The following is a 69981-nucleotide window of genomic DNA, read 5'->3' as shown; positions in this document are numbered from 1 at the left end:
CTCACCACGTCTCGACTCGTACGACGAACCCCCAATGACGGTCACTGTTCATCAAGAGGTAGGTTTGATTGGCTTCAGTTAGCAGTAGTAGCGAAGAATCGCTTGGGTTCAGTTAACAGCCAAGGGATCGATCGCTCGGGTTCAGTAACGTAACTAGTGCAATTGCTCGGGTTCAGTTAGAACCCAATGCCTTGCACACATGCGCGCGTACCTATACGAGAGACACACGCAAACCACCGTGCATCGCTCGGCCCCGAGCACCCACCCTAACTGGGAACTCCCTGAAAAATTTCTCGCCCTCGCTTCTACCACGATTTTTTCCATCATGGACGGCCCAAAGAATGTCATGCAGGTGCATCCCTGGCCAGCCCAGGATGAAAAGCCCATTTTCTATCATGATTTTTTGTCATAGAAGTAGCAGCCCACCACATCTATGATGATACGTGTTTTTGTCAAAATTATCCTCATAGAAGTGTCATAACCATGACAGAAAAAATCGTTCGGGCCAAAATGTCACGGGTGTGTCTTTTTTTTGTAGTGCATGGTTCGCCCATCAGCCCCCCGCTCTGGCGCCAGTGAGCGCCAGTGAGAGGGCCCCACCACACGCGGCCCATCATTGTTGGCGAAGCCGACGAGGCTCTGGATGGTAGCACCCCACTCATCCATGTTCTCTGGGGCCCAAAGAAATTTTAGCAGTAGCTCCAACTGCACCAGCGCCTCCGCTGGCGTCGTGGGCATGACTGGGCGCAAGGACTGAGAAGTGGCTCGACTTCTACGCGAGTTAGAAGGAGCTCCATCCCTGTCCTGCTGCCGCGGTCGATGATCGCTAGTGGTTTGGCGCGGCGGCTGGCCATGTGTGCCATGAGAACGGTGCACATGCTCCTTGCCTAGTGATACGTCTCCATCATATCTACTTTTCCAAACTCTTTTGCCCTTGTTTTGGACTCTAATTTGCATGATTTGAATAGAACTAACTCGGACTGACGTTGTTTTCAGCAGAATTGCCATGGTGTTATTTTTGTGCAGAACTAAAAGTTCTCGGTTTGACCTAAAAATTTACGGAGAATATTTTTGGAATTAATAAAAAATATTGGCGAAAGAATCAACCAGAGGGGACCCACCAGGCGACCACAAGGGTGGGAGCGCGCCCTACCCCCCTGGGCGCGCCCCCCTGGCTTTAGGGTCCCACGAAGCTCCACCGACCTCAACTCCAACTCCATATATTCACTTTTGGGGAGAACAAATCAAAGAGAAGGATTCATCGCGTTTTTTCGATACGGAGCTGCCGCCACCTCCTGTTCTTCATCGGGAGGGCACATCTGGAGTCCGTTCGGGGCTCCGGAGAGGGGAAATCGACGCCGTCGTCATCATCAACCATCCTCCATCACCAATTTCATGATGCTCACCCCCGTGCGTGAGTAATTCCATCATAGGCTTGCTGGGCGGTGATGGGTTGGATGAGATTTATCATGTAATCAAGTTAGTTTTGTTAGGGTTTGATCCCTAGTATCCACTATGTTCTGAGATTGATGTTGCTATGACTAATGCTTGTCACTAGGGCCCGAGTGCCATGAATTCAGATTTGAACCCTTTATGTTTTCATGAATATATTTGTGTTCTTGATCCAATCTTGCAAGTTGTAGACACCTATTACGAGTTATGATCCGCATACCCCAAGGTGACAATAATTGGGATTCTTTTCGGTGATTACCGTAGTTTGAGGAGTTCATGTATTCACTAAGTGCTGATGCTTTGTTCCGGTTCTCTATTAAAAGGAGGCCTTAATATCCCTTAGTTTCCATTAGGACCCCACTGCCACTGGAGGGTAGGACAAAAGATGTCATGCAAGTTCTTTTCCATAAGCACGTATGACTATATTCGGAATACATGCCTACATTATATTGATGAATTGGAGCTAGTTCTTTGTCACCCTAGGTTATAACTATTGCATGATGAATGCCATCCAACATAATTATCCATCACTGATCCATTTCCTACGAGCTTTTCACATATTGATCTTTGCTAAGTTACTTTTCCGTTGCCACTGTTACAATTGCTACAAAACTGCTACTGTTACTTTTTCCACCGACGGGATATGATTTACTACTTCTCTGAAAAATATTTTCCTGCTCATAAGAAACAAGCTGCTTTGAAGGAAATATTTAACTTTGTGCAAATTAAAGAAGAGAGTCTCCCACATGCTTGGGGGAGACTTCTCCAATTACTTTCCCTACCGATCCACGCTCTAGCTTGCTAAGATCTCGCGGACGAACTCAACGAACTCACAACACAAGAGACACAAGGTTTATACTGGTTCGGGCCACCGTTGTGGTGTAATACCCTACTCCAGTGTGGTGGTGGTGGATTGCCTCTTGGGCTGATGTGAACAGTACAAGGGGAAGAACAGCCTCCTGAGGTTGAGGTGTTCTTGTGCTTGGTGTGTGGCTAAGGATCAGCTAAAGATCAGATGCCTCCGAATGAGTTATCTCCTACGATAGTGGCTAGTTCTACTTATATAGGCCCTGGTCCTCTCCCCAAATATTGAGCGGGAAGGGAGCCAACAACGGCCAATTTGAAAGGAGACAGCTAGTACAGCTTATCCTGACAAAAGCGGTCTTCGCCTGCAAAAGGCTCTGGTGGTGACGCCGCCTTGGGCTCCATGGTGACCTCCGTCTTGCCGTCCGGCTGGTCTTGGTCTCGTTGCACCGATATGGAAACCTTTGCTTGACGCCTCGGTACTCCGCGCCTGCGCTTGCCCCCTTAGCACCAAAGAGGAAACAAGTATGTTGCGTGCGCTGGCGCCCGCCTGGCGCCCGCCTGATCTTGATCGTCATGGCTCATGTCACGAGAACCTCGCGAGGTTTGCCCTGCCTTGATCTCTCCGCTCCTCATGAGCCAACCTGGTGAGGCCGCTCCTGAGGAGGTCTTGTGTTGCCCGCCTCGCGAGGCTTGGCCCCTCGCGAGGGTCTTGAACGCCTTGTTGATGAAGATGGGCCGTACGGGCCCACGCGCAAAGCCACGCCGTGGGCCGTAGGCAGGCAAGTCTGGGGACCCTCGTTCCCAGAACGCCGACAGGAGCCCCCAGGCCCAAGGCGCGCTCGGGCTTGGCTTCGAGGCGAAGCCAAAGGTCAAGTGCGGAGCGCCGCGGACCCCAAAAGCCTGCGGCCTTGGTCGACGCGTGGCGGTTGATTGGACGTGGGCATCTCCGCTTCCCCATGCTGCCTCGGCAACTGCCCGACTTGACAAGTCCCTGCGACATGCAAGGGAAAACCATCATTACATGTGATCGTGGGAGGCGCCGGTTGGCCTTCTCCCGCAGAGCCCCCGTCGCCCATCTCTTCCCAATCCGTTTGCTTCTTCCTCCTTGCTCCTCTGCCAGTAGCAATGGCGTCGATCCGAAGGTTCTCCGCCGAGGAGAAAGGAAAGGCTCCCCGCGACGAGCCAGGGCCGCTTCCACCGAAGAAGAGGCCAGCCCACCGTTGTGACATTGTCGTGAGGGCGGAAGTGACGAGGCCCTGGTGCGAACGCCGCCTCCAGCGTATTCGCTGCCCTTATACGCCCAAGCCGAGGGCTCAGGAGGAAGGAGTGACGAGCGGCGCCACCCGCACCGCGTCCGCGGCCGCCACGCCATGGCGACACGCGCCGTCGCCCCTGGAATCCATGCTGCGGACTCCTCTCGCAAGCTCGTGCTGTGGGCGGCGATGCCCCCAAGCACCTGGATCCGCTTCCCGTGGTTCTTCTCCGACGTGATGCCGCCGAGGGGACCCCTCGAGCTCTGGCTGCAGCATGCTGACTGCGATGCCCCGGTGACCGGAGCAGAGGTTGAAGCGGTCTCCTCCGGCAAGAGCTTCATGACCCGCGACTGGGCTGAGGTTGCGCGGGTTTGCCGTGCTGAGGGCGCCCTCGCGATCCACTTCGATTATGATGGCGCCTCCACGCCGTTCTTCAAGGTCTTCGATGCGGAGGGCCGCCGCCTGGAGTGCTGCCCTGAAGGGGAGCGCCAGGACGATGCGCGCCCGGCCTGAGGCTCCTCCATCAGTAGTGACTCTTGGCATCCAGCAGTTCTCCTGAGCTCTACGAGACCCAGGAGACGAGCGACGACAGCTACGTGCCCCCGAGCTCTCGTCGCGCCCGGAGCAGGGCTGCGGCGTCCAGCCGACGCCGTCGCTGACCTGAATGGGGTTGGCGCCAGCCTCCCGCGGCCCACTGTTGATGACGGCGTCGGCCACGGGAGGGTGTAGATAGGATTCCCCTAAGTTCTCGTCTTTTGTTCCCTGCGAGGGATCAAGAAGTACCCCGTGGGGGTGTGTGAAGGGCCTGTAATGTCTTTTGTTGATACTATCCTTGTTATGAAAATTTGTGAATGCATGCTCTGTTTAGGCTCGGTCTCCCCTTTCCAACCTCGCGACGGCTCGTTGCTCTACGCTGACAGGTCCCGGTCCCCAGGCAAGCTGCATCCGTCGCTGGTATGCCAGGTCGCATGCCGTGGTCAAGGCCAGGAGGTGAGCGGCCCGAGCTCCAGTAAGAGCCCCTGAGGCGCGATGCTCAAGAGGTCCCCTTTAGCGCTCAAGCAGTCGTGGCAAGGTAAGAAAGGGAGGCGACGTTGCCGCAACAGGGCCGCGGTGAGCGTGACTCCTAGGCTCCAGCGATTAGCCGGTCTGAGCGCGAGACTTATCTTTGTGGCCTGGAGTCGACTCCTTGCGATGCGCCGTGTTAATGTGTATCTAGGCCAGGCCCATGCGAGCCTCCCCCTCTTCTCCATGCTCTCCTTTATGCTCTACGTCCTCAGGTCCCGGCCCTCGAGCAAGCTCAGCCGCCGCTAGTATGCCAGGTTGCGTGCCATGGTCAAGGCCGGGGGTGCGGGCTGGAGAGCCGGTAGGAGCTCCTGAGTCGCGATGCTCGGGAGCCCCCCTTTTAACGCGCAAGCGGGTTGCATGGCAGAAAAGGGAGCTCGCGGTGCCGCCTGCTGTCATTCTCATGAGATTCCTGTGAGCCAGCACAAGGAGAAACACAGTTTGCCATTATGGTTGTCAGTCCGCCCGGCTGCTTCGCGAGGAGACGAAGGCACTGAGGGCCTGGTGAGGTGATGTGCGCGGTGTGTGCCGCGAGCCAGGGCTCGACCGCTCAGATTTGTCGACGTTGCAGGGACGGACCCGTGCACAAGCGTCGTGCCAGTGGGAGCAGCCCCCGTGGGAGGTGAGAGTCAAACAGGTGATAGTCACAGGCAGGTTAGGCATGGAAAGCAAACTGGCTTAGGTAAATGCAGGGAAGATACATGCCACCGGGTCCGGCCCGAGCGGCTTGGGGATGATGCAGCCTGGGGGGCGCCCCCAGCAAGGTAAGCTAAAGACATAATAAAAAAGGGGTACATGCCACAAGGACGGACCCACGCGGCCTGGGAATGATGCAGCCCGAGGGGCGCTCCCACCTAAATGAACTTGGAAAATGTCACCTGGTTCTGTCGATGAAGGGATGTTGCATTAGCTGAAGGTACGAGGCGAAGGAGTTGCTCCTCATGAGCCACCGGGGCCCTGAGCCTCGGGAGGCTCTGGGTGTCCAGGTGGTTCCCTGAGGACCGTCTCCATCTCCATCAGCACAGCGTGGTGCGTGGCCTCCTGAGCCGCCAGGATGCTCCGCAGGTTGCGCTGATAGGCGGACGACACGCTCAGCAGGCCAAAAGCCATGTGAACGTAGCTGTGCGGTGGACCCTCGCAGCGGCCCACGCGCGAAGGCCAAAAGGGCTCCTGAGATGCGGCCCTGTTGAGCCCTGGGACGTCGATGCAGACGCGCAGCCCAGCATCCTCACCTGGATGGGGAGCTGCGCCTCGCGAGCGGTGGTCGCCGCGTATGGCCCTTGCGTCTTGCAGTTCCTGAGTGGTCCTGGTGATGAACTCCTGAGCAGTGGGCGCTCCTCGCCCTGTGTTCTCCTGAGGGAAACGTGTCGTGAAGCACGCCTCCAAGTGGTGCCTGAGCGCCTCCCTCGTGATGCTGGCAAGGTCTGAGGCCCTCCAGAAGAGAGCCCTCGAGCCCTTCCCGAGAAGGGCGCCGGGCACGCCTTCCTATGCGATGAAGGGAGGCGCCCCTGGCGCAGGCGCTGATCCTGACAAGGTTCCAGTCGCGATGCCACCCTCCTGAGGTCCTGCACGGCGCAGCTGCTTCTTCTTCTTGGGGTGGCCTCAGGAGGGCACTCGCCCTTTCTGTCGGGGTCGACGATTGATGCAGCTTGAAAGGCACGCTCAAGGGAGCACACCGCATCTCTTTCTTCGCATGGGACCGTGATGATTCCGCCGCTTCCCGGCATCTTGAGAACATTGTAGCCGTGATGGGTCACCGCCATGAATTTGGCCACGCCTGGGTACCCGAGGATGGCATTGTACGGCAGACGGATGTGCGCGACGTCGAAGTCGATGAGTTCGGTGCGGTAGTTCTTGCGTTCTTCGAAGGTGACGGGAAGGCGGACTTGCCCGTTCGGGGTAGTGGAGCCGTCGGTCACTCCTGAGAAAGGCTTGGTGGGCTGAAGCTGATCATACGGCACTTGGAGGTTGTCGAACGTGTCGACGGACAGGACATTGAGCCTTGCGCCGCCGTCGATGAGGGTCTTGGTAACTTGCACGTTGCTGATGACTGGGGAGCAAAGCATCGGGACGGCGCCTGCGGTAGCCGCGCAGTTGAGCTGATCCACCGAACTAAAGGTGATGGCGCACTTGGACCACCTGAGCGGGCGTGTGGCCTCAAGCTTGGGGAGGACTGCACTCACTTCACGAGCAAACTGTTTGAAGATACACTGGGAGGCTGGGGCCTGAGCTCCACCCAAGATGCAGGCGATAACACATGGCTCCTGGAAGCCCCCAGCCCCCTCATCTTCATGGTGGTCGTCATTCCTTCTGGGTGGTGGCAGTAAGAGGAAGACCGGCGTTGCCTTGAGGACGATCCTCACGAGGCTGATCCCTCCAGGCGCCCTCACGAGGCTGATCCTGCCAGCGGTCCTCACGAGGTCGGTCGCGCCACTCCTGGCGCGGGCCACGGTCGTCCCAGCGTCCGCCACCACGTCCTCCTCCTCAGCCGTAGCCCCAATCGTTGCGCTCGGGGCGTCGACCGAAGCGTCCTTCTTGAATGGCTTTGAACTCTTGACAGTCGCTGGTGTTGTGGGTATGCAGGTTATGGAAGGCACAGAATGGTCGGCTGCTCTTGGATGACTCGGGCTGATCTCTACCGCGCTTGGTGTCTGGCTCCGCCGCGAGCACGGCTGTTCCCTTGCGCTTCACGTCCTTGGCCTTGGCTTTCTTCTCCTCCGGGTCCGCAGCCGGGAGCTCAAGGAGGGAGAGGCGCCTATCCTCAGCTCTTGCGCACTTGGTCGCCAGGTTGAACAGCTCCAGGGATGTGCACAGGTCCTCGTGGATAGCGAGCTCCTCCTTCATCTTGACGTCACGGACGCCATCAGAGAACACGGAGATTATGGCCTCGTCCGTCACCTTGGGGATCTTGAGACGAACGTTGTTGAAGCACTGGATGTACTTCTAGAGGGTCTCTCCTGGTTATTGCTTGACGAGGCGCAGGTCACCCGCGGCCGGTGGGCAGTCGCGAGTGCCCTGAAAGTTGGCGACGAAGCGGTCGCGCATCTCGTCCCAGGAGGAGATCGAGCCCGAAGCAGGTTCAGGAGCCACGAACGGGCGCCGTCTTTGAGCGCCATAGGGAACCAGTTCGCCATGACTGTCTCATCGCCGTTGGCCGCCTTGATGCTCAGCTCATAGAGCTGCAGGAACTCCGCGGGGTCGGGGGTGCCGTCGTAGCGAGGAGGCAGATCTGGCTTGAACTTGCCCGGCCAGGCGACGCTACGCAGCTCGGGAGTGAAGGCGCGGCAGCCGGCCGTGGTCACTGGGGCCCGTCTTCGAGGTGGAACTTGGTCTTGGCGCCCACGCGCCGCTACAGCAAGCGGCGCTGGGCCTTGCCGCGGCAAACGATCCTGGCGCGGCGGTGCGAGGAGTGGCGGAGCATTCTCTTGCGGTCGAGGGACTTCTTGATAGCTTCTTTCTTCACGCGTGGGCGCCGGACGCGGTGGGTCACGCCGTGGAGCCGCACGCCTTGGCGCCAGGGCGCCGTCCTAGTGCAGAGGTGGTGGAGGCGCTCCGTGAGCTACGTCGCCCGTAGCTGGCGGAGGGAGAGGCAGTGAGAGGGTCGGCGCAGGGGAGCCCCCTGCGGCGCTGACAAGCTCGGCGATGCGGTCGAGCCAGTCCTCGTAGAGGTCGTCGACTGGGCGGTAGCGCAGGACCTCGTGCGCCATGAGGAGCGCGGCCCGTGCGTCCATGGGAGCGCGACGAGCGTGAGACGACGACCCAGCGGGAGTCGGCGATGGAGTGGCGGTGCAGCCGTCCTGTCACACCGAGGGGTGCAACGAGGACGCTTGCTGCTCATTCCCCACAGGGCCGGTGGCGGCGTTGGCGGCAGGCGACGGAGAGCGACGGGGTGGCCCGCCAACACGGGCCGTCTGAGCAACACGGGTGGTGAGGGCAGCCCGGCGCTCGGCGCGGGCGCGGCGTGTGTCCGCCATGGAGACGATGAAGCGACGTGACGCGGAGCGACTGAAGGGAAGCTTCGGTGCACCCCTACCTGGCACGCCAAATGTCGGATCACGGGTTCTAGCAAAACCCTTAAGGTTCAAACTCTTGGGTGCGCGCGAAGTTCTTTCCCTACCGATCCACGCTCTAGCTTGCTAAGATCTCGCGGACGAACTCAACGAACTCACAACACAAGAGACACAAGGTTTATACTGGTTCGGGACACCGTTGTGGTGTAATACCCTACTCCAGTGTGGTGGTGGTGGATTGCCTCTTGGGCTGATGTGAACAGTACAAGGGGAAGAACAGCCTCCTGAGGTTGAGGTGTTCTTGTGCTTGGTGTGTGGCTAAGGATCAGCTAAAGATCAGATTCCTCCGAATGAGTTATCTCCTACGGTAGTGGCTAGTTCTACTTATATAGGCCCTGGTCCTCTCCCCAAATATTGAGCGGGAAGGGAGCCAACAACGGCCAATTTGAAAGGAGACAGCTAGTACAGCTTATCCTGACAAAAGAGATCTTCGCCTGCAAAAGGCTCTGGTGGTGACGCCGCCTTGGGCTCCATGGTGACCTCCGTCTTGCCGTCCGGTTGGTCTTGGTCTCGTTGCACCGATATGGAAACATTTGCTTGACACCTTGGTACTCCGCGCCTGCGCTTGCCCCCTTAGCACCAAAGAGGAAATAAGTGTTGGAAATATGCCCTAGAGGCAATAATAAAATGGTTATTATTGTATTTCCTTGTTCATGATAATTGTCTATTGTTCATGCTATAATTGTATTGACTGGAAACCGTAATACATGTGTGAATACATAGACCACAACATGTCCCTAGTAAGCCTCTAGTTGACTAGCTCGTTGATCAATAGATGGTTATGGGTTTCCTGACCATGGACATTGGATGTCATTGATAACGGGATCACATCATTAGGAGAATGATGTGATGGACAAGACCCAATCCTAAGCATAGCACAAGATCGTGTAGTTCGTTTCCTAAGAGCTTTTCTAATGTCAAGTATTGTTTCCTTAGACCATGAGATTGTGCAACTCCCGGATACTGTAGGAATGCTTTGGGTGTACCAAACGTCACAACGTAACTGGGTGGCTATAAAGGTGCACTATAGGTATCTCCGAAAGTGTCTGTTGGGTTGGCATGAATCGAGACTGGGATTTGTCACTCCGTATGACGGAGAGGTATCTCTGGGCCCACTCGGTAATGCATCATCATAATGAGCTCGATGTGACTAACGAGTTAGCCACGGGATCATGCGTTACGGAACGAGTAAAGTGACTTGCCGGTAACGAGATTGAACGAGATATTGGGATACGGTGATCGAATCTCGGGCAAGTAACATACCGATTGACAAAGGGAATTGTATACGGGATTGATTGAATCCCCAACATCGTGGTTCATCCGATGAGATCATCGTGGAACATGTTGGAGCCAATATGGGTATCCAGATCCCGCTATTGGTTATTGGTCGGAGAGGTGTCTCGGTCATGTCTGCATGGTTCCCGAACCCGTAGGGTCTACACACTTAAGGTTCGGTGACGCTAGAGTTGTTATGGGAAATAGTATGTGGTTACCGAAGGTTGTTCGGAGTCCTGGATAGGATCCCGGACGTCACGAGGAGTTCCGGAATGGTCCGGAGGTAAAGGTTTATATATGGGAAGTCATCATATGGTCACCGGAAGTGTTCGGGGGTATGCCGGTATTGTACCGGGGCCACTGAAGGGGTTCCGGGGGTCCACCGGGAGGGTCCACCTGCCCCGGAGGGCCTTATGGGCTGTAGGTGGAAGGGAACCAGCCCCTAAGTGGGCTGGGCACCAACCTTCTCCTAGGGCCCATGCGCCTAGGGTTGGGGGAAACCCTGGAGGGGGCGCCCCCCTTGACTTGGGGGGCAAGCCACCCTGCCTGGCCACCGCCCCTCCCACCAGATGGGATCTGAGGGGGCCGGCCCCCCTCTCCCTTGCCCCTATATATAATGGAGGGGTGGGAGGGCAGCCATACCTTTCCCAAGGCGCAGCCCTCTCCTCCTCCAACTCCTCCTTCTCCTCCGTAGTGCTTAGCGAAGCTCTGCCGGAGAACCACGAGCTCCATTGCCACCATGCCGTCGTGCTGCTGGAGTTCTCCCTCAACTTCTCCTCTCCCCTTGCTGGATCAAGAAGGAGGAGACGTCCCCGGGCTGTACGTGTGTTGAACGCGGAGGCGCCGTCCGTTCGGCACTAGATCGGATCTTCCGCGATTTGAATCGCTGCGAGTACGACTCCATCAACCGCGTTCTTGTAACGCTTCCGCTTAGCGATCTTCAAGGGTATGAAGATGCACTCCCTCTCTCTCGTTGCTAGCATCTCCTAGATTGGTCTTGGTGACATGTAGGAAAATTTTGAATTATTGCTACGTTCCCCAACAGTGGCATCATGAGCTAGGTTTATGCGTAGATTCTATGCACGAGTAGAACACAAAGTAGTTGTGAGCGATGATTTGTTCAATTTTCTTACCGTTACTAGTCTTATCTTGATTCGGCGACATTGTGGGATGAAGCGGCCCGGACCGACCTTACACGTACTCTTACGTGAGACAGGTTCCACCGACTGACATGCACTTGATGCATAAGGTGAATAGCGGGTCTCTGTCTCTCCCACTTTAGTCGGATCGGATTCGATGAAAAGGGTTCTTATGAAGGGTAAATAGCAATTGGCATATCACCGTTGTGGCTTTTGCATAGGTAAGAAACGTTCTTGCTAGAAACCCATAGCAGCCACGTAAAATATGCAACAACAATTAGAGGACGTCTAACTTGTTTTTGCAGGGTATGCTATGTGATGTGATATGGCCAAAAGGATGTGATGAATTATATATATGTGATGTATGAGATTGATCATGTTCTTGTAATAGGAATCACGACTTGCATGTCGATGAGTATGACAACCGGCAGGAGCCATAGGAGTTGTCTTAATTTATTGTATGACCTGCGTGTCAATGAAAAACGCCATGTAATTACTTTACTTTATTGCTAACCGTTAGCCATAGTAGTAGAAGTAATAGTTGGCGAGACAACTTCATGAAGACACAATGATGGAGATCATGGTGTTATGCCGGTGACGAAGGTGATCATGCCGCGCCTCGAAGATGGAGATCAAAGGCGCAAGATGATATTGGCCATATCATGTCACTTTATGATTTGCATGTGATGTTTGTCATGTTTACATCTTATTTGCTTAGAACGATGGTAGCATAAATAAGATGATCCCTCACTAAAATTTCAAGAGATGTGTTCCCCCTAACTGTGCACCGTTGCGAAGGTTCATTGTTTCGAAGCACCACATGATGATCGGGTGTGATAGATTCTAACGTTCGCATACAACGGGTGTAAGCCAGATTTACACATGAGAAACACTTAGGTTGACTTGACGAGCCTAGCATGTACAGACATGGCCTCGGAACACAAGAGACCGAAAGGTCGAACATGAGTCGTATACAAGATACGATCAACATGAAGATGTTCACCGATGATGACTAGTCCGTCTCACGTGATGATCGGACATGGCCTAGTTGACTCGGATCATGTATCACTTAGATGACTAGAGGGATGTCTATCTGAGTGGGAGTTCATTAGATGAACTTAATTATCATGAACATAGTCAAAAGGTCTTTGCAAATTATGTCGTAGCTTACGCTTTAGTTCTACTAAGATATGTTCCTAGAGAAAATTGAGTTGAAAGTTGATAGTAGCAATTATGCGGACTGGGTCCGTAAACTAAGGATTGTCCTCATTGCTGCACAGAAGGCTTATGTCCTTAATGCACCGCTCGGTGTGCTGAACCTCGAGTGTCGTTTGTGGATGTTGCGAACATCTGACATACACGTTTTGATGACTACGTGATAGTTCAGTGCGTAATGTTGAACGGTTTAGAATTGAGGCACCGAAGACATTTTGAAATGTCGCGGAACATATGAGATGTTCCAAGAGCTGAAATTGGGATTTTAGGCTCGTGCCCACGTCAAGAGGTATGAGACCTCTGACAAGTTTCTTAAGCCTGCAAACTAAGGGAGAAAAGCTCAACCGTTGATCATGTGCTCAGATTGTCTGAGTACTACAATCGCTTGAATTGAGTGGGAGTTAATCTTCCAGATGAGATAGTGATGGTTCTCCAAAGTCACTACCACCAAGCTACTAGAGCTTCGTGATGAACTATAACAAATCAGGGATAGATATGATGATCCTTGAGCTATTCGCGATGTTTGACACCACGAAAGTAGAAATCAAGTAGGAGCATCAATTGTTGATGGTTAGTAAAACCACTAGTTTCAAGAAGGGCAAGGGAAAGAAGGGATACTTCATGAAACGGCAAATCAGTTGCTGCTCTAGTGAAGAAACCCAAGGTTGAACCCAAACCCGAGACTAAGTGCTTCTGTAATGAGGGGAACGGTCACTGAAGCAGAACTACCCTAGATACTTGGTAGATGAGAAGGCAGGCAAGGTCGACAGAAGTATATTGGATATACATTATATTAATGTGTACTTTACTAGTACCCCTAGTAGCACCAGGGTATTAGATACCAGTTCGGTTGCTAAGTGTTGGTAACTCGAAATAAAAGGCTACGGAATAAACGGAGACTAGCTAAAGGTGAGATGACGATACGTGTTGGAAGTGTTTCCAAGGTTGATGTGATCAAGCATCGCATGCTCCCTCTACCATCGAGATTGGTGTTAAACCTAAATAATTGTTATTTGGTTTTTGCGTTGAGCATAGACATGATTGGATTATGTTTATCGCAATATGGTTATTCATTTAAGGAGAATAATGGTTACTCTTTTTATTTGAATAATACCTTCAATGGTCTTGCACCTAAAATAAATGGTTTGTTGAATCTCGATCGTAGTGATACACATGTTCATGCCAAAAGATATAAGATAGTAATGATAGTACCACATACTCGTGGCACTGCTATTTGAGTCATATTGGGATAAAACGCATGAAGAAGCTCCATGTTGATGGATCTTTGGACTCACTCATTTTTGAAAAGATTGAGACATGCAAACCATGTCTATTGGTAGATATGCATGAAGAAACTCCATACAGATGGATCGTTTGGACTCGCTTGATTTTGAATCACTTGAGACATGCGAATCATACCACATGGGCAAGATGACTGAAAGGCCTCGTTTTCAGTGAGATGGAACAAGTGAGCAACTTGTTGGAAGTAATACATTAGATGTGTGCAATCCAATGAGTGCTGAGGCACGCAGTGGATATCGTTATGTTCTTATTTCACAGATGATTTGAGTAGATGCTAAGAATATTTACTTGATGAAACACAAGTCTGAATTATTGAAAGGTTCAAGTAATTTCAAAGTGAAGTTGAAGATCGTCGTGACAAGAGGATAAAATGTCTATGATATGATCATAGAGATATCTGAGTTACGAGTTTGGCACACAATTAAGACATTGTGGAAATTGTTTCACAACTAATACCGCCTGGAACACCATAGTGTGATGGTGTGTCCGAACATCATAACTGCACCCTATTGGATATGGTGCATACCATGATGTCTCTTATCGAATTACCACTATCGTTTATGGGTTAGGCATTAGAGACAACCGCATTCACTTTAAATAGGTCACCACGCAATTCCGTTGAGACGACACCGTATGAACTATGGTTTAGAGAAACCTAAGCTGTCGTTTCTTAAAAGTTTGGGGCTGCGACGCTTATGTGAAAAAGTTTAAGGCTGATAAGCTCGAACCCAAAGCGGATAAATGCATCTTCATAGAATACCCAAAACAGTTGGGTATACCTCCTATTTCAGATCTGGAAGCAAAAGTGATTGATTCTAGAAACGGGTCCTTTCTCGAGGAAAAGTTTCTCTCGAAAGAATTGAGTGGGAGGATGGTGGAGACTTGATGAGGTTATTGAACCGTCACTTCAACTAGTGTGTAGCAGGGCACAGGAAGTTGTTCCTGTGGCACCTACACCAATTGAAGTGGAAGCTTATGATAGTGATCATGAAACTTCGGATCAAGTCACTACCAAACCTCGTAGGTCGACAAGGATGTGTTCTACTTCAGAGTGGTACGTAATCCTGTCTTGGAAGTCATGTTGCTAGACAACAATGAACCTACGAGCTATGGAGAAGCGATGGTGGGCCCGGATTCCGACGAATGGCTTGAGGCCATAAAACCGAGAGGATCCATGTATGAAAACAAAGTATAGACTTTGAAAGAACTACTTGATGGTCGTAAGGCTGTTGGGTACACATGGATTTTAAAAGGGAAGACAGACAATGATGGTAAGTATCACCATTAAGAAAGCTCGACTTGTCGTTAAGATGTTGTCCGACAAGTTCAAGGAGTTGACTACGATGAGATTTTCTCACTCGTAGCGATGCTAAGAGTCTGTTGGAACTATATTAGCAGTTACTGCATTATTTATGAAATCTTGCAGATAGGATGTCAAAACATTGTTTCCTCGAAGATTTTCTTGAGGAAAGGTTGTATGTGATACAACCAGAAGGTTTTGTCAATCCTGAAAGATGCTAACAAGTATGCAAAGCTCCAGCAATCCTTCTAAGGATTGGAGTAAGCATCTCGGAGTTGGAATGTACGCTTTGATGAGATAATCAAAGATTTTGGGTTTATACAAAGTTTATGAGAAACTTGTATTTCCAAAGAAGTGAGTGGGAGCTCTATAGAATTTTTGATGAGTATATGTTGTTGACATATTGTTGATCAGAAATGATGTAGAATTTCTAGAAAGCATACAGGGTTATTTGAAAAGTGTTTTTCAACGGAAAACCTGGATTAAGCTACTTGAACATTGAGCATCAAGATCTATAAGGATAGATTAAAAACGCTTAATAGTACTTTCAAATGAATACATACTGTGACAAGATTTTGAAGGAGTTCAAAATAGATCAGCAAAGAAGGAGTTCTTGGCTGTGTTACAAGGTGTGAGTATTGAGTAAGACTCAAGACCTGACCACGGCAGAAGAGAGAGAAAGGACGAAGGTCGTCCCCTATGCTTTAGACATAGGCTCTACAGTATGCTATGCTGCGTACCGCACCTGAAGTGTGCCTTGCCATGAGTTAGTCAAGGGGTACAATAGTGATCCAGGAATGGATCACATGGCAGCGGTCGAACTTATCCTTAGTAACTAGTGGACTAAGGAATTTTCTCGATTATGGAGGTGGTAAAAGAGTTCGTCGTAAAGGGTTACGTCGATGCAAACTTTGACACTAATCCGGATGACTCTGAGTAGTAAACCGGATTCGTATAGTAGAGCAGTTATTTGGAATAGCTCCAAGTAGCGCGTGGTAGCGCATCTACAAGATGACATCGAGATTTGTAAAGCACACACGGATCTGAATGTTGCAGACCCGTTGACTAATAACCTCTCTCACAAGCGAGATATGAACAAACCCCATGGGTGTTGGATTCATTACAATCACATAGTGATGTGAACTAGATTATTGACTCTAGTGCAAGTGGGAGACTGTTGGAAATATGCCCTAGAGGCAACAACAGGTTATTATTGTATTTCCTTGTTCATGATAATTGTCTATTGTTCATGCTATAATTGTATTGAATGGAAACCGTAATACATGTGTGAATACATAGACCACAACATGTCCCTAGTAAGCCTCTAGTTGACTAGCTCGTTGATCAATAGATGGTTATGGGTTTCCTGACCATGGACATTGGATGTCATTGATAACGGGATCACATCATTAGGAGAATGATGTGATGGACAAGACCCAATCCTAAGCATAGCACAAGATCGTGTAGTTCGTTCGCTAAGAGCTTTTCTAATGTCAAGTATCGTTTCCTTAGACCATGAGATTGTGCAACTCCCGGATACCGTAGGAATGCTTTGGGTGTACCAAACGTCACAACGTAACTGGGTGGCTATAAAGGTGCACTACAGGTATCTCCGAAAGTGTCTGTTGGGTTGGCACGAATCGAGACTGGGATTTGTCACTCCGTATGACGGAGAGGTATCTCTGGGCCCACTCGGTAATGCATCATCATAATGAGCTCAATGTGACTAAGGAGTTAGCCACGGGATCATGCATTACAGAACGAGTAAAGTGACTTGCCGGTAACGAGATTGAACGAGGTATTGGGATACCGGTGATCGAATCTCGGGCAAGTAACATACCGATTGACAAAGGGAATTGTATACGGGATTGATTGAATCCCGGACATCGTGGTTCATCCGATGAGATCATCGTGGAACATGTGGGAGCCAATATGGGTATCCAGATCCCGCTATTGGTTATTGGTCGGAGAGGTGTCTCGGTCATGTCTGCATGGTTCTCGAACCCGTAGGGTCTACACACTTAAGGTTCGGTGACGCTAGAGTTGTTATGGGAAATAGTATGTGGTTACCGAAGGTTGTTCGGAGTCCCGGATAGGATCCCGGACGTCACGAGGAGTTCCGGAATGGTCCGGAGGTAAAGATTTATATATGGGAAGTCATCATACGGTCACCGGAAGTGTTCGGGGGTATGCCGGTATTGTACCGGGGCCACCGAAGGGGTTCCGGGGGTCCACCGGGAGGGTCCACCTACCCCGGAGGGCCTTATGGGCTGTAGGTGGAAGGGAACCAACCCCTAAGTGGGCTGGGCACCAACCTTCCTCTAGGGCCCATGCGCCTAGGTTTGGGGGAAACCCTGGAGGGGGCGCCCCCCTTGACTTGGGGGGCAAGCCACCCTCACTGGCCGCCGCCCCTCCCACCAGATGAGTTCTGAGGGGGCCGGCCCCCCTCTCCCTTGCCCCTATATATAGTGGAGGGGTGGGAGGGCAGCCATACCTTTCCCAAGGCGCAGCCCTCTCCTCCTCCAACTCCTCCGTCTCCTCCGTAGTGCTTAGCGAAGCTCTGCCGGAGAACCACGAGCTCCATTGCCACCATGCCGTCGTGCTGCTGGAGTTCTCCCTCAACTTCTCCTCTCCCCTTGCTGGATCAAGAAGGAGGAGGCGTCCCCGGGCTGTACGTGTGTTGAATGCAGAGGCGCCGTCCGTTCGACGCTAGATCGGATCTTCCGCGATTTGAATCGCTGCGAGTACGACTCCATCAACCGCGTTCTTGTAACGCTTTCGCTTAGCGATCTTCAAGGGTATGAAGATGCACTCCCTCTCTCTCGTTGCTAGCATCTCCTAGATTGGTCTTGGTGACATGTAGGAAAATTTTGAATTATTGCTACGTTCCCCAACAATAAGGACGCTACACGCGCTGGCGCCCGCCTGATCTTGATCATCATGGCTCACGTCACGAGAACCTCGCGAGGTTTGCCCAGCCTTGATCTCTCTGCTCCTCGCGAGCCAACCTGGTGAGGCCGCTCCTGAGGAGGTCTTCTGTCGCCCGCCTCGCGAGGCTTGGCCCCTCGCGAGGGTCTTGAACGCCTTGTTGATGAAGATGGGCCGTATGGGCCCACGCGCAGAGCCATGCCATGGGCCGCAGGCAGGCAAGTCTGGGGACCCCCGTTCCCAGAACGCCGACAGTAGCCCCCGGGCCCAAGACGCGCTCGGGCTTGGCTTCGAGGCGAAGCCAAAGGTCAAGTGCGGAGCGCCGTGGACCCCAAAAGCCAGCGGCCTTGGTCGACGCATGGCGGTTGATTGGACGTGGGCATCTCCGCTTCCCCATGCTGCCTCGACAACTGCCCGACTTGACAAGTCCCTGCGACATGCAAGGGAAAACCATCATTACCTGTGATCGTGGGAGGCGCTGGTTGGCCTTCTCCCGCTATAAAAGGGGAGGGGGGCAGATCCCCTGTCACCCATCTCTTCCCAATCCGTTTGCTTCTTCCTCCTTGCTCCTCTACAAGTAGCAATGGCGCCAATCCAAACGTTCTCTGCCGAGGAGGAAGGAAAGGCTCCCCACGACGAGCCAGGGCCGCTTCCGCCGAAGAAGAGGCCAGCCCACTGTCGTGACATTGTCGTGAGGGCGGAAGTGACGAGGCCCTGGTGCGAACGGCCGCCTCCAGGGTATCCGCTGCCCTTATACGCCCAAGCCGAGGGCTCAGGAGGAAGGAGCGACGAGCGGCGCCGCCCACGCCGAGTCCGCGGCCGCCACGCCATGGCGACACACGCCGTCGCCCCTGGAATCATGCTGCGGACTCCTCTCGCGAGCTCGTGTTGTGGGCGGCGATGCCCCCAAGCACCTGGATCCGCTTCCCACGGTTCTTCTCCGACGTGATGCCGCCGAGGGGACCCCTCGAGCTCTGGCTGCAGCATGCTGACTGCGATGCCCCGGCGACCGGAGCATAGGTTGAAGCGGTCTCCTCCGGCAAGATCTTCATGACCCACGGCTGGGGTGAGGTTGCGCGGGTTTGCCGTGCTGAGGGCGCCCTCGCGATCCACTTCGATTATGACGGCGCCTCCACGCTGTTCTTCAAGGTCTTCGATGCGGAGGGCCGCCGCCTGGAGTGCTGCCCTAAAGGGGAGCGCCAGGACGATGCGCGCCCGTCCTGCGGCTCCTCCAGCAGCAGCGACTCTTGGGCGTCCAGCGGTTCTCCTGAGCTCTACGAGACCCCGGAGATGAGCGACGACTGCTACGTGCCCCTGAGTTCTCGTCGCGCCCGGAGCAGGGCTGCGGCGTCCAGCCGCCGCCGTCGCTCACCTGGATGGGGTTGGCGCCAGCCTCCCGCGGCCCACTGTTGATGACGGCGTCGGCCACGGGAGGGTGTAGATAGGATTCCCCTAAGTTCTCGTCTTTTGTTCCCTGCGAGGGATCAAGAAGTACCCTGTGGGGGTGTGTGAAGGGCCTGTAATGTCTTTTGTTGATACTATCCTTGTTATGAAAATTTGTGAATGCATGCTCTGTTTAGGCTCGGTCTCCCCTTTCCAACCTCGCGACGGCTCGATGCTCTACGCTGACAGGTCCCGGTCCCCAGGCAAGCTGCAGCCGTCGCTGGTATGCCAGGTCACGTGCCGTGGTCAAGGCCAGGAGGTGAGCGGCCCGAGGTCTAGTAAGAGCCCCTGAGGCACGATGCTCAGGAGGTCCCCTTTAGCGCTCAAGCAGTCGTGGCAAGGTAAGAAAGGGAGGCAACGTTGCCGCAACAGGGCTGCGGCGAGCGTGACTCCTAGGCTCCAGCGATTAGCCGGTCTGAGCGCGAGACTTATCTTTGCGGTCTGGAGTCGACTCCTCGCGATGCGCCGTGTTAATGCGTAGCTAGGCCAGGCCCATGTGAGCCTCCCTATCTTCTCCATGCTCTCCTTTATGCTCGACGTCCTCAGGTCCCGGCCCTCGAGCGAGCCCAGCCGCCGCTGGTATGCCAGGTCGCGTGCCGTGGTTAAGGCCAGAGGGTGAGGGCTGGAGAGCCAGTAGGAGCTCCTGAGTCGCGATGCTCAGGAGCCCCCCTTTTAACGTGCAAGCGGGTTGCATGGGAGAAAAGGGAGCTCGCGGTGCTGCCTGGTGTCATTCTCATGAGATTCCTGCGAGCTAGCACAAGGAGAAACACAGTTTGCCATTATGGTTGTTAGTCCGCCCGGCTACTTCGCGAGGAGACGAAGGCACTGAGGGCCTGGTGAGGTGACGTGCGCGGGGCGTGCCGCGAGCCAGAGCTCGACCGCTCAGATTTGTCGACGTTGCAGGGATGGACCCGTGCACAAGCGCCGTGCCAGTGGGAGCAGCCCCCGTGGGAGGTGAGAGTCAAACAGGTGATAGTCACAGGCAGGTTAGGCATGGAAAGCAAACTGGTTAGGTAAATGCAGGGAAGATACATGCCACCGGGTCCGGCCCGAGCGGCTTGGGGATGATGCAGCCCGAGGGGCGCCCCCAGCAAGGTATGCTAAAGACATAAGAAAAAAAGGGGTACATGCCACAGGGACGGACCCACGCGGCCTGGGAATGATGCAGCCCGAGGGGCGCTCCCAGCTAAATGAACTTGGAAAATGTCACCTGGTTCTGTCGATAAAGGGATGTTGGGATAGCTGAAGTTACGAGGCGAAGGAGTTGCTCCTCATGAGCCACCGGGGCCTTGAGCCTCGGGAGGCTCTGGGGGTCCCGGTGGTTCCCTGAGGACCGTCTCCATCTCCGTCAGCACAGCGTGGTGCCTGGCCTCCTGAGCCGCCAGGATGCTCCGCAGGTTGCGCTGATAGGCGGACGACACGCTCTGCAGGCCAAAAGGCATGCGAACATAGCTGTGCGGTGGACCCTTGCAGCGGCCCACGCGCGAAGGCCAGAAGGGCTCCTGAGATGCGGCCCTTTTGAGCCCTGGGACGTTGATGCAGATGCGCAGCCCAGCATCCTCGCCTGGATGGGGAGCTGCGCCTCGCGAGCGGCGGTCGCCGCGCATGGCCCTTGCATCTTGCAGTTCCTGAGTGGTCCTGGTGATGAACTCCTGAGCGGTGGGCGCTCCTCGCCCTGTGTTCTCCTGAGGAAAACGTGCCGTGAAGAACGCCTCCAAGTGGTGCCCGAGCGCCTCCCTCGTGATGTTGGCAAGGTCTGAGGCCCTCCAGAAGAGAGCCCCCGAGCCCTGCCCGAGAAGGGCGCCGGGCGCGCCTTCCTATGTGATGAAGGGAGGCGCCCCTGGCGCGGGCGCTGATCCTGAACAGGTTCCAGTCGCGACGCCACCCTCCTGAGGTCCCGCACGGCGCAGCTGCTTCTTCTTCTTGTTGGTGGCCTCAGGAGGGCACTCGCCCTTGCTGTCGGGGTCGTCGATTGCTACAGCTTGAAAGGCACGCTCAAGGGAGCACACCGCATCTCTTTCTTCGCATGGGACCGTGATGATTCCGCCACTTCCCGGCATCTTGAGGACATTGTAGCCGTGATGGGTCACCGCCATGAACTTGGCCAGGGCTGGGTACCTGAGGATGGCATTGTACGGCAGACGGATTTGCGCGACGTCGAAGTCGATGAGTTCGGTGCGATAGCTCTTGCGTTCTCCGAGGTGACGGGAAGGCGGACCAGCCCGATCGGGGTAGTGGAGCCGTCGGTCACTCCTGAGAAAGGCTTGGTGGGCTGAAGCTGATCATACGGCACTTGGAGGTTGTCGAACGTGTCGACGGACAGGACATTGAGCCCTGCGCCACCGTCGATGAGGGTCTTGGTAACTTGCACGTTGCTGATGACTGGGGAGCAAAGCATCGGGAGGGCGCCTGCGGTAGCCGCGCGCTTGAGCTGATCCGCCGAACTGAAGGTGATGGCACACTTGGACCACCTGAGCGGGCGTGTGGCCTCAAGCTTGGGGAGGACTGGATTCACTTCACGAGCAAACTGTTTGAAGATACGCTGCGAGGCTGAGGCCGGAGCTCCGCCCAAGATGCAGGCGATAGCACGTGGCTCCTAGAAGCCCCCAGCCCCCTCATCTTGATGGTGGTTGTCATTCCTTCTGGGTGGTGGCGGTAGTGGAGGAAGACCGGCGTTGCCTTGAGGACGATCCTCACGAGGCTGATCCCTCCAGGCGCCCTCGCGAGGCTGGTCCTGCCAGCGGTCCTCACGAGGTCGGTCACGCCACTCCTAGCGCGGGCCACGGTCGTCCCAGCGTCCGCCACCACGTCCTCCTCCTCGGCCGTAGCCCCAGTCGTTGATCTCGGGGCGTCGACCGAAGCGTCCTTCTTGAATGGCTCTGAGCTCTTCACAGTCGCTGGTGTTGTGGGTATGCAGGTTATGGAAGGCGCAGAACGGTCAGCTGCTCTTGGATGACTCGGGCTGATCTCTGCCGTGCTTGGTGTCCGGCTCCGCCGCGAGCACGGCTGTTCCCTTGCGCTTCACGTCCTTGGCCTTGGCTTTCTTCTCCTCTGAGTCCGCAGCCGGGAGCTCAAGGAGGGAGAGGCGCCCATCCTCATCTCTTGCGCACTTGGTCGCCATGTTGAACAGCTCCAGGGATGTGCACAACTCCTCGTGGATAGCGAGCTCCTCCTTCATCTTGACGTCACGGACGCCATCGGAGAACGCGGAGATGATGGCCTCGTCCGTCACCTTGGGGATCTTGAGACGAACGTTGTTGAAGCGCTGGATGTACTTCTGGAGGGTCTCTCCTGGTTGTTGCTTGACGCGGCGCAGGTCACCCGCGGCCGGTGGGCGGTCGCGCGTGCCCTGGAAGTTGGCGACCAAGCGGTCGCGCATCTCGTCCCAGGAGGAGATCGAGCCCGGAGGCAGGTTCAGGAGCCACGAACGGGTGCCATCTTTGAGCGCCATAGGGAACCAATTCGCCATGACTTTCTCGTCGCCGTTGGCCGCCTCGATGCTCAGCTCGTAGAGCTGCAGGAACTCCACAGGGTCGGGGGTGCCGTCGTACCGAGGAGGCAGATCTGGCTTGAACTTGCCCGGCCAGGCGACGCTACGCAGCTCGGGGGTGAAGGCGCGGCAACCGGCCGTGGTCACCGGGGCCGTCTTGGAGGTGGAGCTTGCTCTTGGCGCCCACGCGCTGCTACAGCAAGCGGCGCGGGGCCTTGCCGCGGCAAACGATCCTGGCGCGGCGGTGCGAGGAGTGGCGGAGCGTTCTCTTGCGGTCGAGGGACTTCTTGACAGCTTCTTTCTTCACGCGCGGGCGCCGGACGCGGTGGGTCGCGCCGTGGAGCCGCACGCCTTGGTGCCGTCCTGGTGCAGAGGTGGTGGAGGCGCTCCGTGAGCTACGTCGCCCGTAGCTGGCGGAGGGCGAGGCAGTGAGAGGGACGGCGCAGGGGAGCCCCCTGCGGCGCTGACAAGCTCGGCGACGCGGTCGAGCCAGTCCTCGTAGAGGTCGTCGACCGGGCGGTACCGCAGGAGCTCGTGCGCCATGAGGGGCGCGGCCCGTGCGTCCATTGGAGTGTGACGAGCGTGAGACGACGAACCAGCGGGAGTCGGCGATGGAGTGGCGGTGCGGCCGTCCTGTCGCACCGAGGGGTGCAACGAGGACGCTTGCTGCTCGTTGCCCACCGGGGCGGTGGCGGCGTTGGCGGCAGGCGATGGAGAGCGACGGGGTGGCCCACCGACAGGGGTCGTCTGAGCAACGTGGGTGGCGAGGGCAGCCCGGCGCTCGACGCGGGCGCGGCGTGCGTCCGCCATGGAGACGATGAAGCGACGTGACGCGGACCGACGGAAGGGAAGCTTCGGCGCACCCCTACCTGGCGCGCCAAATGTCGGATCACGGGTTCCGGCAAAACCCTTAAGGTTCGAACTCTGGGGTGCATGCGAAGTTCTTTCCCTACCGATCCACGCCCTAGCTTGCTAAGATCTCGCGGACGAACTCAATGAACTCACCACACAAGAGACACAAGGTTTATACTGGTTCGGGCCACCGTTGTGGTGTATACCCTACTCCAGTGTGGTGGTGGTGGATTGCCTCTTGGGCTGATGATGAACAGTACAAGGGGAAGAACAACCTCCTGGGTTTGAGGTGTTCTTGTGCTTGGTGTGTGGCTAAGGATCAGCTAAAGATCAGATGCCTCCGAGTGAATTATCTCCTACGGTGGTGGCTAGTTCTACTTATATAGGCCCTGGTCCTCTCCCCAAATATTGAGGGTAAGGGAGCCAACAACGGCCAATTTGAAAGGGGACAGCTAGTACAGCTTATCCTGACAAAAGCAGCCTTCGCATGCAAAAGGCTCTGGTGGTGACGCCGCATTGGGCTCCATGGTGACCTCCGTCTTGTCATCCGGCTGGTCTTGGTCTCGTTGCACCGATATGGAAACCTTTGCTTGACGCCTCGGTACTCCGCACCTGTGCTTGCCCCCTTAGCACCAAAGAGGAAACAAGGACGCTGCGCGCGCTGGCGCCCACCTCGCGCCCGCCTGATCTTGATCGTCATGGCTCACGTCACGGGAACCTCGCGAGGTTTGCCCTGCCTTGATCTCTCCGCTCCTCGCGAGCCAACCTGGTGAGGCCGCTCCTGAGGAGGTCTTGTGTCGCCCGCCTCGCGAGGCTTGGCCCCTCGCGAGGGTCTTGAACGCCTTGTTGATGAAGATGGGCCGTACGGGCCCACGCGCAGAGCCACGCCGTGGGCCGCAGGCAGGCAAGTCTGGGGACCCCCGTTCCCAGAATGCCGACAGTTGTGTTTTTAGGGAACGAACTGTTGAGCAAGCTGACGTGCTATTGAATAATATGTTGAGTAATGATAATGATTGGACTCTTCCCAAACTACCTCCTAAGCCAACTCCAAAGAAAAGAGGTATTCTATTTCTCAATCCTGAAGATATGCAAGAGGCAAAGAAATCTATGAAAGAAAAAGGTATTAAAGCTGAAGATGTTAAAAATTTACCACCTATTGAAGAAATACATGGTCTTAATGCCCCGACACAGGTAGTAGAGGTAAATTCTCTCTATAGATTTGATGAAGGTGATATTCCTTATAATAAGTCTGCTAGTCAATGCTTGGATGAGTTTGATAATTTTATTGTTAAACAAGAAAACACCAATGCTTATGTTAGTAGACAATTGAAACGTAATGCTTACATGCTTGACTGCTTGGGTGATTACATGAGTAGAACTATTAGTGATCTTAAGATTATTAGTAAGCATGCTTCCATGGTTAAAACTCAAGTAGAACAAGTACTTAAGGCACAGGATGATTTGCTCAATGAGTTGAATAGTAAGAACAATGATAATGTTGTTAGGGTTATGACTAGGGTGGTAGAATGACTCGGGAACCTTTGTATCCCGAAGGCCACCCTAAGAGAATTGAGCAAGATTCGCAGAGAATTAATATTGATACACCTAGTCCTCCTAGTAATAAAAAGAAAAAGAAAACCGATAGGACTTTGCATGCTTGTAGTGAACCTGTTATAGACACTCCTGAGAATCCAAATGATATTTCTATTTCTGATGCTGAAACACAATCTGGTGATGAACATGAACCTAGTGATAATGTTAATGATGATGTTCATGTTGATGATCAACCTAGTAATGATAATGATGTGGAGATTGAAGCTGCTGTTGATCTTGATAACCCACAATCAAAGAATCAACGTTATGATAAGAGAGACTTCGTTGCTAGGAAGCATGGTAAAGAAAGAGAACCATGGGTTCACAAACCCATGCCCTTTCCTCCTAAGCCATCCAAGAAAAAGGATGACGAGGATTTTGAGCGCTTTTGTGAAATGCTTAGACCTGTCTTTTTACGTGTGTGTTTGACTGATATTCTGAAAATGTCTCCTTATGCTAAGTATATGAAGGATATTGTTACAAATAAGAGAAAGATACGAAAAGCTGAAATTTCCACCATGCTTGCTAATTACACTTTCAAGGGTGGAATACCAAAGAAACTAGGAGACCCAGGAGTACCAACTATACCATGCTCCATTAAAAGAAACTATGTTAAAACTGATTTATGTGATCTTGGAGCCGGTGTTAGTGTTATGCCTTTCTCTTTATATCCTAGACTTGAATTGAATAAGTTGACACCTACTAAAATCTCTTTGCGAATGACTGATGAATCAACTGCTATACCCATCGGTATTTGTGAGGATGTGCCTGTTGTGGTTGCAAACGTTACTATTTTAACGGACTTTGTTATTTTTGACATTCCCGAGGACGACAGTATGTCGATTATCCTTGGTAGACCCTTTTTGAATACCGCAGGGGCTGCTATTGACTGCAACAAGGGCAATGTCACTTTTCATGTTAATGGAAATGAGCATACGGTACACTTTCCGAAGAAACAGCCTCAAGTTCATAGTATCAATTCTATTGGAAAAGTTTCAACTATTACTATTGGAGGTTTTGAATTCCCTCTCCCTAGTACCAAAAAGAAATATGATATTCTTATTGTTGGGGACATGCATATCCCCATTGAGGTAACCTAGTGTTATTCAAAAATTCTCCGGTTTCATGTCATTCGGAAGAAGTTTGTTAATAAGACTTGATCAACCTTGTTAATGGATTCCTTTTGATGAGCATGAGATGGATGAATTTAGAAAACACAACTTTTTGTACCCATCTTTTACCTTCTGTGATTTTGAATAAATAAAGCAAAAATAGTCTTATCCGCCTATTTTCTGATTTATCCGTGCAATAAAAAATGTCCCGAAATAAAAGTTCTCCAAATGCCCTGAAAATTTAGTATGATTTTTTATAGAATATTTAGAATCATGGCACTGAGAATGCACCAGGGGGTGCACCAGTGGACCACAAGGGTGGAGGGAGCGCCCCCTGCCTTGTGGGTCCCCCTCATTTATTCCAGCACCCAACCACTTCGTCTTCCTCCAGAAAAAATCATCCCATTGCTCAAACCCGTGTTCTAGCTCATCTTGCTGCCATTTTTGATCTCCTTGTGCAAAGCTCCCTTTGCAAACCTGTTTCGGGGGATTGTTCTTTGGTATGTGACTCCTCCAATGGTCCAATTAGTTTTTATTCTAGTGCTTTATTTATTGCAAATTTTTGCTGCTTAGCTGACCCTATTCTTGAGCTTGCATGCCAAATTTATATGGTCCAAAGTAGTTTTGACGCATGATATAGCCTCTAGACACTTCTAGGAGTAGTTGCTATCAATCTTGTTGAGTTTGGTTCACTTTTATTTTGAGTCACTAAAAATTTCAGAAATTTTTTAGAGGAAGAAAAATGTTTAGGAAGATATACCAAGGTGGTTCCTCAAGCAAGAAAGCCCCAAGGCTCGCCATACGTGAGCCGGACCTTGAACCACCAAGGGAAGCTTGAGTACGGCCTTGTGAATGGACGTTAGATCAATTCATGGTTCATGCAGGTTTCGAAGAGGAATTTGATGCGTACGTACAAAATGCTGATCTTGAGGACTTCGTTTCAGATAAGTGCAAGCAATACTATCACCTCACATATTCATTTGTGCGAAGGTTTAAGTTTACATCTCAGCGCAATACGCATAATGTTTTATTTGATCTTTATGATAAATCATATACCATGGACCTAGAAGATTTTATGAAGCATGCAAAATTCCCAAGGGGCATCATTAGTGAACCCCATAAGACTGAATATAATGATTTCCTTGCTAGCATCACTGTGGGAGAAACTAGAAATATTACACAAGCTACCATGGGGAGCATTCACTTTCCTGCTATACATTATTTTGCTCTCTTTATAGGTAGATGCATTAACGGTAAGCATGAGCATAGCCACCTTTGCGTTCCAGATCTTAGTATCCTCAAGTGTGCTGTGTTGGATGATAAACGATATAACTTGGGGGCTATTATTGCGAGGAGGTTACACCTTAATGCTAAAGACGGAGATTTCTTTGGTGGAATTTATGCCACTCGTCTAGCTAATTATCTTGGGGTGCTCATAAAAGGGAATGACATTGAATTACCACCTGCTTTCCTTGATTATAATGCTTTGGTATGCTACCAGTTTCTTGTGAGGAACGAACAATCCCTCCTGTACCGACTAATCTTTGACCGGCAGCGTGCTGTCCATATTACCCTTCCTGCTCCTGCCTTCTTTAACTTTCAGGAAAAACGGAGATATTTTATAACTAGAAAGGAGGCTAACGAGTATGAGAGAGAGGTGGAGGCCGCTCGCCTCCATGCTGCAGCCCTTCAGGCAGTAGCTGCTGCATCCCAGTACAACCCCGACTACAACTTTGGATATTCGCCAGGCCAGCCGTGGCCCTAAAACAACTTAGGCCAAAAGCCAACTAAGCTTGGGGGAGTACGTATTTCTCACCGACATTACATTCATGTTCACACACTCATTTCAGTTGTCGGTGTTCAGACTTTTTCATTGTATTATCCATGTTAGTTCATTTCTTTTTCTCACTTTCTTTTTGTGTGTTTGAAAAAACTTTGAGAAAATCCAAAAAAACGGGTTGTAGCTTCTTTCCATTAATGTTTATTTAGTAGTATTATTAAAAGAAAACCCAAAAAGATTTCTCGTTCTTCTTTTGCTTGTTGGGAGCTTTCCCGTGTAAATAGTTTTTCTCGTTCTTGTTTTACCTTCTTCAGAAAAACAAAAACTCCAAAAACATTTCAGTGTGTTTCTTTGAAATTATTTTTCCTTTCTTTGGGTCGAGAGGAGAAGACCACGATGAAAATGATGAGTGGCTCTCATATGCATTATTGTTGATCTAACAAAGAGCCCATATTACCTTGTCTTCTCCTTTGAATAAATGTTTGCAGATTCCAGCTTAGTCCAATGCACGTGCACTATTCTTCTTATCCACACCGTTCGGTCATGCAAGTGAAAGGCAATAATGACGATATATGATGAAATGATTGAGATGAGGAAAAGCTAGTATGAACTCGACCTATCCTGTTTTTGTAAATATGATTAGTTCATCGTTCTTGATTCAGCCCATTATGAATGAAACATGTTTGCAATGACAATTAGAGATTAGAGTTACTCATGCCATGCTTAATTAGCTAGGAGTTTATAATGGTTTACCTTGCGTGCCAACATGCTTTTAAAATGGTTGTGATGTAGTATGATAGGATGGTATCCTTCTTTGAATGATTCAAGTGGCTTGACTTGGCACATGTTCACGCATGTAGTTGAAACAAAAACAACATAGCCTCTATGATATTTATGTTCATGGTGATTTATATCCTACTCATGCTTGCATTCAATGTTGGTTAATCTCAATGCATGTTTATGACTGTTGTCGCTCTCTAGTTGGTCTCTTCCCAGTCTCTTGCTAGCCTTCACTTGTACTAGGCAGGAATACTGCTTGTGCATCCACTTCCATAAACCCAAAGTTGTTCCATATGAGTCCACCATACCTACCTATATGCGGTATTTACCTGCCGTTCCAAGTAAATTTGCATGTGCCAAACTCCAAACCTTCGAATGATAATCTGTTTTGTATGTCGGAATCGCTCATGTAGCGACTGGGGGCTGTCAGTATCTTCCATGCTAGGTGGGTTATTCTCACGATGAGTGTTGATTCACTTGTCATTCACGAGAAAGTGGCTGGTAATCGGGATGCCCAGTTCCATGCTCAAATCAAATCAAAATAAATATCAAACAAAACTCCCCCAGGACTGTTGTTTGTGTGGACGGTACCCGTTGTTTCGGACTAGCCGTGGAGTGTGCTTGTTGGTGGAGGGGGGTAAAAACTTTACCATTCTGTTTGGGAACCGCCTGTAATGTATCTAGCATGGAAGACACCGAGATATCTTGGTTGTTATGTTGACAATGAAAGCATACCGCTCAAAATATTATTTATCCCTGTTTCAAAAACTCGAGCTCTGGCACCTCTGCAAATCCCTGCTTCCCTCTGTGAAGGGCCTATCTATTTACTTTTATTGCTAAGTCATCATCCTCTTATAAAAAGCACTAGTTAAAGAGCACCACTGTCATTTGTATGCTTTGCTATTAATTGATATTGAGTATGACTGTGACTGGATCTCTTTTACCATGTATTACAATGTCTAGTCAGTCCTTGATCTTCAGGGGTGCTCTGCATTTATGTTTTGCGGTCTCAGAAAGGGCTAGCGAGATACCATTCTGTTATATCATATCATGATTGTTTTGAAAAAGTGTTGTCATCCGAGATTTATTATTATTGCTCGCTAGTTGATTATGCCATTGATATGAGTAATTGTGAGACCTAAATGTTATTGTGAATATGGTTAGTACATGATCGAACCTGAATGCCGGCTATACATATTTGCAACAACAAGATCAAACAGAGTTTGTAAAAGTTTTTCTTTATCACTTTCAGTTTATCAACTGAATTGCTTGAGGACAAGCAATGGGTTAAGCTTGGGGGAGTTGATACGTCTCCATCGTATCTGCTTTTCCAAACTCTTTTGCCCTTGTTTTGGACTCTAATTTGCATGATTTGAATAGAACTAACCCGAACTGACGTTGTTTTCAGCAGAATTGCCATGGTGTTATTTTTGTGCAGAAATAAAAGTTCTCGGATTGACCTGAAAATTTACGGAGAATATTTTTGGAATTAATAAAAAATATTGCGAAAGAAAATCAACCAGAGGGGGCCCACCAGGCGACCACAAGGGTAGGGGCGCGCCCCCTTAGCTTGTGAGTCCCACGAAGCTCCACCGACCTCAACTCCAACTCCATATATTCGCTTTCGGGGAGAAAAAATCAGAGAGAAGGATTCATCGTGTTTTACGATAAGGAGATGCCGCCGCCTCCTGTTCTTCATCGGGAGGGCAGATCTGGAGTCCGCTCGGGGCTCCAGAGAGGGAAAATCGACGCCGTCGTCATCATCAACCATCCTACATCACCAATTTCATGATTCTCACCATTGTGTGTGAGTAATTCCGTCATAGGCTTGCGGACGATGATGGGTTGGATGAGATTTATCATGTAATCGAGTTAGTTTTGTTAGGGTTTGATCCCTAGTATCCACTATGTTCTGAGATTGATGTTGCTATGACTTTGCTATGCTTAATGCTTGTCACTAGGGCCCGAGTGCCATGAATTCAGATCTGAACCCTTTATGTTTTCATGAATATATTTGTGTTCTTGATCCGATCTTGCAAGTTGTAGACACCTATTACGAGTTATGATCCGCATACCCCAAGGTGACAATAGTTGGGATTCTTTCCGATGATTACCGTAGTTTGGGAAGTTCATGTATTCACTAAGTGCTAATGCTTTGTTCTGGTTCTCTATTAAAAGGAGGCCTTAATATCCCTTAGTTTCCATTAGGACCCCGCTGCCACGGGAGGGTAGGACAAAAGATGGCATGCAAGTTCTTTTCCATAAGCATGTATGACTATATTCGGAATACATGCCTACATTATATTGATGAATTGGAGCTAGTTCTTTGTCACCCTAGGTTATAACTGTTGCATGATGAATGCCATCTGACATAATTATCCATCACTGATCCATTGCCTACGAGCTTTTCACATATTGATCTTTGCTAAGTTACTTTTCCGTTGCCACTGTTACAATTGCTACAAAACTGCTACTGTTACTTTTGCCACCGTTACCGTTACTTCCATACTACTTTGCTACTAAATACTTTGCTGCGGATATTAAGTCTTTCAGGTGTGGTTGAATTGACAACTCAGCTGCTAATACTTGAGAATATTCTTTGGCTCCCCTTGTGTCGAATCAATAAATTTGGGTTGAATACTCTACCCTCGAAAACTGTTGCGATCCCCTATACTTGTGGGTTATCACCTAGCCGTTGGCCAGGGTCGACCTCGTCGTGGGGAAGCATCTCGTGTCCATCTTGCGACGGCCTCGGCGCTCATCCCGCAACTCCATCGTTCTTGGACCCGGCGGTGTCGTCCTTGGAGGTAGCCGTAGCGACCTTGTGGACTGCAGTGCCGCCTCTCGACGTAGCGACGTGCAGGTCTTGGCTTCCGACGGAGTGAGTATGTCTATTTCCACAGAAAGGGTATGGAGAGGGCTCGCCGTCGGTCCCGCCCACTGGTGGCGTCTGGACAGGCAGCTTGGAGCCCGATGGTGCACCCACCGCTGCGCTCTTCTTCTTCGGTGCCATGGATGAAGAAGATGGCCAAACTTGCACGAGAACTGCTAAATCGGATCCGCACAAGCAACCCCCGGCCTGGCACGCCAAAGATGTCAGAGAACGACGATCTATGGGACCGGCGAGGATCCCTTTGCAGTTTGGCTGGGGTGATCCACGAGCACAGAGAGCGAATCCAACAGTACACGCGCGAGGATTTCTCATGTTCGGGCCGTTGTGGAGGCGTAAAACCCTACTCATGTGTTTGGGTGGTTTGACTTGGGGCTCAAGTTACAAGCGCAGCTTGCTAGAAAAACGTGAGCAAGGTGCAACTACTGTGTAAGCGTGAGCAGGGTGTCGACCCGTGCCAAGGTAGCCATGGACCTCCTTTTATAGACAAAAAGGGGTCACCACAGTGGCAACATGGTCATTACATGTATTTGAATAGTGGTCTCGATGCTATCCAACCTAATCCTGTCGGAGTAGGATAAGGGCATTTAATCCATCATGAGCTGGTGGCCATCCTTTGGCAAAAGGCGTCTCTCCTTTTGTGTCATCGGCGTGGACGAGCCTATCTCATTGACACGTCCACCAGATGGGTGTCAATAAAGTTGATATGCATGCGTCGTGCCGACAAGCGTCCTGTTGACTCCCTTCAGGCCGCCTGCCCGCTCGACACCTAATCTTGACAAGCCATCAGCTGGTCGATGAGGTGGAGCGGCCGAAGGGCAAGAGGGAGAACTTTCCGGCAAGGAGCTTGTCGGGTCTTCGATTGCCGGGGCGAAGCTTGCCGGCAACTGGAGGCTTGATCTTCAGTACTAACTTAGTACTTCTCGATCACCTGCCTGGAGGTCTTCTTTTGGTGTCCAAGAGTTGAGGCTTGGGTTGAGTTATCCCCCGGCAAGGCCTTGTCGTCCGGAGGGTTGCAACTGCCTGTGCACAACTCTGAGGTACTAAGGGACCCCTAATTTAGTACACCGGCATATCCCTACAAACATCGTTTAAATAAAGCTATATGGTGTTCAAAAAAAAGCTATCGGGCTATGACCCATTTAGCCTTTAAATTTCATTCCTTTCCTTTTTATTAAAGGACATGAATTGAAATTTTTTTAAATAATATTACGAGCTTGGAAAATATTTCCAACCCATGATGCATTTAATTTTTTTTATAAATGAATTTTCAGGATTTTAAATAACTCCCTAAATTGATTTATGGTTTAAATAAATCCCCCAAATAGCTTTTGTACTTCAAATGAAAAATAGAAAAATCCAAATAAAATAATGATATGCTTCTATTAACATCCAAATTGAAAATATCCCACTTATTCCCCAATGCCCGTTTTGCGCAACTGGATTAGACGATATACAACATTGCCTGTTTACTTGCAAAAGAGTGGAAGAAGTTTGGACTGATCTGGGTCTGTATGATGTAATCTTAGAGGCAGTGGAACATGACCGTTCGGGATCTATCACAATGGAAATTCTTTGCAAGATCAAATCTATTACAGAGGGTCTCTCTATAGCAGAGCTTATATTGGTTGTGGCGTGGTACTTGTGGTGGCAACAACGTCAACACGTCAAGGGAGAGACAATTCAAACTGCAGATAGGGCCGCACTATCTATTAGAGTGTTGGCTACTAACTTCCTTCGTGCATACATGAACAAACAGCCGGAACAGTGTGGTGATCACATGTGGAGGCGGCCAGGGAGCGATGTAGTAAAAGTAAATGTTGACGCAACGTATCACTCTGAAACCCTAACAGGAGCAACGGGTGCTATCGCCCGCGATGGACGAGGGATGTTTATTGCGGCAGCAACATGGTACATCCCTCATGTTAGCAATGTTGATTCGGCAAAAACGATGGCGATTCGAAATGGATTATATTTAGCAGGGAAGATTGGATGTAACAAGGTCCTAGTCGAGTCTGATAATAGCTTCGTTGTGGAGACAGTTCAAAACCCAGATGATTATGTTGGATCGGAGGCAGCTTTGGTGATGGAGTGCAAGCAGCTATCTTTGGATTTTGCAAATGTCGATTATTCGCACGGCCTCCGCGAAGCAAACGAAGTGGCGGATGCATTAGCACATAATTCATTTAGTGATAAATCCTCCAATCTCTGGGAATCTTCTATTCTAGACTTTATTTCTCACCTCATTGTAAACGATTTGGCTGTTATTTGAGGAATAAAGTCTCTATTGGTTTAAAAAAACATCCAAATTGAAAAATTGGAACATTACACCACCACACACACATTGGCACAACACCTACTTGAAGTCCTTGGGTACTAACTAGTACTAGTAAATCAGGCAACACATACTGCCCCCACCGAGTGAATGTGTTTCGGCCTTCACTACTACCTCTGTCCCACTTGTCAAAAAACGCTTTTATATTATAGGACGAACGGAGTAACTAAATCAGGCAATGAAAACGTATTGCTTTGAGTAAGGCTCAAATGGTGGTTTATTATGACATCTTCAACTTTGACTCGCCCGTATCCGTCTGCAGACATAGGACCAATCCGCGGGCACACATACGTGAGCCAACCATCCAACGCTATACCCATACATTCGATCTCAATCTTTTTGAAGTCCGCACGTTCAAATAGACGCATATATAGTCTAAAATAGTTCAAATGTTCAAATGTAGTAGTAGTTTTAATTTTTAAAACAAAATCAAATATCATGTGATGCAACTGGCGTCTTACATGACCTTGATATTGCCCATGTAAAGTTTTCAGGCAATTCTTTCATTTTTAATGTATACAGTCAAGGGATTCGAGCAAACCTAGCCACACTCTTGCTTCCAAGATTGTCAAGATCCTCTCGATGTCTGCCATAATTGGTTTTGTCGGGTACTGAGGTCCAAACACCTCGACCATGGCAGTTGCAAACCTGACCATGGCATCTCCGCATGTGCTCTCAGACATCCGTAGGTACTCGTCCCACGAATCAGCGGTCGTGCCATATGCATCTGCAGTGCGGCCGTGCACTTCTGGTAACCAGAGAAATTGTTAGTGAAGAGGGCATCAGGGACAAGGTAGTCGTCCATCAGCGTCAAATGGTTGCGCGCCTGGTTGCGGATGAGCACTCGGTGACCCTTGATCGATCCCTTGAAACTGATAACATGCTCCTGTGCACACCCCGCGTCTGCAAGCACCGTTTGCATCATCACCATCTCATCCGTGTGGTCCTCCTCGTTAGACAAGTCGGACGACTCAACATAGTGCTCGTATGTACTCCTTATCTGAATCCATTGCTTCAAAGAAGAAGGGACAACAAAATTTAGCTCGGGCAATTCACCGAACATTTGTCGGACATGGTGAGAACCGGAGGAGCGGATGGTACCTGCGCGACGGTCGGAGGAGAGGTGTGAAACGACGTGGAGTCCGGGTGTACCGTTGGAGGTGACGGACTCGTCGAGTTTCGACAGGGGTGTGGTGAGGCGGTCAAGGTGATGGAGCGGCGGCGAAGGCAAAAGAGATAAACTGAAGGAGAGAATACGGGAGGATGGAGGCGTGGGCCCGGGTGTCTGAATCCTATGTGGCTACTATTCCGACTCACGCAAAGCCTCCCCCTTCCCTCAGTTTGTCTCGGGTTTGCCGGAGAAAGTACGTCCGGACCGTTCGGCAGATCGATACAGCCCTGTGTTGGATGGCTAAACATGTCTGAATTGTGCAGTCCACACGGTTACGGATAGTTTGAGGATCCGCTCAGGAGATGCCCTTAGCTGGTACAAACCGGTTGGTATGTCGGAACTAGAAACCGTACTTGTCTATGTCACCGAAACTTGGAAGCCGACCTCGTCATAGCTGAACACGATACTGGAATAGTACACCCATGCCCCAGCGTTCAAAGTAATGCATCTCAGTGCGGATTGCTGCATTCTCAAACAAGTGGTGGATTTCTGACCATAGAGTTAAGGACTGACCTGTGTGAATGTGTGATCACATCCATGATCCATGATACATCCGACGACCAAGAGCCACGGCCGGCGGACCAAAGAAGCGTTCTCCGCCATGCATGCCAGTCAGCGGCCGGCCCTCCATAATTCACGGCCCCAATCACCATCCAGTCTAGAGCAGAAAACGATGGAACCAAAGTCGTCGAAAGAAAACAGCATGCCGTTGCCGACGGTGAAACAAGAAAAGAGGCAACAAGGCCCCAAGGAGCGAGCACAAGTGCACAGCTGGCTGAAACTGCAATGCAAAGCAAGGCAACCAACCACTTATTTCCTTGGTTGCATCCATCCATGTGAACATATTAACTTTATTAAAAAGGAAAACGAGGAACCGAAAAGGAAAGCTCTCCTTGATTACATCCGCTCTAGGGCAGCGGGCATCGATTAGAGCATCTCCAATGCCTGCCTTATTTTTTAGCACGAGGCGTTTTTTTTAATGTAGCATGAGACGTTTTTTTGACACGAAGAGGCAAAAAACGTCCTCCAACAGTTACCCAACCACAAAAAATTATAGTTTCTTTCAGCAGCCTAAAATACAAGACAAAGAGCCGCAAATGTACAACACTTTCTTTTTTTTCGAAAAACTTCCAATCTATTCAACTTCAATCATGGCAATACAAAGAACGATAAAGATAATAAAAATTACAATCATGTCCGTGGGCCACCTAGCGACGACTACAAGCACTGGAGCGAGTCGAACGCGCGCCACCGTCATCGCCTCTTCCTCACTGGAGCCAGACAAACCTTGTTGTAGTAGACAGCCGTGAAGTTGTCGTGCTAAGGCCCCATAGGACCAGCGCACTAGAGTAGCAACCATCGCCAATGAAGAAAGTCGTAGATCAGAAGGATCAAGCATGTAAACACCTAGACGAAGACAGACGAAGATCGGATCCAAATAGATCCACCGAAGACCAGCACCGACCGAATCCCGTAAGATCCGACAGAGACAAACCTCCACATGCCCTCCAACGATGCTAGACGCACCATCAGAACGGGGGTAGAACGTGGGAGACATTATTCCTACAAAGGGACATGGCCGCCGCCACACAACCCCAACCAAGACGCTGACTCTAACAAGTGACTGCCCCCGGGATGATCGCCCATGGTTGTTTCACTCCCGTGCCTGGCCGGATCTCCATCCCGCCGAAGGCCACCGCCGTCGCTCCGCCGCCCCGACCCCACCGATCCCCTCCGCTACCTCGACGGTCGTCGCCGCTCCAATTTTGCATCCGCCCATGACGGCCGACACTCCGCCGCCTGCAATGGCCATTGAGCTCAACCGTGTCCCTCCGAGGTGGCCTAGCGGCCGCTGGAGCACCGTAGCTTGCTGCCCGACCGCCGCGGTCGAACGGATCGATGACGAGCCTGGGGCGGCGACAGTGCGATGTCGTCGCCTTCCCCACGTCGACGGAGGACATCACATGGCCTTTTCCATCTCCTCCCGGCAACAACTAGCCACCAAGGACCCCGCCAATCGGATATCCCCTCCTCGCCCACAAGGTGTTCGACGAAATTCTTACAAAGGTCAAAAACATCGTTTGCGTTTTTTTTGTAAGCACTTGTAGAATTTTAGCTTGATAGATAGTTTCGTATTATGGATGAGTTTGTGTGACTCCAACTATAGCGATGATTACTCGTCGGATGAGGATTTTGACTTGACCGAGGTGGAGATATTGATACGATCATGATGATGATGCACAAGAACAAGAGGCCGAAGCATGGCAGTTCGATTTTCGCTCGTGAGTTTGTATGGAGAGAACTGAAAGAGGCGGGCGACCGATTGATACGCAACTATCTTGGCCCAAATCCTCGTTATCCAGAGAGAGGTACTTTCGACGACGCCGGTTTAGAATGTCTATGTCCTTGCTTATTCACATTTGCAATGCTGTGAAGCAACATGGTAGGTCCTTCCAACAAAGAAGGAACTGCACGGGGATTGCTTGGACGTAGCACTGAGCAGAAGGTCATTATCACATTGTGCATGATGGCCTGTAGTATTTCGAAAGATTCCATCGATGATAACTTGGCAATGGGAGAGCACTTCAATATTCTTCGTCAAACAATTTGCGAAGGAGGTGGTCGAAGTGTTTGGTCTGAAGTATTTGAGAGCATCTGGTCAGAATACGGCGAGACTTTTGGAGATGAACAAGCCGTGGGTTTTCGGGTATGCTTGGCTCCATTGATTGCACGCACTGAAAGTGAAAGAACCGCCCATAAAATGGCATGGACAGTTAAAGGACGCAACAAGAATGCCATCATCATTTTTGAGGCCTTGGGCGGAGACATGGATTTGCCATGCCTATTTTGGGATGTCTGGATCTTGCAACCATATCAATGTGATGAACCGATCACCTCTTTTTTCAAAGTTAGCCAATGGGAAACTCGCACAGGTGAACTTTCAAGCAAATGGTCACACATACAAACTTTTGGTATTACTACGAGGATGGGATTTATCTGGAGTGGAGTACTTTCCTGAAGCCAAAAGCCAATTTCGAAATATCTCAAGGCGCAGCCACCTGTTGCTGCTACTTTTTCATGTCGTCTTCCCCTATGTCATGTCGACCCAAGCATGCATAGAAAGGGAATCGTCGTTACAGTCCAAACTCGTTTTGTAGATACTCACGGGACTCACTTGGGACTACGATCGGGTACGTAGACGACGCCTTCTTCTCTTCTCTTCTCTACAAAAAAAAAAAAAGAAGCCCGACCTCGTCGTGTGACAAGGGCAGACCCAGACCCAGACCCGGCCCACCTTTGTGGCGCGGCGCGTCCGTTAAAAACGCAACGCTGGGCGATTTGATTGGTGGCGCGCAATAAATTTGTCCGGCCGGGGACGGCGCGCGTGGGAGCGGGCTGGATTTGCGCGTCGTCTTCCTCTCTCTCTCTCTCTCTGGGAGCGGCGCGCCCCATGTGAGTGCCGGGCCCCCCCACCACCCTCGCCGATCCCGCAAAGCAACAGCTCTCCCTCGCCTCGCGCGCCCAGGCAAAAAAGCCAGCGGAAAGGTTCGGGGCCGCTTGCTACCCGACCACACCACCACCGCCAGGCCAACCCTCCTGCCTGCCTGCCTGCCAGCGCGAGCCAGAGACCCGTCCCGCGCGCGTGCTCTCTCTCTCGCCCAGCCAGCTAGCCCCCCCGCCTGCCATGCGCGCAGGATCCGCTGCTGGGATCTGAGCGACGATGGCGGTGGCGGAGGCGAGGACGCCCAGGCGGCGCCACGGGAGCATGGCGCTCGCCGACCTGCTGCTGCGGGAGGCGTCGGCGGAGCGGGCCGATGCGGCGGGGGGCGAGCGGCCCGGGGTCGCGGCGGGCCAGGCCGCGCGGGCCAGGAAGGGCGAGGACTACGCGCTGCTCAAGCAGGGCTGCGAGCGCCACCCGGGCGCATCCTTCTCCGCATTCGCCGTAAGCCCCCCGCCGCATTTCACCTATTCGTTCATCTCGCCCGGCGATCTGCTCTAAGAGGTGTTTGGTTCCAGATGTTCGACGGCCACAACGGGGCCGCCGCCGCGGTGTACGCCAAGGAGAGGCTCCTCGCCAATGTGCTCGGCTGCGTCCCCGCCCACCTCACCAGGGACGAGTGGCTCGCCGCGCTGCCCAGGGCGCTCGTCGCCGGCTTCGTCAAGACCGACAAAGATTTCCAGACAAGAGGTCAAATTCCCTGCTCCCATTTATACATGGAGCTAATTAAGACCTCCATTCCTAGTACTACCAATTACTGCCATGTCTAGAAGTACACACAGCTTGGGTGGTCATCAATTCAAATTGGGCATGGCCATGCTCTCGTGCTACTAGTACGCTCCTACAGTACCAGTGTTGAACCTTGTTTGTCCTCTCCTGTCTTTCAGCACACTCTTCGGGGACAACCGTCACGCTCGTCATAATCGACGGCTCCGTTGTGACTGCCGCATCTGTCGGTGATTCTCGATGTGTTCTTGAAGCAGAGGGTTCGATTTACTACTTGTCGGCTGATCATCGTTTTGATGCTAGCGGGGAGGAGTAAGATTTGTTTACACTATATTACAAATGCATTAATTCCGTTGCTCTATTCATGAATATATGTCGCTGGTTCTTATCACTTTTTGGTTTCCATTTGTAGAGTTGGACGTGTAACAGAATGTGGAGGTGAAGTTGGCAGACTAAATATTGTTGGTGGAGCTGAGGTTTTGCTCTTCATCTTTTGCTTCTGCTCAAGTTTTCCCTCTATTTTGCGTGTTGGCAGCCAAGGAACTTTCTAAAGTTGAATCTTTATATTTTGATGACTTTGGAAAGATGTAGCTAGGAAAGTGTTGCTCTATGTTAGCGACTGATTTGACTTGTACCAAGTTATTAAGCGTAGAATTTTCATTTGGTGACCAGGGCTTGCTGTTTACTTCAAATTCGCCCCTTTTTAATTGTTTGATTGTTTCTTTGTTATTTTAATCCGCGGGGACTAATGAATCGACTTACTTATTATACAAGTACTAATTTTGGTTTAGAACCACACTTTCCCATATTTTGTGTACCTATGGAATTCTAATGAGTGCCTTACTCTACATGCTGTTGAGTGCTCACCGTTCGGTGGTTCATTTCAAAACTTTGCGCTTGCACATTATCACGATTACATATATTGTATATATATCTTCTCATTATTTCCCTGAACCATAATTGTGCTAATAGGTCTGATGCACACCTTTAGCTTGACCCTTCTTTCCTTTATTGCCCAACCAGATTGGCCCCCTTAGATGTTGGCCAGGAGGTTTATGCCTATCAAGATCAATTGGCGATCAGGATGTTGGTGAATTTATCATTCCTGTTCCTTTTGTGAAGCAGATCAAGGTACAATGTCCTAAAAAATTCTTCACGTCTGTTCTGTACAGAACCAAATTCAAAACGTCACAATAAAAGGCACTAGAAGTTCTACTGTCTGAATATTCTCGTTGTCTTTGTCATCTTTATTTTCTTGTCACTTCGTGAAATGTCCTTTTTGTGTAAATTTGATAGACATGGGTGCTTCTGCAACCTATTGCAGAAGCACAACCTGTAAAATTAAACACCATCTGAAAAAGAAAATTCTAGTTCTATTTTGTGTATTTGTACAGAAAAGATATGACATATTTGCAAACATAGCAAGTGTCTTGTAGCAGTACAGATTTTTGTGGTTCACAATAGTTCATATTTTTGCTTGATGTTTGTCAAGTGCACATGTATGTCAGTATGTGGCACATCTACACAAAATCCCTATTGCCTTTTGAAATATACAAGGTGCATTTTGCAAAAAGTTTTGTCTGCACCCATGTGTGAAAAGTCGGCATTCTCATAATAAAGTGTTTTTCTGAAGATTTTTTAATCATATTTTCGAAATACTAATGTCTTCTAATGCTTGCTGCAGCTATCTAGTGCTGGAGGTCGTCTAATTATTTCAAGTGACGGTGTTTGGGATGCCTTGACTGCGGAAATGGCTTTTAGTTGCGCACGAGGTCTTCCTCCAGAGGCTGCAGCGGATCAAATTGTCAAAGTACAGCCACTTAACCCCTCATTTCTGGCACACAACCTGGAATCCTCAGTTTGTACCGTGTGTCTTTGTGCATTAGAATAAAATTGTTATTTACTGTTGATCTTTTGCAGGAAGCAGTGGATGCAAAAGGATTAAGGGATGATACAACTTGTATTGTTATTGACATAATACCGCCAGAAAAACCAAAATCCACTATACATTCTCGAAAGAAGGCACGGAATGGCTTTAGTCTTTTGAAAAATATATTCATCAGAAAAAGAACATCAGACACATTATCGCGTGCTGATACGGAGCGTACTTCTGAGCCCGACTTGGTGGAGGAAGTCTTTGAGGATGGATGCCCATCTCTGCTAAGATGGTATGTTCCCTTTCTCCATTGTGTCGATTATATGGTGAACCCAAAGCTTCCTGACTAAACAATAACTCGTACTTGGGAAACCTGAGTTTAGCAGTGGTTTAGCTTTTTGGTAACTTGTGACATGCCATTTGAGCTGAAGATGTCACCTGAGTTTAGCAGTGGTTTAGCTTTTTGGTAACTTGTGACATGCCATTTGAGCTGAAGATGTCACATGAGTTACACCTTGTCATATTCAACAGAAGAGACCTTACTCTGCAGGCTGAAATTGTATATGCTGGAACACAGGTTCTGTTAGATTCTGTGACAATGGTCGATGCCATACATCTAATAGAAAATATTGTTTTGATTGAGCATTGGGTATGGGTTTTCTACTATATAACACCTTACCATTCAACGAAACAGGGCATAGCCCTTTAGACTGAAGTCAGGTTGGTACATGTGTTGCTGTGATTGGGTACCACACGTTACATTTGTGTTTAATTTAGTTCATTTGGCTAGCATTACATTTTATCAACCAGGCAATAAGTCTTCTTTCGACAATTCTTATTGTAGGACGCTATACTTCTTTTGTAGCATTGCTAAATATTTGGATTCAGTCCTTAAAGGTTATTTTGTCAAAAAATATGATTCGATGTTTGATTGGCAACAATTGTCATGTCTTGTGAAAACACCATATTTTGCCATGCGCCTCGTTGGGTTCCACCATAGATTGACAACAACGGGACAACTCAAACTCCCCCACCATAGTGTTCATCCGGAACTTGACAAAAACATCAAAAGAGAAAGAAATGTCAACCGTCCAATTCTAAACTTATGGCGAAAGTTCACTTTTCAACACTGAACTTTAAAACCATTTAAAATACTACCTTGAACTATTGAAATGCTTCAGTTTCACCTCAAGTGGTTTCACACGTGCCTTGCGGCCCACATGGATGCCACAGGTCTGCAACCTCACTTCCACATCGGAAAAAAAAAACGTTGCCTTTACCTTTTTTTCTCTCAAGCATGGACAGGGTTTCAACTAGCCATGGACAGGATCGCGTGGAAGTTAGCTATCCATGACTTGGTTTCGAGATCTTATGAGTTTCAACTCTAGCCTACCCCAATTTCTTTGGGACTGAAAGGCTTTGTTGTTGTTGTTGTTGTTGTTGTTGTATTATTTTTCTCTGGCTTCTAGAATTATAAGCCTTTTTTCTTTTGTGGAAGTTATTTTATCCCATTGGTTCAGTTTGTCTTCAATTGCTTGTTCTGGTAGTGTTTGTTTCTCCACGGTAGTGACATGGCAGTGCTTGGACGGCCTGCCACCCGAAACCACTCATGGAACCAGCTGAGGGTAAAAAGTGGATATTTCAATAGTTTGAGGTTGCAATTTAAACGGTTCTAGAGTTTCAGGGTTGAAAAAACTATCTTTTCCCGTAGTTCAGGGGTGAAGTGAAAAAGCAAACAAAGCAGAAAAGCAAAGCGCCTGTTTCGTTCGATATGGAAACACCTTATGAAGCTGAATGGCTTACCAGTTGGGTGTCATCCAATTTTTTTTATTGTTATTGTCTATTAATTGCTGTCATTTCATTTCTGGTGAATGCAGGCTAGACTCTGAGTATCCAGTTCGAAATATGTTCAAGCTCTTTGTATGTGCAATTTGTCAAGTAGAGTTAGAGTCTGGTCAGGGGATATCGATACACGAGGGTTTGTCAAAGCCAGGAAAGGTGTGCCCCTGGGATGGTCCGTTCCTTTGTCATAGTTGCCAGGAAAAGAAAGAAGCAATGGAGGGAAAGCGGCCCTCACGCGGTATTATATCTTCCACCCTCTTGTGAGCTATTTGTCAGTTTGAAAGCCACGTCTGGAATAAATCTTCCTAAACCTGCAGATTCCTCCTCGAGAAACAGTGGGTCAAGCGAGTAGTGACCAAGGGCAAGAGTCATCTTGAAGCAACCATCTAACGATATTCCGGAAGACTGATGCACTTGGCATTCTTGCAATGGTTGATCTGTTAGATGTATTATCATGGAGTTAGGATCTAAGATGAACAACTGGATTGACAGGGAGGGAGGGTGGGAGGGAGGGTGGGACCTGTGTTGAAGAGCCAAAGCACAAGATACTCCGTCTTGTAATGCTATGGAGCAAGGGAATTGCCTGTTGGTACCAACATGTTCAGTGGGCTTTCTCTCAGGCCAAAGGCATGCTAACTAAGAACGGCTGTTCTCTTCTAAGGTCAGCCAGCCATCATGTAAATTATCCATCGTATAGAAGTGTGACACATAGCTGCGGCATTGTATTTGTCAAGTAGGATTAGCTGTGAGATCCTGAATTTCATTTTGGGCAGATCTGAATTAAGGTCCCTATCGGAATCATGCCGTATCTTCCATGATTCAATACTGTAATTAACACCTAAGGATTAGCTGTGAGTAAACAAGACATGTTCACCATTTCTTTGTACCCCTGTATTCCTTGTGAATGACGTGACGGCTCACTCTTCCGGCTGGCAAAATTTATGGTTCTCACTGTCTAGATCTGACAATATGGGCAAGAGGATGACAAAAGCATGGCTTCTTTGCCCAGTCCACGCTGCTTAATTTAGATGGCCATAGGAACTGCTGATAATTCCTCTACCCGGGTCGTCGGATTTGCTCAGCACTACAGTCCATTCTGTGTTACACTTGTAGGGGTGTTTGAATTGGTTGTAATTTTTATGTGCCTAGCGGGATTTACCGTGCCAAGCAAGCCCTTGGTGCCTCTTTTTTCTCTAAAAAAAGCACTAGTGCTTCTATTCATGGACGCGCTGGGTATGCACTTTGGCTCAATCGAAGCATTCACCTGAAAACACGCATATGCTAAATAAAAAAACTTGAATTTGCACAACCGTCTCTGCACGCTGGATCCAAGTGCAATCATTCTTCAGGTTATCTTCAGTTCCTGCTCTTTGCGATGGCGTTTTGACCAGATTTTAACTTAGCAGCAGCTGAAATCTTTGCAGAACACGCGCATCAACTTTCACGCTTACTTATCAGATTCCCGCAGCAGACTTAGATACTGCCACTCTGCACCTGATTCGAATGCCCATGAGTCGCTGTGCAATGAATATGATAGAGCAGTACTCCGCACATGAGTCGCCCTGGCTCCCAAAAAGAAGCACATGACTCCGCGGATCCACCTGAGCTCCTCAAAAGAGTTGGACAGAAGCGACCTGGTCTGCGCACATACACATATTGTGGTGCAAGAGATACCAAGCACCTGCAACAGCTCTGCAGAGCAAGATGACTGCTTGTGCGCACATGAACACAAAAGGTGAAAAGGGCGAGCTTTCGAATTCTTGTCTGAACAGGGAGTGCATAAATAGCACCCAAAAGGAGAGGCTGATGTGGCCGGTTTTAATTGCCACGCGTGCACTTACAAGCGGGACCCATTTGTCTGCAATTATGCCAATGCATCCAAATACTAGATTAGACCTATCTGCAATGTATTACACCAATATGTGGTGTTTTCCGCAACAAACCCGTATAGTAGGTGTTTTGCGCAACACCAGCCCCAATAAGTGGTGGTTTGTGCAATTCCCTCCCCAAAAGGAAGAGCGTGAGAAAATGTGATATGTAAGGGATGACAAATCTATGCGCTGGCTGCTGCACCATCAGATATACAGAGTTCAGGCCCAAATTAAACGTAAATGCACATGGGCACAGTAACACGTAGCCACAGGCTAAAGGTTCAGAAATAACAGTATCTTTGATCTGTATGCCTCTTGTATGAAAACTCAGCCAGCACAGCACTATCAGAACGAAGAAATACCTGATGCCTGTCGGAGTTTTTCGTAGGAAACCCAGAACACAAACTGCCATGGGCCAAGCCTGGCCCATGTAGGTAAGAAACCCTTCCACAATGCTGTTAGGCCCTCATGTTTGACGGTCTTGACCAAACAATCATAAGAATTCCTGTACAGAGCCTTCGCCTCCAGGCCCTGGTTCATCATCCTGGTTTTGATCACATCCGCTGGGCAGCTCAATGTAGTTGCAGACAGACCAGAGGCAACAGAGGCCAGTGTGTGAGCATACAGATTGTCGTCGCAGATCTGCTTGCGGATGATGAAATGCTTTGCCTGGTCGTAGCAGGTCAACTCGCCCATGTTGACAAGAAATGCTCGCTGGGCATTAGGACCAACCCCCTTCCAAAGTCCTAACAAACCTTCTGCACGAGTGATTTTCGTGAAGGCATCTAAGATTCCTGTATACCGAGGTCGAATGCCTTGGGTCAACAATCTGCTGTCTGCTTGCATCCTTACCTTTATGAGATCAGCTGGACTTGCCACCACCTGCACTGCAGAGTAGGAGGCACATTAACTATTGCATTAGATAGAAATATATTGGGCAAGAAAATAGTTACGTACATTTGTTAAAAGACAGTGATTCTACATCTAGCAGATAACTATGTCATGCTGATCACTGGCTGTCACTTTCCTTTTACATATATCACATATTTCTCCAGGGATACAAGTACCATTTATATCATGCGAGGGGTGCAGTGAACTGCCAACCATCACGGGGAGGTTATGTGGAACAATCTTATAGTTCATTCAGGCCTTATCAGCAGACGCAACGGACATGATTGAGGTTGATGCCACGGCCAAGATAGACCCTACTGTGGCTTCATGTGTCGTATTAGCAAATATAGTCATCACATGAGGATACGGTGGAATGCAAGCACATATCGATGGTATCATGTACACAGTATGCCACGGTAACTGGAGATAACACTGTCTTCCTAGCAACTGCTGCCACTGCTTGGTGTGGTTATTGTGCCATACGAGTATACAACAACACATTCACGCCGAGATGTGCTGCATAAGATGAGTGATACTTCAAGATCTGGGGTGATAATGAGTTAATGATAGTGATGGCGATAATGAGTTAATGATAGTGATGGCGATAAACAGTCTTGACTTTCCCCATAAGATGTAGCATGCATTTTGGTTTCAAACATACAAACGTACTTTTTGATTACTTCAACCAACTGGGCTATGCATCCAGGTCCAGGTGCACAGAATCCATACCGTAATACTATCTCTTAGCCCTAATACACTTCTTCATACGAATGTAAGAGAATGGCAATGCTTAGCAATGTTTAAAATGAATAGCTTTTTACGGTATCTAAACAGACCCATGGCAACAGTAATGCTGGTTTCAGATATACATTCTCTTAATTCTCGCACTCCCAGTATATAAGTATACTGTTTTAAAAGCCTAATACTACCAAACAGTCCTCAGTCTCGCGCTGTGAGTGCATCACAGGTTCTCAATCTTGTGCAGGAGATCACATTTCTCCATCGTAGCACAGATCAGAAGTTCCTTGATTAGCTAAGACGAATTGCACATCGCCTTGCAGGCACAAGAGCAAAGCACTTCGACGGATCTGATATTCACAGAGACATGTTTACCTGCGCGGCGACGCCGGAGGCTCCCCCAGCAATCGCTTTCTCGAGGAGGCCCACCTCCCGGCCCCCGCTGGCAAGGGAGGACCGGAGGTGCTCGTAGCCGACGATGCGGAGCGGCGTGTAGAAGAGGTGCCGGAGGACGGCGGGGGAGAGGCCCCGGTAGAACCCCCCGTCGCGGACGAGCTCGCCCGCGACGCGTAAGACGCCGCCGCCGCTACCACCACCACCACCGGTGCTGCGGCGGAGCTGGAGGCGCGTCTTGAGGGCGTCGAGGGGGAAGGTTGAGACCTCCGCCGCGGCGGCCGAGACCGACGATAGGGAGACCTTGGCTAGGGTCTCGCTCTCGCGGCGGTCGCCGGCGGCCCGGGGTGACATGGCTTACGAGGGCAAACCTCACTCGGCGTACCGGTGGAGTATACATGCCTACCGCGCGTGCATCTGGACCGAACAAGGATGATCCAACGGCTGTAGAATCGGTCTGTGCGGGGCTACGATCGAGTGGTTCCGCCCCAGGTCCCGCGCCGCGACGGCGAGCCACGGCCGCGGCAGCCAAGACCACACCACCGCGTGTCTTGGATCCCCCGTCATGATCCTAAGGTTCAGCTGCTGATGATTACTTATTTCTACTCCCTCCGTTTCTAAATACAAGTCTTTATAAAGATTTCACTATGAACCACATACGGATGTATATAAATGTATTTTAGAGTATAGATACACTCATTTTGCTTTGTAGTCCATAGCACAATCTTTATAAAGACTTATATTTTGGAACGGAGAAAGTACTTACTAAGTTGATTCCTGGGTCTAAGTCTCGCTCTTACCACGAAGAGAAAATATCGAACTACAGACTACTGGCGCATATGCCTTGGAACGAATCATGGTGTTCATGCTGGTTCCTTGGTCCATTGCGTCATGGTGTTCATGCTATGATTGCCTTCGGCTTGATTATGCAATATTAACATGTTTTTCTATCTTGCAGTATGAACACGTGTTAATAGGCACAACAATGTACTGTACTGGGTACAGTATTACAGTGGCAACAGCTAAAATTGCCTACCCCTATTGTACACCCTCAGTTCTTTTTCGTAGAACTGCAACGTAGTAATTCTGTCAGAAGCTATTCAAAATCCTGTTCTGGGATATCTGGATGAGTGCAAAAATTACAATTCTTTTTCTTTCCTTGGCGATGATGCAGTGTCGGCTGTTTACTGAAGAATGCTGTACAGTGGCTGGTGACAAGGTGTCGCTGAAGTCCCCACTCATGCTGCCTGCAGAACTTCTCCACCTCTCGCGGAGTCGTATGGAAGCGTGCTGAGCACTTTCACCCGGAACATGGCCTGCAAATTTGCACAAACTGATCAGAAGTGGGCATTTCACGACGAATCATGATTGACTGGACCATCAGGCAGATAGGAAGCAAGGTAAGCTACGGAGAACAGGATATGGCTACCTTCTTATCTGAACCAAACTCAATGGCATCAGAAGGGTGGAAACGAACTGGGAAGTTCGGAGGTAACCGGTAGCGTCTGCCTTCGTTGCTGGAGATTCCACACGGAAGAGAATGAGTTAACATGTAAAGTTTCGACTTCTGGAGCAAGAGAGTGGAATCAGGCTGCTCTCAGAACTTACTCGTTAAACCATGTACCATGCTCGCTTCCGAGATCGGTCAAATAGAAACCCTTATTCTTGCATGTGATAGTAGCATGGATCTCTGATACCTGCAAGGAAGTTCAACAGATCAAAGGGAAGTTAAGAAGTTTATCGACAAAGGAAAATGCAGCCATGAGTGCAATTTTGATGATTAAACGGGTAACACTAAAAATTTGCCACATATCATTTTAGTAACTTACTTGTGGCAAGGGGAACGACAACGAAGAATCAGAATTGCTCGGATCTGGTTTGCTTCTGCCAAGAAAAGGAGACATTTGTTTTATTCCGCAACGCCTTGAGGAAAAAAGTGTTGTATAAAGAGAAATATTTTTGCTATGTACACCTACCCAATAGAGAGTGTCCTCTGTTCATCCCTGATCAAACGAATGGGCTGCAAGGCAGAGTCATCTCCAGAGCTCATAGGGAAGAGGTACCACCTGTGAATAGTCACTCAAATAACTACTCTTTTCAAAGGCGCTGAAAGTAGTATGCAGAACATGCTGCGGGGGTAGCGCCATGGACGGATCTTGGGATCGATCGTGACGGGTCCGCAGGCCTGCTGCGGGACGGTTTCTTGATGGCGGTGCAGATTCCCCATGGCGATCCTCAAGTGACGGCACTGTCTGGCCAGCAAGGCTTCGATGATGGTGATCTGCTTTTCACGTTCTGGTTCCGGCCATGTCGGCCCCTAGGCTGACGGCCTATGCAGGGCTCTCTCTTGCGGTGGCCATCGAAAGGTCATTGTGAAGGCTCCTTCCTTCAGCTCCGATGGTTTACTTCAATGGTGAGATGCAAACTATAAAAGACGGCTTGACGCAGAGGGATGGTGGTGCATCAGCGTTGGTGCATATCGCATTTTGTTGCTGGGATCGCGGAAAAGTGGTGGTCACAACACATGGGTGATGTTGACGGTCGTGCTACTCGAGCTTCAGGTCTCGAGATCCGGGGTGAAAGCCTAGGTCTGACCCGAGTTGGTTATACCTGGCAATGTACCTTGTTCAAGGCATTGCTCGGTTTTGCTCGAACTGATTCTTCAGGGTGAAAACCTAGATTCTTGCCTTTGGTGGTTGGATCCGGTGATGGTGATGCATGAGCGTTGCTCCCTTCCTGAAGGCGTTGCTGTTGAAGAACTTCATCGTCCGTGTGTTGTTATTGAATTGGTTGGTGCGGATATGGTCTATGTTATAGCTTGCTGATTGCAGATCTGCTCGCTTTAGGGGTTTTTTATCGTCTATGCATAGCTTTGGTCTTATTTGACTTTGCTATTTGCTGACGATTTTTTTTTGTGTGCGTTGGTGTTGGCTGTGTACATTCTCACTATGCAGAGGCCGGGTGTGTGCTCATTGTGTTTGTATCCTCTTAATGCTCATTCTGAGCCAATAAAATCCACCCTTTATCGAAAAAAAAGAACATGTCTGGTTCAAAATGAAACCAGAGGGTAAGCAATGAACTTACTCTCCACCCATAGCTTGTTCCAATGCATCGTCATCCTGAAACCATCGACCAAGCTGGTTGCTTGCCTACAGTGGGATGCTAAATGTCAGAGATTGTCAAATAGTTATCTTGTTTTGTAGTTATTAGTGTTTACATGTCTGTTAGAAATATACCTTGTCAGAAAGCCGGCAACTTAACGGTCTTCCTTCTAGCTTTGAGCTGCATATCAAAAACAATATTCATATCATATTTCCATCATGATTAATAGATGGAGAGTAAGAAGAGACAATTGGGAAGTCCTTCTGTGCATGGTGAGAAGGCATCTAACCCTAATGAAAATCAAATATTGTTCTGTATTTACAAATTCCATTAAAAAGTACAGCACTATTTACTTATGAGCTCGAAATGGAAACAAACTTATAGCTCAAAAGAATCACCTGTTGCCACCTAAAATCCAGCTCAGCATCAAAGGCATTCCAACCTTGATGAAAAATCTGCCACCAACTCTTCCAGGATGCGGTATCCTCAACTTTGTCAAAAACTACATGTGACAAATATCCATATAGTAATTTTAGTCTGCATTGTTTGATAATACTCTTATGAAGCAGGTAATCTAGTTTTAAACCTTGCTTCATATATCCAATAAAATCACGGGTGGCCAACTCAACAAGCAGTTTTAATCAGGCTGAGAGACAAAAACGAAACTAAATGTGTTTAGAAGTACAAAGCTGTGTAGTTCTTGACTTACCGACAAAGGTCCCAGACCCACACCTAGATATGGTCTGTAAGTGGTAGCCATGATTGCCGCCATTCTTGCCAATCCATGTATGATAGCAACACGTAGCTTTCTCTCCTTCTCATAACTGCAGACAAACATGCAAACAAATACCATGCCCATCAGTCAGACTTACCAAGGACATAATAATAGGGCAGCTTTGGAATTGGATTCTGTTAGTATTATACTGGATGCTAAAAGCAATACCATCTGAACAAACTAACATGCTACGAGTACAACACAAGGAAAGAAATAGTTACCTCCTCAAGGAGGAAATAACGTCCACAGGAGTTCTAGACTTGACACTCTCTTCCCAGGCCTTCTCAAGCTCTACAGCCAGCTGGTAACCATCCTATAGCAAGTGACAAGTTATTTTAGAGCAGCAAGTAGCTGGTAACCATCCTATAACAAGTGACAAGTTATTTGACAGCGAGTACTATATCTCACAACACCAAGGCAAGAAACCTATCCACCGTGCTGAATTTCTGATAGTGACAATGATATCATAGGCATGGCTAAGTAATTATGTACCTCAATAGCCATGCAGCCACCCTGTCCCAGATTTGGCTGCATAGCATGGACAGAGTCACCAAGCAAGGTGACACGACCTTTCCCCCAGTTGATAGTAGGTGGCCGATCGTATATATCCCGGCGAAGAATTGCTTCCTCCTCAGTTGCATTTAGCAGATCAATGACATTATCACACCAACCGCTAAATATCTCGAGCAGTCTTTTCTTTTTGCCTGTCAATATACAGCATTAGTGGATGAATGGATGACAAGCACATAGGCAATGCCTATCAAATATATTTCCCCCATTCGCATCATAAACTATACAACTATACGAGGAAGGTAGCATTTAACTAACTTAGTGCAAAAGCTTCCCTCTGGGCACTCACCATTCTCAGGATCAGTACCACCAGCAGGTTCCTTGTGAAATGCATACCACTGCATTTTACCACCACCAACGTCTGAGGAGACGAAATATTGTTTGTGACCAAGAAACACTCGGTACCTTCAACAGAGGAAGAAGAGGAGGCGCATTAGTATTTCCTATGAGAGGAAATGACAGTGCTCATTCTAAGATCTGAGCCGCATACCCGACTGTGTCAATATCAGGAGGCACAAAGTCTGCAATTCCGGTGTAGCAAGTGTATTCTGAATAAGATGCATCCGTTTCGCCAAAAAGCGACTTCCTCACCTATCCAATGAAGTTAATATTAATTCAGGTCCCTCAAAATAAATCTGTGTTGAGGTCATCTTTGATCCTATTTTTGAAAAGGCAACTGACTACATTACCTTTGACCATATGCCATCTGCTCCAACCAAGAGATCACCTTCAAATTTCCGCCCATCCTCCAATATCGCGGTGACCTGCAGTTATCCGCCGAATGTTACAAACATTAGACTTTTTCCATAGCATTGTGAGCCAGTTTTGCACTGAGATGACCACTCAAAGACAACTGAACTGATGGTTCACCTTGTTGCCATCATCAGTAAAGTCGACAACGTGGCAATCGTTCATTATAGCGTCGTCGCCGACTGCACGGGCAAGAATCTGCTGCAGCGTCATGCGGCTAATGACCCTTGTGACCGGGAGCCCTCTGTCAGCAGCAGGAGTGAAGGTATCAAACTTGATGTACCTGCATACCAACATGGCTCGGTCAAATGGATCTTGAAGCTGATCAACTAGCAAATTCAAATATGCAGTAGAATAAGCACAAGTAAGTACTCTACATGTTTAATTTAATTATACAAATCAACATCGATAAGTAAGCAACAAATTACATCGTATTATTACTCATTCGCTCGTGTTGCTATCATTGACTAATTGTAGGTCTACTACGATTAACCGTTCAAGTGTGAGCTGTACTAATTGCTATGGTATGGCGTACTAAAGCAGGTGAGCATGAACTGCTACCAATCGGGTTGTACCAAGTGGCGATAGTGCGCTGTAGCACGTGAACAGAGTCTTCTTAGGCTAACTTGCACAAGAACTTGATGGCAGAGAGAAATCCCAACATTTCTAGGCGCAAGCGGACAAATCCTTGGTAGTAGTATAACAAGCAACCAAGCAGTGGGCTAGTCGTGTGAGTGGAACGTGATTAGTACCGACCAGGAGCCGGAGATGCCGTCGACGATCCCGTTGACGCGGTCGCCGGTGATGCATCCGGCGTCCATGATCTGGTCCGCGGCGGGCATGTCGACGGCCTCGAGGACGGCGAGCGCGTTGCTCTGCAGCTGGATGGGGCCCCGGTACTTGCCCTCCCCGCGGACGGCGCTCATGTCCTTTTCCAGCACGAGCACCTGGAAGCCCTTCCGCCTGGCCGCGAGCGCGAAGGTGAGGCCGCCGATCCCCCCGCCGGCGACCAGGACGCGCGGCTTGGGCTCCGGCGGCTTGGGCGCGTGCATTGCCGCGTCAACGACCTCCGCAGTGCACCTTATGGAGCCAGGAAGGCAGAGCCCGCGTCCATACGGCCCGCGCGGGGAGCGGAAGGGGAGTATGCGGAGCACTGTCCGGGAGGAGGAAGAGGTGGCGGAGATCGCCGTGGGAGAGACTCGCGTGCAGGTGGAGCATGGCATGAGGAATTGGCGACAGTAGACAAGCAGCCAGAAGTGGAAGCTAAGCTTGTGATGAGCAGAGAGTATGCTCGCTGCCGTTCAGCGTTGAGTTGACTCTTCTTCTTTCTCTAAAAAGTCTCAGTGGACATGCTCTGGAGGGAGCTTCAAACGGGCTTCACAGAAGGAGAAGAAGAAGACGTTCCCGGGAGGCTGGCTGGGTATTTTAGCCTGGCGATCGGGATGGGGCAGCTACTAGGCAAGAGACGCATGGGATGGGGATGAGACCGCCGGGCACCGGTACTCGCGAACATGGATTCATTGGGCGCAACCCGGCAGAGGGGGGGCTGTACCGTACCGACGCGCCGGGATAACGAATTTTTCCCATTTTATTATGTGGGCCGACACCACGGACCGGGCACGGAAACGGAGGAATGGATTTCTCCTGTGCCGGAGCCCGGAGGTGAGCCAAGTCGGTGGTGTACGTCGGTGTCCCGTAGTGGTGAGAAAAGGAGTCCAGGATTGGTGCCCTCCTCGGTGCGTTTGGGCGGCCGTTTGCCCGTGTGGGCACGCCTACGGGCGAATGGGAAGCCGCCGCGCGCAGGCTCTTTTCATTGTTGCCCGGCCGGGTGGGGCGGCGCCGTCTCGTCTGGTCTGGGTGCGTGGTGGTGGTCGTGGGATCAGCAGTGAAATCAGTTTACGCACGTTGCCCACTTACTAGTGCCACAACCGCGAAGGCACAACAAGCAAGTGACAGGCAGAGAGCAGGTGAGCAGCAGTTTTGATAAGCAGGCAAGGCACGGTTGATTGACTCGACTTGGACCGACGTACCATGAGCCGGAGATGCCGTCGACGAGGCCGTTGATGCGGTCGCCGGTGACGCAGCCCTCGCGCATCACCTCCTCGGCCACCGACATGTCGATGGCCTCCAGCGCCGCCAGCGCGTTGCTCTGGATCTGGATGGGCCCGCGGTACTGCCCCTCCCCGCGCACCGCGCTGATGTCCCGCTCGAACACCGTCACGTCGTACCCCTTCCGCCGAGCCGCCAGCGCCAGCACCAGGCCCCCGATGCCGCCGCCCGCCACCAGCACGCGAGGCTTCCCCTTCGTGCCCCCCGACGACGACGCCGCCGCCGTAGAGGCCGTCTCCGTGGCGGCCGCGCCCGCCGGGCGCATTGCCGCCACCAGCCTGGCGCGCGCCCTCTGTTTCCTGGACTGCGGGACCGAGAGGAGGAGGCCGCTCTGCGCTGGGTACTGCTCCTCGTGGCAGAAGAGCGTCTTGGCGGGGGAGGTGGCGGAGAGGAGCGCCATGGGCATGGACCCCAGCGGTCCGATCGAGCTCGCTACCGCGGGATTGCCCAAGGAGAAGAGCGCTTGTTGGGGAAGTGGAGGTAGAGAGGCTGTGGCCGGAGGGGAAGTGTTAATGTTGAGTTTCTAGAACTCTCGGCTGGACTCGAGTTTGTGGAAGGGGGAAGAGGGAGTGAAGCTGTGAAGGGGAAGGGGAGGGGACGACTGGTGGTGGTGAGGGGCTCAGAGGAGGACGAACGCCAGCCAATCGCTGGATTCCATTTGGAAGGTCGGATCGGATTGATCATCCTGGCCCAGGATTTTATCCTGCCATCTTCTGCGCGCGTAACACAGGGTGCCCAAGCTTATAGCACCATTGCGCAAAGGAGGTTAATAGTAAAAAAAAGTTAAAACAACTCACCATTAGCCGTTTTATTTTACGTGAGTACTAGTAGACGATGTTTACTTTTCTAGTCCCTCCGTTCACGTTTTCGAAGTTTAAAGTGAACTGCAAAAATGTCTTACATTATGGGACGAAGGTAATAATTAATTAATATTTTCTTTTCTTTTAAAAAAGTTGCATTTCGTTGTTTCATATTTTCATTTTCGTTAATCCCAGGTCATGTGTTTGCAACTGGAGTTTGTCTTTCCTCCATTCAGTTACGCTAACCATGCAGCATGGAGTAGACCTGGCCATTGGTAGCCCAGCCCGGTCGGCCTGACCCGGCCCGGCCCGACGCTGCACCCTGGCCGGGCTCGGGTCTAGATTTTGAGCCTGAGGCCAGGCCGGGCTCGGGCCCACTGTTTTCACGATTTACTGAAGGGGCCCGGCCCGTGGCCCGAGGCCCGACGGGCTTTAACACTTTCGGGCCGGGCTTGGGCCCAAAAATCAGGCCCGACGGCCGGGCCGGGCCAGGCTCGTGCCTAGGTTTTCTGTCACGGGCTTCGGTAGGCCCGGCCCGGCAGATGGCCAGGTATAGTATGGAGTAATCTTTTGTTCTTTTCTTTTTGAGGGGGAGTAATCTTTCTTTCTGTATTTGCAGATGCTACATACAAAGACCCTATTTGGATCCATAGGTTAGAGTTAGTTTGAACTAGTTTGAACTCAAATAGCCCTAAAGTATTCAAACATGAAGGCTAATTTGAGCTAGTTGCATCTAAGAGCATCTCTAGCCGTTGGCCCCCCAGGACGCATAAAATCGCCCCCTGGGGGCGAGCCGGCGATACAATCGGTGCTGGGGGCGTTTTTCCCCCAGTCGCCGAACCCCCCCCCCCCCCCACGGCGATTTTTCATTTTTCAACCCCCAACCGCCGCACACTTCCCCTCCCCGGGCCCGCTGGTCATTGCCCCTAGCGCACCCCTCGCTCGCCTCCTTCCTCGCCGACGCCGCCGGCAAGTTGAAAATGATACATAGATAGTTCACCATAGCATACATAATGAAAATGATACATAGGTAATTCACCGTAGCAAAGCCTGTTAAAAGAAAAGATCAACTACTCGTCGTTTTCCGGCTCCGACTCGGTAATGTCCTCCTCCGACGTCTGCAAGTAGGCGTCAGCATGCCGCTCGTCCTCAGAGTCCCAGGACGACGTGTTCAGTTGAGCGGCCTGCTTCGGCGCACGCTTGTCCTCCCGATAGGCGGCTCGCTCCTTTCTCCTCGCCTCCCTCTCCGTCCCCCGTTGCTTGTAAAACTGGTGCTCGTTGACGATGTCCCGCGGGAAGCGTTCGCGCCACTCCGCCATGGCTTCCACGTCCATCTCCATGATCGCTAGGCGACGCTGCCGCCTCCGGTTGTCACGACGATCCTCGTCGGTGAAAAGTCGTGGGAGATGCGCGAGATCCTGCGCGCGCTGGCTCGTCGACACGTCGGGGAAATTCATATCCCAACGAGGCCACCGGAGGCGCCACGCCGCCGCGTCGTACGCACGGGCCGCCTCCTCTGCGGTGTCGAAGGTGCCGAGACTGAGCCGTTTTTCGCCGAACGAGATTTCGGAGGAGAAGACGCCGGAGCGGCGCTCGCGGACTCCGCGGAAATCAGCAGCGCCTAGGCGGCGCATCGACATGGTGGCGCAGAGGCGAGAAAGAGAGGAGGCACGCAGGAGCGCCGGCGGTGGAGAGGAGAGGAGAGGGGAAGTGTGCGTCCACCGGCGGGGGGTAGGCTTTTTATAGCCGCGGGCAGGCGGCGTCCGCGTGGCTGCCGGGCATACGCGTGGCGCCGCGCCGCCCGTGAGGCATCAATGGATGCTGACCGGCGCAGCAGCGCGCCGCAGCTTTGGCATTGATTTCCCCCCCTCCCCCGGGAACCGAGAGGATACGATGAGGACGACGAAGCGACGAGAAGCACCGTGTTGCTGACTCGGGGGCCCGCGTTTAGTTCGCGCCAAAACCGTTTCACCCGGCGCCCCCCAGCGCGCCGGGTTCGGCTTGGGTCCGCCGGCGCCAAATTCGGCCCGAGCCGGCGAAAAATGGTCTTCTGGGGGCGTGGTTGGGCCGACTTTTGTGCGCCGGCGTGAAAGTATCGCCTGGGGAGGGCGTGTTGGGGACGCGGCTGGAGATGCTCTAACCCACCAAAAAAACTATCTCACTCAAGAGATGCTAATTGGAGCTAGTTCTCCTACTGTATTTATTGTCAATCCAACACTGTCATCCAAACACATATTTTTGACTAGAGTTAGTTCAGGATTAGTCATGAGTTAAAAACTAACTCTAATATCTAGCCAGGCCAAAGTTTCGTTGCGTGCCTCGGTGTAGCGGTAAGCTGCCACATGGGATCAGGAGAGCAACTAGAGAAGCAGGCGATGAGACGTGGCAGCTTGGTATTTCATACGAGTTGGGAGATCTTTTTCCTGGTTGGCGTATGGCTTCATCCCTTCTCTTGCCGGGCGTCTGTTTCAGAGAGCGACAGTCCAACATATCTTGCCATTCTACTACGTACGAAAATAGCGCGTTTTCCGAAACCTTTCTTACTTGGTCGACTGTAGAACAACCGTACGCTTGGTTTTTACTTGGTCGACGGTACAACCAGCTGTACGCGGTACCCAGACTTGCGCATTTGCCGACAATGGTGGTATGGCACTAGCTACAAACAGCAAGGTGTGCTTGCTTGATGAAGAATCGCCAGATGACTAAAGGAGGGCGCCAGTAAGTCAATTGCAGTATTGCTCTGCGAATTTTCTGCGGAGATCGCAACAAACACCCTCTAACACAGCAGACTCAACACACAACAATGTAACAAGCTGGTGAAATCAGCAAAATAGTATAACCATAGGCAAAACGCCTAATTACAGCTTTTACTGCCAGAGCCGAGACATATAATAACAGTTAAAAATAGACAAGTATGCTATGCTTCAGGCAATCGTCCTAAGCCAGACGATCATGTGCCGAAAATTGTTCCTAATCTGTCTTGACATCTAATTACCAGGGTTGCAACTAGGCATTCCTGAAAAATAATCGCTTGCTCTTAAAAGGATGAAACATGAGTTATTTCGTCATCATCCAATTCGGCGCCAAAAAATGTTGTTAGATATATTGAGTATAGTAGAATCAAGCCTCAGCCCTTCAGCTGCTCTCCAGCGGCAGGCGGAGCAACTCCACCACTAGTTGGCCTGTACAAAGACAAATCACGATTAAGTTACCGTGAACAAGACCAATAGCTGGCCTCTAAGGGCCAATGTAGAAGATGGTCCACACAAAATGAGATACTTACAGTCCAACCATGACTTTGAAAGCATCATAGATGCCCCACTGAGCTCCAGTGAGGGTACCAATCATCACGATACGCAGCGGGAGTCCACGCGTAAACAGACCCCACAGGCCAAGTTTCTTCACAGCCTGCAGATGCAAAAAGTAAATATATTGTAAGAAACAAAACCAAGACAAAACGTTAAAGGTGCTCAATGACTGAGTTACAAAGTAGGAAGCTCACATCGCCCACAGTTGCTCCCTGAGCATTGTTGAGGAATGAAACAAGGTTGTCTGCTGGGTGCGAAACTATCGCGCAGAACACTCCAGCGACGTAACCGCCTGCAAAGCTCACCCCGAGCTGGAGAGACTTGCTGCACTCGCTCTTGGGGGCAGGAATTGCATACTTGTAGATATTCTCAACAATAGTCTCAAAGGAGGCAAATTTCATCATAGTGTCTGCATTTTACAAAATGATCAGATGGTGATTAAGCTGGTAGTTTGATCGCTGCAGAATACGACATCTCCGGTGTTCAGTGTCAAAGCAAAAGAATAATATATACATAAGCAATCTACCAGAAGGTAAAATAATCCAAACTGCAAGTAATTCTCCATTACTACGAGTTGATCGTTTGATATACCAGAAACAAGGAGACAACAGAAAACCTCAACAGCAATGGTGATATTACTATTTCCATTTCTAAAACATTAGTTGGGAGATAACCTAATTGCGGTCTAGCTCCAGCTGCATATAAAAAAGGTATAAGGAGCAAACAGATACAAAAAGAAATGTAACTAAGAAACAACTACACTGCAGCTTCTTTTTTTGGGACATTGTGTGTGCCTGCTTTGGGGCACACATCATACATATTTGTCTAATGCAGAACACTCCAGTGCAATCTAGTTTCACAAAACCGGAGGGACCATGCAGCGAGCAATATTTGTGCAGGCAAACAAAATCTGTAAAATCAGCATGGTCACACAAATTTAAACACATAGGATGCAGGTACCAGGATTGTCACATGTAGGAAAAAATTGCAACTTGCAAGTCACAAATCCAAGGCAACATAACTAATATTTGACTATTTGTGTAAACATAAAAAGCTCAATTGCTAACAACCAAAGATAAATATGTGTACACAAACACCGGAGAGCAGCAAATTCTCTACAGCATAAGAGTAAATAATCTGTCTTAACAAACATGTACGCCACGTAATTGGAGTTTCGCTCTAGTACAACAGAGATAACTCAAGCAGTGTGAAAATTCTGTATATGCACAAATAAATCTTGAAAATGATTGCGTGACTTCAAGAAGAACAGCACAATGTGCAACAAAGAGTTAGTATTCTAGAAAAAAAAACAATACTGAAATTCCAACGAAAGATATGTTAATAAATGAAGCAGTCTATTTTAACAAACTTGTACGCCACGTAATTGGAGTTTCGCTCTAGTATAACAGAGATAACTCAAGCAGTGTGAAAATTCTATATATGCACAAAAATTATCTTGAAAATCATTGTGCGATTTCAAGAAGAATAAGATAATGTGCAACGAAGAGTTAATATTCTCGAAAAAACAATACTGGAGTTCCAATGAAAGATGTGTTAATAAACGAGGTAATCTATCTTAACAAACATGTACGCCACGTAATTGGAGTTTTGCTCTAGTATAACAGAGATAACTCAAGCAGTGTGAAAATTCTATATATGCACACAAAAAATCTTGAAAATCACTGCGAGATTTGAAGAAGAACAAGACTGTGTGCAACGAAGAGTTAATATTCTCAAAAAAACAATACTGGAGTTTCAATGAAAGATGTGTTAATAAACTAAGTAATCTATCTTAACAAACATGTACGCCACGTAATTGGAGTTTTGCTCTAGTATAGCAGAGATAACTCAAGCAGTGTGAAAATTCTGTATATGCACAAATAAATCTCAAAAATCATTGTGTGACTTCGAGAAGAACATGACTATGTGCAACAAAGAGTTAATATTCTAGGAAAAAAACATACTGGAGTTGCCATGAAAGAATGTCTTAACAAATGAAGAAGAGCTGGAGGTTCCAACCCCCATATAAATATATGCCACCTAATTGGAGTTTCACTCCAGAATAGCAGAGAACTCAAGCAGTGTGGAAAATCTATATATGCACGTATATAATCTTGGAAATCATAGTATGATTTCAAGAATAACAAGAACAATGTGCAACAAAAGAATTCCAGCAAAATTATACTAGAGTTGCGCAAGCACAAGACATTAGTAAATTGTAGTGTAACACTATTACTTAAAGCCATGATGAAAATACATGATATCACTGTATGTGAAAGGCAATAAGATTTGTCACCAGCAAGAAATGGTCATAAATATTGTAAACCACTCCATTGGAGCCTACGCCCAGTTATAATGGGGATAGCTCAAGCAGTGTGGAAATATCTATATATGCACACATAAAATCTTGGAAATCATACTATGATCTCAAGAGGAACTGTGTGCAAGTAAATTCATGGCTGCGATGTCCATGCAAATAGTTTGGCTTGTCCCATGTTCAAAAATTAAGAACATAATAAGGCATCATTAATGCACTCCACTGTATCGCTGGTAGCAGAAGTAAGGTTCCTATCGCCATATGTACTCTAGGGGAGCACAACTTATCAGTCAATAACAGAGCAACTTGGTCATTAGATTCTTCAAATAAATTTATTTTTCAACATTTATATATGATTTAGAGTAGCGATTGTCTCCTAGGGTACCCACTGCCCAAACATTATATGATTTAGAGTAGCAAATGTCTCCTAAGGAAAGCAATTTGGATTCATGATGAAAAGAGAACAGAGCAGGGAGTAGATACTCACATGGAATTTGACGGCCCCAGAGTGGAACAATTCCCTTGTACAATCTGCATACCCAGCATTGTTTCAGAAGAGTGGACTGCGGTTACAGAGAACAATAGATTTCAATATTTCAGTCACTTGCCTCGGACTTACCCAGCATATCCTTGAGCCTTCACAAACTTAGGGAACCCATCAGATAAACCTTTTGCAAAACCAGGTTGTGTCTGCACACGGACCTTCACAGCCTCCATGGGGCAGAGGGCAACATCTGCAATAACCTCAGCCGAAGCAGATCCAGCAAGATAGATCAAAGTCTTGTACTTGGCTGCATTCTCAGGTCCAGCAATATCCGAGTAATACTTCTTGAAGAACTCGTAGAAACCAAATTTGCAGGCGCCTTGACCACTGTAGCCAATCAAAGTAGGCACCCAGCCTCTGAAGAAACCCTTTGCCCCTTGCTCTTTCAAGAGAACACCAAATCCAGAAGAGATGCTCTTGTACTTGGCTGGATCAATCTAATAAAACAGGCAAAGTGATATTTCATTACTAACTGGTTTCGTGAAATGATAAAACATAGCAGGGCGATCAATTACGCCTACAAACCACACACACGCACACACAAATCATTGACAGTCGGTCCACAACAACAGTTAATTGTTGAAAACGTAACAAATGTAAACAATTACATAATCCAACCCTGGGTCTACGAACAAACAGTTAACAAACACGTTGGCAGGATCATTTTAGCCCAGATCACATCACGTACAGGAATCATAAGACAAACACATAATATGCGATATGTACGAATCCATTGACAACAGAACCATGGAATATGCTAGGTGGCATATTCCAGACGCATTATGCATTGGAGACAAACTCATGAAATAAGAACCTAACCAGCCTCCAGTATATCATTTGTTTATATCAGGGATACATTGGACACGCCGCGGAGACAAGAAAGCTCTAATAGAAGCTCACCTGCATGTTGCACTTGACGAGGTCGAGGGGCGTGACGGTCATGTGCGTGAGCCCGCAGCTGGTGATGCCACCGGCCGTGCACGCCGCGTAGAAGGCGGGCGAGTACATCTCGATCTTCCGGGACGGCTCGCTAGGCGCCCGCGCCCACGCCGCCGGCCTCGCCGCCGCCGCATGGGACGGTGCGACGAGCCCGCGGCCACCAATGCCAGCGACGGCAGAGAAAGGGGTGGGGGTGGCGGCGGCGGAGGGGGCCGCGTACAGGAAGCTGGGGAGCAGCGCGTTGCGCGATCTATCGGAGACGGCCATGGCTGCGGTTGGGCTGCTACGCTGTCGCCGCGGGTGCAGGTGCTTTGCTTCTTCCCCTGGGGGCGGGGCGGGGGTGGGTTGTCTTGTGGGTTGCGGGGAGGGAGGGAGGCGAGCGTGAGGCTCGCCGCCACTTGCTCGCGGGGAGGGAGACCGGTGGCTGCGCGATTTGTTAGGGCACCTCGCTCCTAGGAAGTGGTTTTTATAACGAAGGACACGGATGGGCGCCTTTTCTCTTCGTGTAAGATGGTGGGCCGGGTCTAATCATGAGCGTGATTTTCTGCTGATCCAGCCCACCCAGTAAGCTATCAAAAAATAAAGCCCATTCAGGCGTTACAAAATATTGGCATTCGAGATATTCCAAAGCTAGGCTTGATAAAAAGTGTAAGTTAGGGAGAAAGGATTGTGTGCATCGATACTTCTCATTGATCGTCCACTAGGCACACATATAGATACAAGGGGTGCGTCTGGTGTCTTGTCTTCCAAGATACAACAAGTTACAGAGGGGAGAAAGACGCGACAGGTGCAACGTACAATACCCACACCTATATACGTATATGCATGTTCAACACCTCCCCGCAGTCGAAGCGTCGCCGGAGACGCAAAGACTGGACCGAAAGCCCTCGAAAGTCGAGGTAGGCAGGCCCTTCGTCATGACATCGGCGAACTGCTGATCGGTGGGCACATGCAAGACTCGAACACGGCCAAGTGCAACCTGCTTCTGGACGAAGTGGATGTTGAGCTCAATGTGCTTCGTCCAGCGATGATGGACAGGGTTTGCAGAGAGGTAGACCGCGGAGACGTTGTCACAGTAGACAATCGTGGCCTTGGGAACCTCACATAGCAACTCCTGAAGCAGCTGTCGTAGCCAGTAGCACTCTCAACGGCGTTGGCCACAGCCCTGTACTCAGCCTCGGCAGTTGATCGTGGAACCGTGGGTTGTCGTTTAGACGACCACAAGATCAGAGAGGGCCCGAGGTAGACGCAGTAGCCGGAGGTGGAGCGCCGAGTGTCGGGGCACCCAGCCCAGTCGACGTCTGAGTAGGCGGCGAGGTCGGTGCCGGAGGAAGCCGTCAAAGTGAGGCCCATAGCCGTGGTGCTACGTATATACCGGAGAATACGTTTCACCAGAGCCCTGATGCGGCTTGGAGCTACGTCGGTATTTCCCCGAAGAGGAAGGGATGATGCAGCACATCGGCGGTAGGTATTTCCCTCAGTTATGAGACCAAGGTTATCGAACCAGTAGGAGAACCAAGCAACAGTACGTAAACAGCACCTGCACACAAATAACAAATACTCGCAACCCGACGTGTAAAAGGGGTTGTCAATCCCTTTCGGGTAGCGGCGCCAGAAATTGGCAAACAAACATGAATAAATTGTAGTTGATTGATAGATCGAACACCAGATAAAATAAATTGCAGCAAGGTATTTTTTATATTTTTTGTTTAATAGATCTGGAAATAAAAGCAAAGGAAAATAGATCACAAAGGCAAATAATATGAGAAAGAGACCCGGAGGCCGTAGGTTTCACTAGTGGCTTCTCTCGAGAAAAATAGCAAACGGTGGGTAAACAAATTACTGTTGGGCAATTGATAGAACTTCAAATAATCATGACGATATCCAGGCAATGATCATTATATAGGCATCACATCCAAGATTAGTAGACCGACTCCTGCCTGCATCTACTACTATTACTCTACACATCGACCGCTATTCAACATGCATACAGTGTATTAAGTTTATGGAGAAACGGAGTAATGCAATAAGAACGATGACATGATGTAGACAAGATCTATTTATGTAGAAATAGACCCCATCGTTTTATCCTTAGTAGCAACCATACATGCGTGTCGGTTCCCCTTCTGTCACTGGGATCAAGCACCGTAAGATCGAACCCACTACAAAACACCTCTTCCTATTGCAAGATAAATAGATCAAGTTGGCCAAACAAAACCCAAATATCGGAGAAGAAATACGAGGCTATAAGCAATCATGCATATAAGAGATCAAAGAAACTCAAATAACTTTCATGGATATAAAAAGATAGATCTAATCATAAACTCAAAGTTCATCCGATCCCAACAAACACACCGCAAAAAGAGTTACATCATATGGATCTCCAAGAGACCATTGTATTGATAATTAAAAGAGAGAGGAAGCCATCTAGCTACTAACTATAGACCCGAAGGTCTACAAAGAACTACTCATGCATCATCGGAGAGGCACCAATGGAAGTGGTGAACCCCTCCATGATGGTGTCTAGATTGGATCTGCTGGTTCTGGACTCTGCGGCGGCTGGAATTGATTTTCGTCGACTCCCCTAGGATTTCTGGAATATTGGGGTATTTATAGAGTAAAGAGGTAGTCCAGGGGGAAACCGAGGTGGGCACAACCCACTAGGGCGCACTTGGGCCTCCTGGCGCGCCCTGGTGGGTTGTGCTCCCCTCGGAGCACCCCCTAGGTGCTTCTTCGGCCCATTGTTTGTCTTCTGGTCCAAAATAATCTCCAAAAAGTTTCACTGCGTTTGGACTCCGTTTAGTATTGATTTCCTGCGATGTAAAAAACATGCAAAAAACAGCAACTGGCACTTGGCACTATGTCAATAGGTTAGTACCAAAAAATGACTATAAAATTATTATAAAACATCAAAGAATGATAATATAACAACATTGAACAATCAAAAAGTATAGATACGTTGGAGACGTATCAAGCCCAATGCTACTTCTTGAGCTTGCGTTGGTTTTCCCTTGAAGAGGAAAGGGTGATGCAACACAGTAGAGATAAGTATTTTCCTCAGTTAAGAACCAAGGTATCAATCCAGTAGGAGAAATGCACAAGTCCCTAATAGATGCACCTACACAAACAATCAAACACTTGCACCCAACGCGATAAAGGGGTTGTGAATCTATTCACGGTCACTTGCAAAGGTGAGATCTTATAGAGATACATAAAACTAAATAAAAGATAAAATATTTTTGGGTTTTTGGTTTATAGATCTGAAAATAAAAGATTGCAAAATAGTAGATCGAAAACAAATATGATGGAAAATAGACCCAGGGGCCATAGGTTTCACTAGAGGCTTCTCTCATGAAGGCAAATAATACAGTGGGTGAACAAATTACTGTCGAGCAATTGATAGAAAAGCGCAAAGTTATGACGATATCCATGGCAATGATTATGCATGTAGGCATCACGTCTGTATCAAGTAGACCGACTCATGCCTGCATCTACTGCCATTACTCCACACGTCAATCGCTATCCAGCATGCATCTAGAGTATTAAGTTCATAAAGAACGGAGTAACGCCTTAAGTAAGATGACATGATGTAGAGGAATAAACTCAAGCAATATGATGAAAACCCCATCTTTTTATCCTCGATGGCAATAATTCAATACGTGTCTCGCTACCCCTACTTTGTCACTGGGTGAAATCAAGCAAGACTAAACCCAAAGCTAAACACCTCTCCCATTGCAAGAAAAACCAATCTAGTTGGCCAAACCAAACCGATAATTCGAAGAAAAATACAAAGATATCAAATCATGCATATAAGAATTTAGAGAAGATTCAAATAATATTCATAGATAAGCTGATCATAAATCCATAATTTATCAGATCTCGACAAACACGCCGCAAAAGAAGATTACATCAGATAGATCTCCAAGAACATCGAGGAGAACATGGTATTGAGAATCAAAGAGATAGAAGAAGCCATCTAGCTACTAGCTATGGACCCGTAGGTCTATGGTAAACTACTCACGCTTCGTCGGAAGGGCAATAGGGTTGATGTAGATCCCTCCGTGATCGAACCCCCCTCCGACAGGATGCCGGAAAAGGCCCCAGGATGGAACCTCACGAGAATAGAAGGTTGCGGCGACAGAAAAGTATTTTCATGGACTCCCCTGAGGGTTTTGGAATATATGTGAATATATAGGACGAAGAAGTATGTCAGAGAGGTCACGATGGGCCTACAAGGTAGGGGGCGCCCCCCCAGGGCACGCCCTCCACCCTTGCCACTGCCTCGTGGCTCTTCTGGCTTGGACTCCAAGTCCCCTGGGTGTCTTCTGGTCCAAGAAAAATCATCGTGAAGTTTCATTCCATTTGGACTCCGTTTGGTATTTCTTTTCTGTAAAACTCAAAAACAAGGAAAATCAGAAACTGGCACTAGGCTCTAGGTTAATAAGTTCGTCCCAAAAATAATATAAAATAGCATAATAATGCATATAAAACATCCAAAACAGATAATATAGTAACATGGAACAATCAAAAATTATAGATACGTTGGAGACGTATCAAGCATCCCCAAGCTTAATTCATGCTCGTCCTCGAGTAGGTAAATGATAAAAACAAAATTTTTGATGTGGAATGCTACCTAACATATTTATCCATGTAATTTTCTTCAGTGTGGCATGAATGTTCATATCCATAAGATTTAAAACAAAAGTTTAATATTGACATAAAAACAATAATACTTCAAACATACTAATAAAGCAATCATGTCTTCTCAAAATAACATGGCCAAAGAAAGTTATCCCTGCAAAATCATATAGTCTGACTATGCTCCATCTTCATCACACAAAGTATTAAATCATGCACAATCCCGATGACAAGCCAAGCAATTGTTTCATACTTTTGATGTTCTCAAACTTTTTCAACTTTCACGCAATACATGAGCGTGAGCCATGGATATAGCACTATAGGTGGAATAGAAATGGTGGCTGTGGAGAAGATAAAAAGAAGGAGATAGTCTCACATCAACTACGCGTATTAGCGGGCTATGGAGATGCCCACTAATAGATATCAATGTGAGTGAGTAGGGATTGCCATGCAACGGATGCACTAGAGCTATAAGTTTATGAAAGCTCAAAAAGAAACTAAGTGGGTGTGCATCCAACTCGCTTGCTCACGAAGACCTAGGGCAATTTGAGGAAGCCCATCATTGGAATATACAAGCCAAGTTATATAATGAAAAATTCCCACTAGTATATGAAAGTGACAACATAGGAGACTCTCTATCATGAAGATCATGGTGCTACTTTGAAGCACAAGTGTGGAAAAAGGATAGTAACATTGCCCCTTCTCTCTTGTTCTCTCATTTTTTTCTCTTTTTTTATGGTGGGCTTCTTTTGCCTCTTTTATTTTTTGTAAAGTCCGGAGACTCATCCCAACTTGTGAGGGAATCATACCTTCCATCATCCTTTCCTCACATGGGACAATGCTCTAATAATGATGATCATCACACTTTTATTTACTTACAACTCAAGAATTACAACTCGATACTTAGAACAAAATATGGCTCTATATGAATGCCTCCGATGGTGTACCGGGATGTGCAATGATCTAGCATAGCAAATGACATCAAACAACGGACAAGCCAAGTAAACATCATGCTAGCTGTCTTACGACCATGCAAAGCAATATGACAATGATGGTATGTGTCATAATAAACGAAACGATGGAAAGTTGCATGGCGAATGGCTATGATCCTTGTCTCCGGTCATGTGATCGGTACATCCACTATCAAGAACCCATTCCTTTCCTCCGGCCATGTAACCATGAAGGTTAGCCATAAGACCAAAGTGTCTCATAGACTCATCAAGATCAAAGTCACTATCATCATCCTCGTCATAATACCCATGTTCAACATCGTCTTGTGATTGATCATCACCTAGAGAGAGTGATTCATTAGATTTATGACCATGACAATGTTCATCTTTATGAATTCTAATGACTTGAGAAATGATGCTACTAATGACTCCAAAATCTCCTTTGGCACGCATGAGGTCACGAAGCTCAAATAAACAGTCACCAAATTTAGGACACTAGGATTCATTTTTATGAAAAGCAATGGACTTTTGAAGAATCTCATCTAGATTTTTCAAAGAATAGTTTGGAAATAGTTCCTCAAGATATCTCCATATAGTATAAGCACATTCAAATGTAGGCAAGCATATAAACAAATTTCTAGGCAATCCTCTAATGATAAGATCAATAGCTCTGAAATTGCGAGTCATGTCAAGATATTCATCGGGGGTAGGATGCAAGGGATCAACAGGAGGCGCACAAGGGCTAGTAATATACTTGTTCAAATTATATTCATTGAAAATCTCAAGCATCTCATTTTTCCAAGCACTATAGAACTCCCCATAAAGAATAGGCACTCTACGTCTAATACTCCCAATCGTAGACTCATCCTTCTTCCTCCAATGGTGATTAAACCAAAGTAGTGGAGACCAAAGCTCTGATACCAATTGAAAGGATCAAGAAGAGGTGTCTAGACGTGGTGATTAGACCCTCAACAAGCAAAAGTAGCAGTTTTTAAGTTCTTCAAGTTGAGGTGGAGTTTTTAACACAAGATTAAGCATTCACAATACATTTCAAGCAAGCATGGCAAGAGTATAGGTAGCAGAAAGAGTAAAGCATGCTATTTGCAAGAAAGTAAAGGGATGGATTGGAGTGTGCAAATGCAATGAATACATGAAGATTTTTGGCGTGGTTCCGATAGGTGGTGCTATCGTACGTCCATGTTGATGGAGACTTCAACCCACAAAGGGTAACGGCTGTGCGAGTCCATGGAGGGCTCCACCAACGAAGGGTCCGCGAAGAAGCAACCTTGTCCATCCCACCATGACCATCGCCCACGAAGGACTTGCCTCACTAGGATATATCTTCACGAAGTAGGCAATCTCCTTGCCCTTACAAACTCCTTGGTTCAACTCCACAATCTTGTCGGAGGCTCCCAAGTGACACCTAACCAATCTAGGAGACACCACTCTCCAAAAGGTAATAGATGGTGTGATGTGGAGCATCCCTCGGCCACCCACACAGACACTCCATCACCACTGCAAGCACCAAGAGGACCAATGACAAGAGCACGTGCACGCACCATCGAGAACGAGGTCGATTCTTTCCTCTTCGAGTTTCGTTCAGATTCGCATGAGAATTGGGTTCTACCTTATAAAGACATGTTATGTATTCTTAGATACTAAGGAGATGATCGTGAGAAGGAGAGGATGGAGACTCGAGCATCCATGGAGCAAGAGAAGGAAGAGAAGGACGAGAATAATGAAGGAAAGGAGCTCCTGGGCACCCCAGGTACCTGGACAGAAGGACCCCGGGTGCCCGGACTCGAAGCCACGGGGAGGGCCAAACCTCCTGGACACCCCGGGTGCCCGACCGCCGCCTGGGCCTCGCCGCAGCCCACCCCGGGTGCCCGACCGCAGCCTGGGCCTCGCCCCAGCCCACCCCGGGTGCCCGGCCCCCCACTTGGGTCGCGCCCAACTCGCCCTCGGGTGCCCGGGACCTCAACCCCGGGTGCCCGGCCTTGGCCTCCCCAGCCACCAGCAGCTGCCCCGAGTGCCCGGCCTCGGCCTCCCTAGCCACCAGCAGCCGCCCTGGGTGCTCGGGCCTAGGACCCCTAG

General features: G+C 49.1%; 5 protein-coding genes across 7 annotated transcripts; 1 reads left to right on the top strand and 4 right to left on the bottom strand.

Annotated features, from left to right (window-relative positions):
• The first annotated feature begins 38673 nt into the window (after nucleotides 1-38673).
• On the top strand, nucleotides 38674-44068 carry LOC109743917 (probable protein phosphatase 2C 40). Of its 2 annotated transcripts, none has more exons than XM_020303011.4 (9): nucleotides 38674-39192; nucleotides 39267-39438; nucleotides 39636-39786; nucleotides 39887-39950; nucleotides 40498-40605; nucleotides 41159-41284; nucleotides 41395-41642; nucleotides 43228-43430; nucleotides 43529-44068. In XM_020303011.4, exons 1-9 carry the CDS (start codon nucleotides 38971-38973, stop codon nucleotides 43567-43569), a joined length of 1335 nt encoding a protein of 444 aa, XP_020158600.1. In that variant the 5' UTR covers nucleotides 38674-38970; the 3' UTR covers nucleotides 43570-44068. The 2 variants fall into 2 exon arrangements, with proteins under 2 accessions (XP_020158600.1, XP_020158606.1); XM_020303017.4 differs by having other exon boundaries at nucleotides 38687-39192; nucleotides 43510-44068.
• A 1206-nt stretch (nucleotides 44069-45274) lies between these two features.
• LOC109743940 (mitochondrial uncoupling protein 3) lies at nucleotides 45275-47618 on the bottom strand. The gene is made up of 2 exons (XM_020303036.4): nucleotides 47068-47618; nucleotides 45275-45945 (listed from the first exon to the last, which is right to left on the bottom strand). Exons 1-2 carry the CDS (start codon nucleotides 47437-47439, stop codon nucleotides 45409-45411), a joined length of 909 nt encoding a protein of 302 aa, XP_020158625.1. The 5' UTR covers nucleotides 47440-47618; the 3' UTR covers nucleotides 45275-45408.
• A 409-nt stretch (nucleotides 47619-48027) lies between these two features.
• On the bottom strand, nucleotides 48028-55101 carry LOC109743907 (zeaxanthin epoxidase, chloroplastic). 2 transcript variants are annotated; one of them, XM_020302999.4, is made up of 16 exons: nucleotides 54313-55101; nucleotides 52403-52565; nucleotides 52222-52296; nucleotides 52023-52123; nucleotides 51822-51937; nucleotides 51455-51666; nucleotides 51184-51275; nucleotides 50897-51011; nucleotides 50586-50689; nucleotides 50322-50367; nucleotides 50170-50234; nucleotides 49062-49151; nucleotides 48915-48969; nucleotides 48694-48782; nucleotides 48515-48602; nucleotides 48028-48401 (listed from the first exon to the last, which is right to left on the bottom strand). In XM_020302999.4, exons 1-16 carry the CDS (start codon nucleotides 54795-54797, stop codon nucleotides 48324-48326), a joined length of 1974 nt encoding a protein of 657 aa, XP_020158588.1. In that variant the 5' UTR covers nucleotides 54798-55101; the 3' UTR covers nucleotides 48028-48323. The 2 variants fall into 2 exon arrangements, with proteins under 2 accessions (XP_020158588.1, XP_040255132.1); XM_040399198.3 differs by having other exon boundaries at nucleotides 53039-54474.
• Nucleotides 55102-56261: 1160 nt separating this feature from the next.
• LOC109743988 (uncharacterized) lies at nucleotides 56262-56831 on the bottom strand. Its single transcript, XM_020303086.1, has one exon. It carries the CDS (start codon nucleotides 56829-56831, stop codon nucleotides 56262-56264), a length of 570 nt encoding a protein of 189 aa, XP_020158675.1.
• Nucleotides 56832-57981: 1150 nt separating this feature from the next.
• Nucleotides 57982-62732, bottom strand: LOC109743929 (mitochondrial phosphate carrier protein 3, mitochondrial). Its single transcript, XM_020303028.4, has 6 exons — nucleotides 62261-62732; nucleotides 61436-61797; nucleotides 61304-61347; nucleotides 58694-58908; nucleotides 58475-58599; nucleotides 57982-58373 (listed from the first exon to the last, which is right to left on the bottom strand). Exons 1-6 carry the CDS (start codon nucleotides 62564-62566, stop codon nucleotides 58319-58321), a joined length of 1107 nt encoding a protein of 368 aa, XP_020158617.1. The 5' UTR covers nucleotides 62567-62732; the 3' UTR covers nucleotides 57982-58318.
• Between the last annotated feature and the right edge of the window lie 7249 nt (nucleotides 62733-69981).

Source organism: Aegilops tauschii, chromosome 2, assembly GCF_002575655.3.
Source record: "Aegilops tauschii subsp. strangulata cultivar AL8/78 chromosome 2, Aet v6.0, whole genome shotgun sequence".
Classification (NCBI taxonomy): Eukaryota; Viridiplantae; Streptophyta; class Magnoliopsida; order Poales; family Poaceae; genus Aegilops; species Aegilops tauschii.
Note: the sequence above shows the minus strand (reverse complement) of the source record. Positions and strands in the feature narration are given on the sequence as shown.

Bases quoted from the DNA above. Each gene is read 5' to 3' on its own strand.
- LOC109743917 (XM_020303011.4), top strand. From the start codon at position 38,971: ATGGCGGTGGCGGAGGCGAGGACGCCCAGGCGGCGCCACGGGAGCATG. The intron at 39,439-39,635 runs GTCAAATTCCCT...CCTGTCTTTCAG, and splicing joins CAAAGATTTCCAGACAAGAG to CACACTCTTCGGGGACAACC. The intron at 39,787-39,886 runs GTAAGATTTGTT...TTCCATTTGTAG, and splicing joins TTTGATGCTAGCGGGGAGGA to AGTTGGACGTGTAACAGAAT.
- LOC109743929 (XM_020303028.4), bottom strand. From the start codon at position 62,566: ATGGCCGTCTCCGATAGATCGCGCAACGCGCTGCTCCCCAGCTTCCTG. The intron at 61,798-62,260 runs GTGAGCTTCTAT...CTGTTTTATTAG, and splicing joins TCGTCAAGTGCAACATGCAG to ATTGATCCAGCCAAGTACAA. The intron at 58,600-58,693 runs GTGAGCTTCCTA...TTGCATCTGCAG, and splicing joins AGGGAGCAACTGTGGGCGAT to GCTGTGAAGAAACTTGGCCT.
- LOC109743907 (XM_020302999.4), bottom strand. From the start codon at position 54,797: ATGCCCATGGCGCTCCTCTCCGCCACCTCCCCCGCCAAGACGCTCTTC. The intron at 52,124-52,221 runs GTAATGTAGTCA...TTCATTGGATAG, and splicing joins CAGATGGCATATGGTCAAAG to GTGAGGAAGTCGCTTTTTGG. The intron at 48,402-48,514 runs GTAGCCATATCC...GCAAATTTGCAG, and splicing joins AGTTTGGTTCAGATAAGAAG to GCCATGTTCCGGGTGAAAGT.
- LOC109743940 (XM_020303036.4), bottom strand. From the start codon at position 47,439: ATGTCACCCCGGGCCGCCGGCGACCGCCGCGAGAGCGAGACCCTAGCC. The intron at 45,946-47,067 runs GTAAACATGTCT...TCTGCAGTGCAG, and splicing joins CCTCCGGCGTCGCCGCGCAG to GTGGTGGCAAGTCCAGCTGA.
- LOC109743988 (XM_020303086.1), bottom strand. From the start codon at position 56,831: ATGTCGATGCGCCGCCTAGGCGCTGCTGATTTCCGCGGAGTCCGCGAG.